The following is a 59,936-nucleotide window of genomic DNA, read 5'->3' as shown; positions in this document are numbered from 1 at the left end:
TTAATAAACGTGTGTAGTCAGACAGGTACTTTAGTCAAATGTTAGTTAATTGTGAGCATGATGCTGTCATTCACTGCACGGCCATGGATCAGTATGTAATTTTCGCACTCGATTCAGCTACCCATTGTGTATATATGAGAAACGAGGACAGAAATAATGTCTGAGTTATGGAGTATATAAAATAAACTTGATACTTGTCTCTCTTTTTAAGCATATATAGCCGTGTAAATTACAGAGCATTACTTTGCACTTGACATACAGACAAGTTAGACCGGTGCACATTGCTCTCCAAATGTCATATCGTTTTCCCGTAGACCTTCATCGATTTGTGTTCCCCAGTATTTTGAATTACTTTATTTCCTTCGATTTTAAAATCCGCTTTCAGACAAAACGTCAAAACCAAACCGGTCATAAATCTTCTTCGAAAAGTTCGAGGTAACTTCACCTTTAATGTAACCAGGTCTGATGCCGAGGTTCTTGACCATCTCCGCTTTCCATAAGCAAGGTACCGAAACCTCGCCTTCGATTTTTCCTAGTGACTCCAAGTCCGAGAAAATGGATGGCTTCATCAGTTGTGCAGTAGTCGAAGAAGTTCGCTCTCCCTGGAACCAATTATTTTAAGAGTATTAACATCAAGTTTATTCATATCCAGTATTTCTTCTTTTCTAAATCGCCGAAAAGAGAATTCATTTATTCGGAAGCCAATGATATCGTTGTCTTCGGGGTTAATTAGAAAATGACACTCTTGTCTTTAGCGCCTTTACCCAGAATGATTCCAAGAATGGGGACCACTTAATGCCTACAGCTTTTCCAAGTGGCTCATCGAGAACAAAACATTCTTGGACCTTTTCTAGAACTTCTTTGTACCTGTCTTCTGTAATCAATGTAAGCTCACCGAATGGCAAGTGCATATCCTCTTTTGTCTCGTGTGACTTAACGTTCAAGGAGCACTTAAGGTACTCTACAAATACGATTGTCATCGTTCAATTTGCAATACCTATAACTTTTAATGCCTATATCAAAACGGGATTGCGTTTTGTTCATTTGTCATTATTGATATATACGATGGTTTGATAAGACATACAGAAGTTCTGCATAATTAAAGAAATGGCATACGATTTCTTACAAAAAATATCGGCTGTACTAAACATTTGTCTTTCAACATTCCATAAACTGTTTCTAACAAGAGCTTCTTAAGTATAAAATGCTTGTCATTTAATTTCAGAAAAACATGGACATATACAAATACAATTAATTTCATCTTCAGAATCTTTAGTATTGCCAGATAAACAATATCGTTCCTCAGTTTTATGCAAACCTACTAGTCTGAATTCTGAATGGAAATACAAAAAGTCTTATATATAAAATATAAGCGTAATTTATTGGTTAAAATATCGAGGTTTTTTTTCGTATTCTAATGAAGTGTTGCTACATCACCAATAAATTGCAATAATTTACTTGTAACATTTTTATCTCTGATTTTTATTTGATTAGAAAACATTTATAATTTGCAACATTTCGTATGCGGATGATATCTCACTAGTATCAGACACTCCCCTTAATCTACAACGCCTAGTAGACATTGTCTATACATATTGCCAGAGCTTGAAAATTGAAGTCAATGTCAAGAAATCAAACACGGTTGTCTTTACAAAACGACGAACTGCACCACCAATTGGAATACTTTATGGAAACATGTACATTGAACAATCAAGCTACGTAATCCATCTTGGTATAAGGCAGGACTATAATCTAAAATATACCACTCGCATTGAAGAAAGATTACAGAAGGCGAGAAACGCATTTTATTCCATGGGTGCGCAGGGAGTTAGTCCCCATGGAATCAACCCACTGATCTCTATAGATCTATATAAGAAAATTGTCAAACCAATATCATTATATGGTTGTGAGCTTTGGTGTAACATGTCTACGACAAATGCTAACTTAGTCAATAGGTTGCAATACATTATTGTAAAATAGATACTGGGGCTTACGATATTGACTAGATCTGATATGTGTGAAGCGATTGTTGGCTTGCATAAGCTTAGTTGCGACATTGAAATTAGAAAGCTTCTGTTTTTGCCCAAACTCCTAAGCTTAAATGTTCACTGCATTAGTAGGAATCTGTTTATTCGTAGGTATTTATTATATTTATCACAAGTTGGAACTCACATGTATGGTTGTGTACCTGATATATGTTGTATCCTATGTAAATATGGTTTACAGTCATCTGTCAACGATGTGATTGTTAATCCATCAAAGCTGCCATCCAAATCAAATTGGAAGAGCCACGTTAAGACCTTAGTTTACCAGTTTGAAGAGAGCGAGTGGAACTGGCATGTGCTTTGCAATGACAGTTTTCAATATTTTAGGGTTCTTCACCCAAACGTCCGTCCATGTATAGTATACAAAGTGTGTTTTCACAGCGGATACAGATATATAATGAACACTATTGCAAGACATTGGTGCCGCAGTGTCAAACCCCAGCATAATATTTGCGATCAATGTTCTTTTCCAATGACAGATGTGCTTGTGCATAGTGTACATGTATGCGTTGCGACATCGACATTACGCACGTCATTTATAAGTGACATTCATGTTTTTGGGACGCAATTCCTTGCAGACTTATTGCATCTAGATGGAACTTTTTTACTAAGACTCCTCGGTGCTCCTATCTTACCACTGTTAAATGAAGAGGAAAACCTTATTTTCCTCAAACGATCATTTAAGATCATCTACGACTGTGTTAAAGTTCCCCTTTAGGGAAGGTTATGCGTAGGGCATAGAAATATATATACATATGTAAATGCATGTACCTGACCGACACGCAAAAGCTGTACACATATTGTGTTAACTACATGTATGCTGCATTGTGCATCACCATGTTTTTTATTTAATCATTATGTAACCCTTCCATTTATAATATTTTTATTGTAATAATTTGTACATAACTTGTATATCTTCAGTAATGGAGGAAATAAAGAAGATAGATAGATAGAAGTACATGTTTAAGATATTTATCTGTAATGTTTATTGCCCGAAGCGAATTTTATTGTTAATACGTCTTATTACTAAATGCTGCTTACCAACATTGGTATATGTTATTTAATATAAACTTATTTATAGCCTTATGATAGTCACGTGGTAGATACTGACCAATAGATATTAATGAGGGGATTCTGTTTTTGACAGGCGTCGAGGATACATCTCTGTCAGGATTTCCTACCAAATCTACCAAATATAACATTACCATTTTAAACTAGTGAAAAGGAGTTGTTATGACCATCATAATCAAATAAAACACATGTTTGCTGTTTTACTTGGAGGTCTCCAAAGTGAGCGTTCTACAAATAATAGATTAAACAACATTGCGTCATATTCGACTTAAAGTTTGTGCTGCACCCGTGTATTCCGGACGATAACACGATAGTTTTCATCGTTTCATCAGTTTTAACCTCTTTAGGCCAAAAAAATACCTGTGTTTCCGGTAACACGACCGACCCTATTTTTTCCTTTGCGAATTCATGCAGGCTAACTGCCAGGTTCCAATACACATTTCATTAATCGTTACATGAATTTATCCGCAATTATCAATGGTTATTTATTTCGCCTTATTTAAGTCCCATCAACTGAAATCCAAACATAAACCTTCGAAAGTTAACGACATATTTATTGGAATGTGTCGGCTGCAGATCAAACGGTACAATTTGTGACGTCAGAAGACGAGCAGTGATAAGATCATAGACGCGTGACTATAATTTGTATTTAATTCGATCAGTCGGACACCGTATGATCCCCGATAGAGCGTTGGACTCTGAATCGGACAACCCGGGTTCAATTCCCGGGCGGACCAGGTCATTTCTGTTTTGATTGGTTATGAAATCCTTTCTACGACCATTCGCACTGTTCCACTACCCCTGGCAAATACAGAAGATGGCAGTTCCTTGCAGAGGTGAAGGCACATAGTACTGGTTCTGCCCAGGATATGTGTGCGGTGATTGAACTGTCACCCTGGGACCCTTCAATGTGCTCACGCCGGGACCCGGATTATAAACTACTAACACCACCGTATGATCCCATTTGATTGCCAGGATTTCGCCTAGGCTGGTAAGAAAGTACCATACGATCGAAAAAATAATAATCAATAATTTTCGTCTGGGAATCTTATGACAATGACCGTACTGATTGAATTCACCATAAATATGCATGAAACTTTGATTGTACGAAAATAAGGTACGTAAAATTAATCCATATCGGCGTTTTACTTGTTCTGTTATTTACCTACCTTCACCTCCGTCTAGTTTTAGGAGCTCACACTTGACAAGAAAATCGGCGATTTTCGTCAAGCAAATTAACAAATTTAGTTTATAATTTATTGTTTGGGAAGAATATTATCACAGATTTGTAGAAATTGAATTGCTAGAATTGTTCTGAAAACCGATCGCGACTTATAAACGAGTATAGTATACAAAAACACATCAGATTTCATGGGCAAATTGGCGGGAAATACGGTAGTCTAAGGTAAGGAAATGATTTCAGATATTAAACAATGCTGTTTTTCTCTGACGTTTTTGTAAATCATGAAACTCTTAGATATAACATAATTGATCTGATGCAACAGAAAATTGCATGATATGGAAACTGTGAAATAAAAATTTCCCAACCAACCGACCCTATTTTTTCGCCATGTTACCGGAAACAGGTATTTTTTGTTTGGCCTTAAATGAAGTTAAAACAGAACTATTGTTAAGCGTTCCGAGCTAGTTTGTATTTGAATTTTATGTTTAGACATGTGTAAATCATTGTCTTCATATGCTAATTATTTTAGCTATGCTGTAGGCTAACGGCAAGGGGAAGTTATGTCCCCTTTATTATTTTCTATATTCGTAGAAAATATTGAGTTATATTTGGAGAGTGATATTAATTATGGTTTACACATTGATGATATGATATTGATTTCATTATTACTTGCTGATGGCAAAGCCATTGTGGACACAACTCATTTGGAAAACTAAGCTAATTACTGTATCACTTGGGGATTAAAAGTTGATACTGATAAAACCAGAATCATGGTGTTTCGTTAGAGAGGCGTGTATCAACCTTATGAAAGCCCAATGAAAGCTGGAAACATAATGGCCATCAAATTCACGTTATTAACGTATTTCATTATTTAGCTGTTGTGTTGAAATATACTGGCACTTTAAGCTTTAACCAAAAACATTTGATTGGTAACACCCTTAAGTCAATGAATGTGTAATGTCAAGAGTATGACTTAAAAATATAATTATTGTGTCAGTTATTTGACGCATTGGTAGGTTCTAGCAATGGTAACACCAAATCTAAGGAGTTAGAAAGAAAACATTTAAATTTTGAGAAAGATTATAAAGAGTAAAAAAACTTGCAATGTCACTGATTATGGCGAATTTAGAAAGAATTTCTTTAAGAAATGCTACTATACAAGACAGTATGTATTTAAATATTTAATAATGGAACTGAGTTAAACTATGTATGTTTGTAAAGATTCGCTTAAAGTAAGATCCACAATCATTAATTATAACTAAATATAGTAAATTGTGTTCGTCCTCTGATTCAGATAGATTTTAACAATAGTTATAGCCATTTATTGTAACGAAAAACTTGTTTGTATATATACTCGTTTGTATTGCATCGTTTGTTATCAAGAATACAAGTTGACATTCATCATTATAACCATTAGTGTATACTGTTCAAGTCGAATTAAACTGTCCGACTATCTATCTGCCATAATGAACAGAACTTTTATTAGGCATAAACATTAACATGTTCGTAGCCAAATGCATATATATACATTCATAATAGAACATCCATAGCCTTAAAGGACTTATCAATTAAATGGTATTGATTAAGAATAGTTGAAAACAGTACCAAGTTAAAATCATTTACTGCATTGGTAACTATTATATTGTTGGTCAAACGCTCAGTTACTAAACAGGCTCTTGATTGGTTATTGGTAATCTGTGTTCTTGGCAACCCATGTGAACTCTTTGTTGTTAATAAGCCGGGCTAATTAAAAAAAGGTTCCAATAAGTTTTAGACAAGTTTAGCTTCTTGCCAGTTCACAAAATCACTCTTGGTTATTTGTAAGCTGAGATTTCATGTCAGTAAATATTATACCAAACATATTTGATAGCTTGCTTCTTATCATTAAATAAGATCACAATAGGGTATTGGTTAGCTGGGATACTTGTAATTAAACAATATCACAATACTAAGTGATATCACAGTATTGCTAAGTTGGAAAAACCGTATGAGCACTAATGTACGAGTACATGTATTTATATCGTGACTAAAAATGTATATTGAAAGTGAACAGTTATACCTTAGATAACATTACTAAATGGAAATCAGTCCGCTAAAGGGGTGTCCTTTCCACATTTTGTTATTTAATGTACGTGGACCAACCACTAAAAGATCTTGAAAACAGTAATCTTGGATGCACTCAACAAAGGGCGGCAACCCATCATCCACAGACGACATAGCTCTGATAGCGTTGCACCCCTTAACATTCAGCGAATGGTGGATATCGTATATCATATCTTCTGCGTGGGTGAAAAAATACTGTTAAGGTTTTCTTAAATGGAAATAAGTCATTGTTTAACAATTAGGAAACACATTATGAGCTATTGGTGTAAATATTGTTTATGAATGGCATGATTGATGTCATTGTCTGGGATATATAGGATCTGACACGAGTTGTCATTTAATACAAGATTTTATTAAACGAGTTCATGAAATTTGTTAGTAAGCGAGCCTCTGGCGAGCTTACTAACAACTTTCATGGACGAGTTTAATAAAATTTTGAATTAAATGACAACGAGTGTCAGATCTTTTTTATCACATGCTTAAAACGGTGTTTTTATTACCAATTTAGTTCCACTTTCTGAACCGATTGTTTGACAGCCAAAGTACTCAGAGTAGAATGTCAACGATGCGCCATATAAATAGTTCCAAATTAAAATGACAAAAGTAACTAGCAGTTATCAAGTTTTAATTCTGATAAAGCGCTTAACAAGTCACAAATATAAAAATGTGTAGTAAAATATCCAACAACATGAATAACGAACGATTTTAACCAAAAATTTCCAATAAGTACACAATTTGATGACGTCATACTCATTTACGCGGTTTATGTGACCTACATCGGTCTGTCAAGTTTGCTTGTGTGTACGGATTTAAAAGTTATTCGCTGTCGCGTTCTACGATGATTTTGCAGCGTTTTCATAGTGTACATGGAGTTTCACAACATGCAGATGATTACGGCGAAGCCTTTCTCTGTACTGCATGGATGTTGATGCTGAAAAAGTTCCACCAAGAATGTTTCCAGAGAACATGATGTTCTAGCCGCCATGGGGTGTGTAAGCAGATGATAAGGAATTCGTATTTGTGTTTTCGGTAACCGACAGCTGATTAAACTGGCAAGCAAATGGCATTGATTGCATATTGCTTGTGTTGGTCGAGATGGAAATGTTTGAAATGTTCTTGTGGTGTTTGTCACTAATGTGGCTGTTTTTGTTGATGTTGACTGACTGGATATTTCTGTGACTAATAATCTGCATTATCTGGATGGCGGAACATTATTGTCAGAAAGTTTTTGAACAAGATGCTTTCTGGCACTATGATTCGCTAGCCATTTGTCTCCCGGAAATCTTACGGCTTCATTATTACGGTAAGTATTTGTTGGCATTTAAACCATTTTGTTTACAAACAATGCGGAGGGATATCTAGGTTGCGTGTGATTAGTCTAGCCAATAGAAATGTCTGATAGGTTATCTTACACATGTGTAAGATAAAAATATTCGTAATGGGTATATTACCCGGAAAACAAGGGTTAGCATGTGATAAATGAAAATTTACGCATGGAGTCCTTCGGACTCGACACACTTAGCCAGCAAAACTGCGTTCATACCCCGATAATGACATCAATCACACACTTTATTTCTTAAGTGTAAACCTAGAAGAGAAACAAGGTTTCAGAAGCTAAACGTGTATTTCAGCAATGACAGCTCAATGTGTTTATCCATATCGGTTTAAAAACATTGCTGTTGGCAGATTATTTAGGACGAAGATGTTAGACTGTTCGAACTGTTACACCCAAATGTTTCAAAAGTGTAATATTCTTTTGCCGTGAACTGTTTCAACCACATCCGAATGTCAATTGTTAAGATCTCGTCCAAATACTGTCTTCCATGAAGTTAAAACTGTGATTAAGACTTTAGTAACGTAGAAATACATAGCATATATAAATGTTGTATACTTAAATGGGATATGTTGTTTATCGCGGACGTCACAGAACTTTACGTCAACCTTCACGTCCATGATTAAAACCAAATAGTTCCTGAATTTCAGCTGACTCGCAATTTTTTGGCGGCAGTATTTTCATTTCTATCATTAATTTATAAAGGTAGTTGAAGGTTAGTCGGTGACGATTTCCATTATTTAAATGTTATCACTTTATTGATAACATAACAACAACTGCTACTGTAAATTAAAAGCGACGTCTGATAATAAATAGATAAATTTAGCAATATTTTTTAAGATTATATTGGATTAAATTAGAAATACACTATGCTAGTATAACACTCAGTTTTACTATAAAACGTAACAAACTTGTATTAAAATATTTGAAGTACAAGTCTAAGTTTACTATAGAAGATAAATTATACTGTTCTTTTTCTTCTTAGTACTTACAAAGCTTGACCCCTTTCATTTGCGTTTGTTTATGAATTGTACACCTCGTATCACATGTTATGTATGTGCAGATTGTACAATTAACCTTGACAATTTTGACATGTATACAACTCGCGTGACTTTTACATTTTCTGAAACTTGAATTTCGAAAAACAAAACAAAAACACATGTTTTCCAGTTATTTCCCAAAATAAACCTAGTTTCGATTTGACGTTCGACACGTAAACCTAAAACGTGATGCCGAAAGGTAAGTCTGATTTAATAATAGTGTTCACCTTATCGAAAGTCATAAACATAACTGTTCTGAGTTCAGCATATGTCTTTTAAATTATTCTTAATCAGTTTTATCCTAAGCATGGTTAATTATAAAAATCGAACGACGATTTTCCTTTACAGTTTTATATCACCACACCGACCTTGTGTCGGCGTTCAACATATCAATGAGTGGACAGATCAACAAGTCTACAGATCCAAGACACGCGAGGTTTGGACCGGGGGTCTATCTGACTGAAATAAACTCCAACGCTTCCGTCAAAGAGGTACGTCAATATTATTTATATTATAAGGCACCAGTCAATTGTAACCACACCGTCCCCCCTCCACAAGGTCGGAGAGAATACCGGGGATAGCGGGGGAAATGGGCCGTGTTTTAACCTTCCAGATGGGCCCGCTTCGTGCCGATTTTAACCAGGATTGGCTGGACCGCAAGTCAAAGTCCACGCTATTGCCCGGACCTGATGGGGCCACAGGTGGGGGCGGGTAAAGGTGGACGGGGCTATTGATGTGGGGTGGGTGAGCTTCGATGGGGCGAGAGGTGGGGCGAGTTAAGGTGGACATGCCGATGTGTGGGGCTGTCGAACGTGGACAGGGCGAAGGGTGAGGCGGGTGAAGGATGGACAGTGCTGTTGATGGGGGCGGGTGAGGGTGAACTGGGGGATGGGTGGGGCGGTTGAATGTGGACAGGGTGATTGGAGGGGCAGATGAAGGTGGACGGGGCGTAAGATGGCGGGTTAAGGTGGACGGGTGGATGGGTGGTGGTGGGTGAACGTGAACTGTGAAATGAGTGGCGCGGGTGAATGTAGACGGGGCGACGGATGGGGCGGTTGAAAGTTGATGGGTCGATGGATCGAGGCGGGTTCAGGAGGACGGGGTGGTAAGTTGGGGCAGTGTAGATGGACATTGCGATGGGTGGAGCAGTGTGAATTGGGCGGTTGAAAGGTGACGAGGCGTTGGGTGTGCGGGTAATCATGAACGGGGCGTTCGGTGGGGGAGGGTGAAGGTAGACCAGGTGATTGGTTGGAGTGGGGGGAGATGAATGAGTCGATTGGTGGGGCGGGTGAACGTGGAAGGCGGGGCGATTGGTGGGGTGGGTGAAAGTTGATGGGGCGATAGGTAGGGGCTGGCTTAGGTGAACGGGCCGATAGGTTGGGGTTGTTTAGGATGACAGAATGATGGGCGAGGTCGTGTGAATTTAGCGGTTTAAGGGTGACGCGGTGATGGGTGGAGGCGGGTGAAGGTGGACGGGGGCATTGGGTGGGAGCGGGTGAAGATGACAGGGCGATAGGTTTGGGCAGCGTATGTAAACGGGATGATTGGTTGGGGCGGGTGAACGTAAACGGAGCAATTCGCTGGGGCGGGTGAAGATAGACGGGGAGATGGGTGGGGGCAGTGGAAGGTGGAAGGTACTATGGGTTAGGGCGGATGACGGGGCTATTGGTGCGACAGCTAAACGTATAAAGGGCGATGTGTGGGGCGGCTGTTTTATTGTTAAGTTCCCTCAAGTTAATGCATACTTGATAAGATTTACCTTTTGCGTTTTTTCTTGATTTAGGATTGTTGGGATAAGAGTGAGGTTTGTGCACTTAAACTGGTTTTAACCCCCAGTAAATTTACATTTTACTGACCAAGGCGGTACCTAACAATCCTTGATAAACATACCCAGTTCGTTATATATAGTATGAATGCACTGTGCTGTTTGTGGAGTTTTGTGATGTTCTTCCATGTTTCTTGTTTGTGTTTTGTTTTTATGTTCTATGTCATTTGCGTTTACCAAGAGGCAATAAATCGGGTTAATGTTTAAACTTTTTGCTGCTGAGCTTGTTTCTCTAGCTTTTCGCATAAATATTGGGACGGTTTAAGGTGAAGAGGCGATGAGTTGGTGCAGTGTAGGTGGACATTGCGAAGGGCAGGGCCGAGTAAATGTGATGGTTCAAGTGTGACGCGTCGATAAGTTGAGGCGGGTAAAGGTGGTGGGGGCGATAGGTGGCGGCTGGTGAAGGTGGAAAGAGCGATGGGTGTGGTGGGTGAGGTTCGACGGGGCGATTGTGTTGGAAAGTGATTGTGGTTGGCCTGATTGACGGGACCATGTGAAGTTTGCTGCTGAAGTGGGAAGGGGTGTTGGTTTTGGGCAGATGAAGGACGGGACGATTGTGGGGCCGAGTGAAAGTGTCGGTTGAGGATGGACGAAACGATTGGTTGGGATGGTGGGGGAGGGGGGGGTAAAGATCAACGGGGCAATGGTTGGGGGCGGCTGAAAATAAACCGCGCGATGTGCTTGGGCGGGTGAATATGGGTAGAGCGAAGGGTTGGGGCTAGTTGCGGTGGATGAGACGAATGGCCGGGCCCTGTGGAAGTGGTTGGAACGATTGGTTTCGACGAGTGGAGATGAGAGGCAATGGGTGGGGGCGGGTGAATGTGAACAAGGCGATATGTTCTGGCGGTTGAATTTGGACGGGCCGATTGGTTGGGACGGGTTAAGGTGGATGGGACGATGGGCGGGGCCGTGTGACGGGTGAAGGTGGACGAGACGATGAGCTAGGTCGGGTCAGGGTGGACGGGGCGATGGGTTGGGGCGGATGGAGATGGACCGGGCAATGGGTGGGGACGGGTGAAAGTGAACAAGGCGAAGTGTGTGGGAGGATTTATATGGACGGGGCGATGGGTTGTGCGAGTTAAGGCGGATTGGACGATAGGCAAGGCCGTGAGAAGGTAGCGGGTGAAGGTGGAGGAGGCGATGGGTAAGGGCGGGTGAGGGTGGACGGGGCGATTGGTTAGGGCGGGGAAGGTGGACGGGGCGTTTGATTTTGGTCGACTGAAGTAGAGGGGGCGATGGGTTGGAGAGGATGAATTTGGACGGGGCGATTGGAAGGGGCGGGTAAAGGTGGACGGGACGATGGTTGGGGAAGGTGAAGGTAGACGGGGTGATTGTTTGGACCGAGTGAAGGTGGCGTGTAAAGTGGGACTGGGCGATGGTTTGGCGCGGGTTACGGTGGATGGAGCTATGGGTTGGAACAGGTGAAGATGGACGGGGCCGTATAAAGGATGGGTCGGTGCGGGTGATGGTGGACGGTGCGATGAGTTGGGGCAGATGAAAGTGGACGGGGCGATGGCTTGGTGCGGTTGAAGGTGGACAGGGTGATGGATGGGGTATGGTGAAGGTTGACAGGTCGAAGGTTTGGGGTAGGTGAAGGTGGACGGACGATTTCATGGGACGGGTGAAGCTGGACGCTGTGACAGACCGGGGCGGATGAAGGTGGACAGAGCGATGGGTGGGGGCGGATGAATGTAGATGGGCGTGGGGGTGGGTTTGGATTGCCGGTAAAGGTGGACGGGTCGATAGGTTGGGATGGGTGAAGCTGGACGGGTGATGGGTTGGGCGGTCGTAGAAGGTTGGGGCGATTGGTTATGGAGGGTGAATGTGAACGGTTGATGGGATTATGGCCGTCGAAGGTGGACGGGGCGATGAGTTGGGACGGGTGAGAATGGACGGGTAATGGGTTTGTGCTGGTGAATGTGGACGGGCGATGTGTTATGGCGGTTAAAAGTGAACGGGGCGATGGGTTCGGCGGGTATATATGGGCGCGACGCTGGGTTTCGGCGGTTATTGGTTGACGGGACGATTGGTTTGGGCGGGTGAAGGAGGACGGGCCGATGGGCTATGGTCGGTAAAGGTGGATGGGGCGATGGGAGGAGGCGGGAGATTTGTACAAACCCAAGAACAATTGCTCAGGTTCTAGTTTAATAATTTACAGATTTTGATGAACAATTACGACGACGATGTTTCAAAAAAAAAGGATGAGGAAACTTATTGAAAGAAGAGGGGAGAAAACTGACGTTTGCATCGAGCTGAAACTAATCAGCAGCCTCTTTAAAGAAAAGGTGGAGAAGTGCGACACTACGCGAAATATCTTCTTGTAAAAGGGAGACTTGATCTTAGCTGACATGGATAAAGTCGTATTACACGTTCGAGATGATGAATAACTGCCTCAGTAGAAAAACAAATGTATAATAATCTTGAAACGATGATTTTAACTTGAAATTGTTTTCCCGTTAAGATTTTCTTAAAACGTGTATTATATATAGTCAATTTTCAGAGAATTTATTTTGCTTTCCCATGATTTTGGCTAGATTTTTAATCTTCTTAACTTGTGACTCAGCACACGCAAATATGTACTGAAAAATATATCAGAAAAATAAATGTATATAATTGTGGTTTTAGTTAGATGCATATCAACTTTCACATAGTTGTATAAATCGGTGTGAAGCATCAGTGGCAGTGACATTATATAAATGTTTGTATTATTGATGAATCGATTATCGAACTCAGTCGATAACTCGTGACTGACAATGTTATGTCGGCGTCATTCGATATTGGTTGTCTAATTTAAATTCGGTAATATTACTTGCGGTAAATACGTTTTATTGTGTAATGTGATTCAAGTCTAGTAAATGTTAAAAATCCGGGGAATCATTGTTGAGATTATTAAACAAGGGAGGTCACTCTCATACACTATGTCGATGAATGTAAACACGTTTACTCTAATCATTACAAATACTCTCTGTATACAAAATGTGTTGAATTGTTCATAATTCATAGAACCTTCTGTATTTAACATTTAATTGGTCATGATGATACTTTGTTTAACGAATGTTTTCCGAAATGATATTACGTACTTTCGATCATTGTCCGTTAGTAAATCGAAATGCTTGGTCCGATTTGATTCTATTATCGATAGCATATTATATGGATAATAGAGTCCGATTTTCAAACACTAGTTTATATACAATTATATTTTATATACAAAACAAGTGTTCACCACAAATGTCCGATAATGTCACCTATGGTTTGTAAGCTGCAATTAGAATGATAATCGAATGCATTTGTAGTCGCAATTAACATTGCAAGCACTCTTATTCCCAAATAAGAAGTACCACAAATAATGCAATTGTTAGAAATTATCGAAAAGAGTGAATAAATATCAAAAACAATGGTTCTTATGCAGGTTACCGTGTTTAATTTAAAAAAACAACTATGAAATTACGGTTTTTCTTCCTTACAAATAATGTACTTTCAAATCGCCCGCCATCTTCCGTTCGTATTCGGAAAATGCTAATTTGCATAATTTATGCCAACCGGAAGTCATAAAGCGAAACGACAACTCTCACGAAAGTAAAACGCAAAAAGACAGAAAATGGACAGATCGTCAGGATCGTCGGTAAATATTTGTTTTTGAATGTTTGTATTGTATTTTTGTAGTTAATATAAAGAATAATTAGTTTGAGCTTTCATTTTTAACTATAAACGTTGATTTTCGTGAATATTCGTGAGCGTCTAAGTGAATAGTATTCGGAAGCGTCCGAAAGCGTCACCAGTTTAATCTTTGTTATCTTGCGGTTTGTCAATAAAGCAGCATGTTTATATGCAAAACTTGAAATTAACTTCTCACACATTATTACTGATTTTTTTGATTTGTTCTGATTTTATTTTGTAAAGGCCTCAAAACAGAATGTGTTAGATTTGGGACCAATAACAAAGGCATTTTTTATTCTACTCCCAATTCCATGTAATGTTTAACTTGCAATTCAACATTGTAAGCAGAATGAAAATTAAGTTTAGTTTGTTGTTGAATATTTTAGAGAAAAATTATCCGATACCCTTATTTAACTGGATCAGCACCCATTTGAAAAAAATGATTTGTTAATGTACCAGGCAATGTCTTTTGCTATGGATGACTTCTTTACTCAAACACATTACAAAAATGATTATTTTAAATATCTTGCAGTCCCCAGTTCCTTCAAGTGAATCATCTACACAAAGCCGTTCACGAAAGAGGCATCTTGAAGAGCCCTGCGCGGGACCATCTAAGAAAAGGAAAAGTATGACCCATAAATATCAGTAAAATTCCTCAAATGTTATTCATACAAAAACTGTGCATGGTTTCAGTATAATTTATTAGAAAATTTAAACAATGACTGCAAGAGATGGTTGCGATAACTATGAAAGTGAACCTGAGACTGGGCGGAGCTAGGTGTGTTCACTAGGTTTCAAACCAATAATGACTGGAACACAAAAACACTCAATGTCAACATGTCAACAGCATCCTGCCAGTGCCATTTAGTATCATTGTATCAAAAGTTAGCCAGGTTTAATAAAAACAAGGTTAAATGGTTTAAGCTACAAAACTGGTTTCAAAGATCTTAATATCCTCATATATTCTGTAAACTTATTAAAATATGCATGCTACTTTCAAAGATAAATTGAAACCCTTATTAAAAGGAAACTGCTGACCAAATTGAATTAGTGATGATAATAAACTGATATGCAACCTTCTCGTTATTTCCATTTCAGAGCCCCAAGCCCCAGTGCCAAAAGGAAAAGGTACCAGCCGAGGGAAGGGGAAAGGAAAGGGGAAAGCCCCTGCTGCCTCGGCCAGGCGAAGAAAGAATGATGATGAAGAGTTTGAGGAAGAGCAGGTTCTTTTGAAAAAACAGCAGGAAACCATGAGGGTATGTCATAAATATTCTTGACTAGTGATGTTAAAACTGTTTGAGATAACAACAGTAAGTTGAATCTGGTCAATGTTATTCTATAATGAGAAAATTCAAAATCAATGTAGAGTAATAGTGAAAAAGGGTGTCCCCTTTAATTGTATACATGACCTAATTACAGGCTGAGGTTGGTCGACTGACCAAGCGGCAAATGGCAGATATTCTCTGCCAAGCCATCAATTTTGACCCCCGCCTCATGATGCAGCCAGCCGCCCGCCAGCCAGGAGGATACCACCCTCAACCAGGTGATGCTGTTCCAAATTGGTGCATTTGCGGGAGGTGTCGAGAAATGCCCACACAATCTGAAAGGCGGTGCTGCGGAAAGGCCAAGTGCCTTTCTCTTTACCCAGTAAGTGTTTCCTGTCATTGGTTGCAATAGTATTTTTCTCACGATCAAGTCTACTTCATATTTAAATAGCAAATCCAGTAAAAGAATATGGTCTTTTAATGCCTTATTAGTCATTTTATTGTTTTTGTATTTCATGTTTAGTATGTGTACCAATAAAAAAGAAATATATTTTCCATAGGACTTTGACCTTCTTATCCTACATGAGAGAGTCCTTGCCCTGGCTCGCATCTTCCGGAGGGACCTGCTTGTGTTTGAAGATGACGTTGACCTTATGAGGGCAAACAGACACCAGGCTTACCGCCAATTCACACTTTGGAGTTATGGAAGGCTTGGGGCTGGGGACAGGAGGGTGATTCCTTCATGCTGTGTCTGGCGAATCAGGGACAAGTTTCCTGATCCGTTTGGCCAGTACAAGGGATATATTCGCAGTCGCCTCGGCTAGAGTTATGGAAACAGCTTGCTGCTTTTTTTTTGCTTATTTGTGTGAAAAGCCATTTATAATTCCATAAATCTAAAATTGAACCTGTAGTCTTTCTATAACATCCTATGGTAACAATATTAATTTCTTTACTTTTGAATATCTTTCTGTTGAAAATGAATCTTATATTTGTCTGAGACCATGCTGGAAATAATAAAGTTGTTTTGTATTAAAAGGCTCATCAATTATCAGCAAAGTCACAACATCACAAGTCAGGTTAAAGGTTTATTGTTCAAACAAACAAACTACTATTTCAAAAAATAATCATGCATACCATCTTATATCAGCTCTTCATAATTATTGCTAATTTTTTTCAGATCTGCTCTGTGACACTTTGCATAATGCCATTATGTTATGTTGACTTTGCCTTCAATCATTAAAGCTGCACTCTCACAGACTGAACTTTTTCACAACTTTTTTTTACTTTTTGTCTTGGAACGAGGCAATTTTTGCTATATAAGGCTGTAAAGAATTTTTTTTTCGCAAATTCTATATTCGGTTAAAAAAAGATGTTTAATGCATTTTTTCTTTCTTAGTAACGGGTTAGCCATTAAACATTAATTTTCGAGGGGAAATACGAATCTGTGGTCTGATCTTTTGGCAGCAATCTTTTATCATTGGTTTGCAGATATTTGTGCCAAAAATCGCTCTTTCAAAGACAAAAAAAATAGTTGTAAAATTGGTATATCTTTGAAAGTGCAGCTTTAATTTCACTTTCAATATCTTTGAATAACTGTTATTGATATTATTTTGTCTGACTTTGAGATTCCCATGTGCCATGTACATACACTTTCTTTTCACTTTTTTTATTACACATTACAACCGACTTGTTGTATTGCACCAGCATGACCCTAAAGGTACTTGCTCATGTTTTATACCAAACATTAGTTTTCTCTGTTATGGGTTTAGAAAATTGTTTTATCATATTTTTTCTCTATAGTATTGAAATTGCAAAAAAATATCTTCAAAGTATAAAAAAGTCTTTTGTTTGAAATAAGGTGCAAACCCACGCCAATCAAGTCTGAAAAACCGATGCCTTAACCACAAGGCCACAAGGAAATAACCAAAGAAGTTGATATTTTGACATCCTAACACTGAATTGATAATGTCAATAAACCAATCACACAACAACAAAGCTGTAATAAAGGAACAAAATGAACTGATTTTGATGACACTTTATTTCTTCATACTAAAAAAGTGCATTTTTGCAAAAACATGAGCGAGTACCTTTAATCATTGTACATAAGATTTTCCATTAACCGCATGTAACTGATTGAAGTATTTTATGTACAGTGTATAAAGTAAATCAAACTTGTTTTAAATTGCCTCTACAAATGTTCAGTTAAGTGTTGTGTTTTTTTTATTCTTGAACAAGATTATTTGTTTCAGTTAACTTTGGAAATCTCTCTTTTGTAAAGATATTTACATTTTTTTGAAGTATAGTATAATCTTGTATAGAAAATAAAATATTTCAACTACATTTTGCCTTTCAAATTGTTTTTCAGTGGATCAATGGAGTATTAAAATGCTTTTATCTAGGAGCATTTAGATTTTTCCTGACAATAATTTATTGACCAAATATATAGTGTCTCAACTTTCAGCTTATCAGTGGATTTCGGGTCATATTTATCACAGTGAGCAATAAGGAGCCATTACTTTAGGTGTTTGGCAATATGCCAAACAGAAAATGTCTTTTTAAAATCTCAGTTCAAATGAAAGAACTTCACACCCTGGATCATGACACCAAATGACATGTCATTTTAACTAGAAGAATGACTTATTGTTGATTTATGACAATGACTTATTTGATTTGGATGACAAAAGTCACTGCACCTTGCATAAATGAGAACAAATTTTGGACATGACTAAACTAAATAAATAAAAGCTAACAAACATGTCTTGGAAGCAATGAATGAAGGAATCAGGTTTCCCTGAAATAACTATAACTGTCTGCAGAAGGTCGGGTTATCAATAAATAATATAATTTCTTTGGCCAAGTGCAGCTTAGAAATTCTATGGTATCAGTTTTACAGTTGGTAGTATTAATTAAAACTAGTAAAACAAGAGATGTTTGTCAAACATTGTGCCCCCCCTCCCCCCCCCAAGCGCCATTATGTCATGATTATATTTGGGCAATTTAATAAAATATGCATGGACCTCAAAATCAAGTTTTAGGGCCATGGGTGCAGGCAGTGTCAAGTTATTACACAGACAAGCTTTTTGCATTAAAGCTCACTGTGACCTTGACCTTATGACCCCTTAAATTAAAAGGGGTCATCTACAGGTCAGACCCAATCCCCTAGTCATTTCGATGATCATAGGTCTACGCTTTGTTGAGATATCACTGGGAGAAGCTTTCTTACCTTTTTCAAGTGAAAGGTCACTGTGACCTTGACCTTTGACCCAATGAAACCCAACATGAACAGGGGTCATCAACTGGTCAGGCCCTACCTTCCGGTCAAGTTGTCCAGGAATTGTCAAGTTTGCTTTCAAGGTCACTGTGACCTTGACCTTTGACTTGATGACCCCAAAGTCAATAGGGGCCATCTACTGATCACACCCAACCTACAAGTTTTAGGGCCATGTGTGCAGAAATTATCACTGTGACCTTGACCTTTGACCTGATGATCCCTAAAAGCATTAGGGGTCATCTACTGGTCAGGCCCAGCTTCAATGTCAAGTTTGATGACCATAGGTCTAGCCATTGGTGATTATTCACTCGGACAAGCTTTAATATCCTTTTACCATTATCTTCAGGTCAAGTTTGGTGACCATCCTTCAAGGAATTGTCAAGTCATCACTCGGACAAGCTTTGGTCTGACATGGACGGACTGACATGTGCAAAGCAATATACCCCTGTTCGTCGAAGGGGGGGGGGGGCATAATAACACAATTTCTTACAAGTAGTCATAGCTAAATGATATCTATAGGAGAACAGCTTTATCTGACTTTATTTCACACAATATAAAAATGAGATCAAAAAGCAATAACTATAATTGTCTCTTAGTAAAAACTAAATTCAGGTTCAGATTCTGTCCGCACGATTATCTATGTCTACACTTCCTGCCCTTTTCGTCATTGCCTCAAAACATCATATGTTCATTGTCTTCACTTAAAGCGTGACTTCTGCTCTAGAACGATCTCCTTTGTGGCCTTAGGAGATAATGGGGCCAGATTCTTTGAAATCCGCCTGGGGTCCCCCTCCTCCAGCACCCTTTTCTGGCTCATCCCAACCCGGTCATCCAGTCTCAGCCTCAAAGCCCTTTTCAGCATTGTCCTTATATATTGGTATTTTTTTTGTTCTTTAACTGGATACACTGACCATCGACCGCTTTTTTTGTTAAATACCCGTCTCAATCTGCAAAGTTAGTCATAACAAAACCAGAATGATACAGGGGCCAAATGGATAGCATGCAAGGCAGTGGGAGTAAAATGCTTGTAAGAATAATGATTGAAGTGTCAGTTCACAAACGCATTCAAAAAAATGATTAGCATGTTAAATTGTGTAAGTGAACTTTTGCTATGAAAGCAAATTTACTCTGGTTCACTCCATCAAATATTAAAGCTGTGATATTTGATTTTGATAAAAAGGCATGTTTATTCCATATTGGTTTTGATCAATGAGAAAAAACATTACATTTGTTAAAATCTTACATTCTGCATGACTCTGAATTTTATGCAAAATCTAATGGCATACCTCATTGATCCATTTTTGTTGAATTGTACTGAGCGATCCTGATGCAGGTTATGATCCAGTGCAGCTAACAAATTTCTCATTCGGTACACAGGTGGTGTGTAGGCGAAGCGCTTTGCACAATACATCAAAAGATGTTGGTGAAAGCCTTCCAGTTCTGCAGTGCTTCTGGAAAATCAGATACCATATTTATATACAATTGTTCAACCATATATATACAACAATGTGGCTTTTATGTCTGAACTATGTGAACAGTTCTGGGTCATGCCACAGATGCTACATGGAAAGTGTATAATTATAGAGGTTGCCCAGTTGTTTCAGAGGCTATGTCGGTTAAAATGAAAAGATTTAAATTGTATGGTCATTGGCCATTGGATCTAATCATAAGGTAATGAAAATGAAGTGAACTTTTGTTACCTGAACTTCAGATAGTAGGCAACTTTCTTTAGTAGACGTTTGTCCATCACCACAGAAGAAAGGTCCTTCAGAACTGCAGCATTTTTGATCCTGTGCAGCCAGTGGACCGTGGTGGCATTCATTACAGCCATCATCCCCATAAGATATGAGCCATTCGTGCTCATCTGTGACATGGTGTAGCACACTCACCCATATTCCCTGAATACATAGAAAACAAAAGCTTAACATTCTGAAAAATACTATGAATTTCAATTCCACCAAGATACATGAGTTTTTCTGCAACACAACTTTTTCTTTGACCTTTTTATCTATGATTAATTTCATTCATTTGCCATCATTATTTTTTTCTCAGTATCCAAACACAAATAAAGTACATGTAACACATCAAGAAAGAACTGCACAAATTACCATGCGGTAACGGCCAGCACATTCAGGAGCCTGATGTGCAAAATTCACCATGATATTTTGATCAAATAATCTGAGGACCCACCTTATCTCCCAGTGCTAATAAAAGTGGGTAAGCTGTCAGTTGCTTGCAGCAAAACTAAGGAATGCACTGGTAATGGAGCCCAGGTAGATCCGTTTTAGACTGACAATGCATTAAAATGAACAAAGCTGTCAATAAGGCTTGTGACCCGACAACACCAAATTATCTTGTGCATGTATCTCTCTTTACAGTGATCACAGAGGAAAAACATTTTAAGCAGACTCTACCTTAAACTGGGCCTCAGTTTCCGCAACCTTGCATGCATACCAGAAATGGTTCACTATGTCTTTGATCCAATCTCTCAGGATGCGGTTGTCCTTCTTCAGAGAGAGCTGAAAGGAAAATATTATAAGATAATAATGTTATCAATACATAACAATTGAAATTCACACTTAGTTATATGAGTCAATAAATGCATGTATATATTGAGCAAACTTATATTGTATTTACCTTCGTCAGCTTTTTGCCTAAATTTTTGGCCACATGCCAAATATCATGCGAGTGGAAAATACCCTTCTGCTCTTTGTAATCTGTACGGTACCTGAAAATGTCATATAATCAATAAAGTTATAGAAATAGCATCAAGTTAGAACATACATTACTTTAAAGGTTAAACTTGACATTAAATGAACTTCAAGTACACTGCCAGTTCACTCAAGATGCATAAACACTTGGACTCTAACATATAAGCAGCGAACCGCTAGATAATGCTATATAAATCATTTAGAGCTTTGTTAAGACGCCTTAAATACAATTTTTAATTTCTTACTCATCATGGCAGTGATTCCCAAATGTCCATCAGTCACCAACTCCTTTACACAAACATCTTTGTCCAGCAGCTCTTCAAGGCAGGCTTTCAGTGCTTTTTTCTCCATGGCAGCAGATTTCCTATCAGTTTCACGTTTGTCTATGGTCTTCAAGGTTAGAATTTTCTTGGAATCATTCTCATCAAGGTGTAGGAGCAGTACTGGGCACAATGGCCTGGGCTGTCATTACGTCCATCTCCTGAAAAGGCAGAATACAGATGGACATTATGTGTGTGTCCTTATTACTTTTTTGCCACATGTCTAAATTAATAAGCAACATACCCTTTAACTGTAAAATTGAAAGTTAAGTGATATGCATTTTTTACTCAAATCCTTGTGTTTTAATCATGTTTAACAAATTTCCCAAAAAGTAGGGTAATACAATCTAAATGGTTTGTTTCACTGGCCCAAATAAAGGATTGACTGTTGTAAGTGTCTCAGATATAGACTGTTTCTGTCTGATTTATATGCATAAATCAAGATAAAACATTTGTGCACAGATTTATTAGATATTCATGGCAATTTTAATAGTGTTTATAAAAACATTGAAGCTAAAAATCAAATTGAAACAGACAGCCAAAAAAAACATAGAGTGACATAAAAAGACATAAATTGTATTGTATAGTTACCAAGAACTATGACATCTTGGCCATGAAATGACTGTATTAGATCCTGTTGATGTTCTTGCCAGTAACTGTCAACTGTTGGTACCAAGTAAGCTCCCTGAACACGGAAGAACTGTTGTTCTGAAGGAAACTTTAACTTTAGCATATCAGCCCAAAGCTTCAGTTTGCTGAAGTTGTTCCCTGACAAAACTGTAGTGGCAGATATCAGGAAGTCGCCACTGTGCACTCTGCGATTCAGAAGGGGCTGGGAACACCATCGGCCATTGCTGTGACCCTCTTTACAAACCTGGTTGTTGAAAAAATGAACAAAACTAAGCTTACATTCAGTTTTGTTGATCAGTGACAACATTTGAGGCTAAAGTGTATCAGGGCATACACAGAACTAAGCAAAATCGAACAATTTAAAATCATGAACATGTAAAAAATCTTGATTATGTTCATGTTATTCTCGAGTGAAATCTTATAAACATGAAGGGTGTGACATGAGCCTTTTACTATGTATCTTTTAAAGCTGCGCTCTCACAGATTGAACCCTTTGTTAAAAAAAATATTTTGTTGTGGAACAAGCAAATTTATGCAGAAAAGGCATGGGAACCAGTGATATAAGACTGCTGACAAAAAAAATCAAAGCACAACTTTTCATTCTTAAGTTTAAAAAATCTGTGATCTGATGTTATGTCAGCAATCTTATATCAGTGGTTTACAGATATTTACACAAAGATTGGCTCATTCAAAGGCAAAAAATGTTGTCAAAATGGTAAATCTGTGAGAGTGCAGCTTTAAAATACAAATTGGAAATTATAAACAAGAGCTGTCACAGAGACAGCGCGTTCGACTATTCTACCCGTTCGACTATTCTACCGCTTTTCAGTGTAAGGATTGAAAAGTTTTGGCGAAACATGCATGGGTCACTGTTAGATTAGATTTCAATGCAATACATGATGTGCGGAGATATTTAACTTAAATGTGGTTACATGAAAAATTTTAACTAGAATTTTTAAGTGTAATAATAAAGGGCCATTATTTGCAAAACACAGTTATCTAACTTGATTATTCAATTAGGTTGGGTGGTTGAATACCATTGTATAAATTCTCAATACAATACATCAAGTAGTTGCTGAGATATTATCATATGTGTGCTAACATGCAAGACCTTAACCAGAATTTCTAAGTCGCATAATAAAGGGGCAAAAATTATATAATAAAAAAGATAGTTATCTTACTTGATTAAAAAAGAAGGTTAATGGTTGGGAGCCTGTGTGTAAAGTTACAATGCAACACATGATGTATTTGCTGAAGCATTGACTTAAAAGTGGTTTCATGCAAAACCTAAACCAGAATTTCTAAGTCAAATAATAAAGGCATATTATTGGCATTAAATGCAAAGTAGAGTTATAAAACTTGGTTAATTAATTAGGTTGGATGGTTGAGTACCATTGTATAAAGTCTCAATGCAATACCTTAAGTAGTTGCTGAGATATTAACCTATGTGTGCTTGCACGCAAAACCTTAACCAAGGGGTGACGCCGACGCTTGGGTGAGTAGTATAGCTCTCCTTATTTTTCGAATAGTCGAGCTAAAAATGACATGTTTTGCCATGTGTTGACATGCTGTGTAAACTTACCCATTCAAGATAGACAGCTGATCCCTTGTAGGTGTCTTTAATCTCCACCTCATGAGATTTACAGGTTCTGCATGCTGGCACTGCTCTGCTGGCTAGAATCTTCAGCTGGTCCATGAAAACGAGCAAAGTATCATCTTCACATAAAACACCAATGTCACCATCTGATTTTATGTGATTAACTCCATCAACCAAATCAGTCAGATCTTCTTCATCGCTGTCTTCAACCATCTCCACAATATCCCTATCAAGCTCAATTTCTTCATACGAGACATCTGGACAATCCTTCAAATAAGGAGGGCTGAAACAAAAATATAAAAACATAAAATGCATAAAAAGATTGCTTATTTGAGAAGGAAAGGACTAATAAAAGTATAATCTCAAACTGTACAGGCTGAGGGGTTAAGAGGGGTATGGTCAGTACTTTACACCTTACTTTGATCAGTTGTACCAAGATTTACTTACTTGGATAACATTTGCAACAGACCAACCAGTCACCCATATGATGACTACCAATCCCCCTTAGTTACAATACTATTTGTTGACATTACTTGCTTTTACATATTCTAGCATGTTGTTCTTATTCTATTTGCAGATGAATCATTTCTGTATTTCATAATAAAAAATGAACTGTCTATATGAAAACTTACAGAACTGCAGTCATAGCAAAGCTGGGTTCATAGTCAGGATCATCTGTCAAGCTCTCATCGGTATCCGAGAATGTGCAGTCGAGGGTTATGCTTTAGAAAGAAAAATAACAAATTGATTTTACATTAAAGAAAAAGCATTCATAGGAACAAATAGATACACTGTTCATTTGTAAACAGTTCTATTAATCTAATCAGTTGTTTACCAGTATATCACAAATAATATCCTTATTTCAATTTGTTTATCAATACTTGTGAATGATACAAAGATGGCATTAGGGCATGAAACAAAACACAACCAAAACTCCCTTTTTGAAGTTGGCATCAGTACCTACTATTAATCAAAATTTCTTTTGGGTAGAAAAAGTGTTTTAACCACTTCTATTACCCAAGTAACTAAATCTGGTGGAGTCTGAAACAGTGAAGACCCTTATTTGAGAAGCAGACAAATCAATCACATTAATCTACTCTATTTCAATTACAAAGGTAAACTCACTCTAAAGGGTTGACAAATGATGAAGATTGCAACTTCTGTTTTGATGGTCTCTTCTCTGGTGAATGCCTGTAAAACATTAACATTGCATGGTTTATCAAATGTAATAGATATGTTGTCTATTATATGTAATGAAAGAATACAACATTGCAGTACATAGGCTCATGATTTTTTATAATGCACAATGTAACACTGCACAAATTGCAATGTGCATATACACCGGTGTTCAAACACACTTCTCCTTGCTCTGTCAGTAGACTTTTATTCTAGTATTCAGTAAGAAAAACTTAGTAAGACAGTCTATTCACCTCTATACATTATTTACAAATACCTGGTTACTAATTATGTTACCATTTAAAGGTACCATAAGGAATTATAGAGTATTATAAGGCAGGGCCTATTGACTGATAGAACTGATTATTTAGGAAAATATCCTTACTGTGTTGAACTTTCATCAGAAGATTTCAGGACTTCAATTCCAGACATGATCTCGCTGAAACAAAATCATAAAATTAATTTTTGAAAATAAAAATGATTTGTTTGCTTACAATACAGCCTTACTGTATACATACAAATTCTTTGATCCACGTAAGAAAATAATAAATAACTTCTTCAGGTTTCTTAAAACTTTAATAATAAAAGTCAAGTTGTTTCTTGACTATGGAATATGTGTAACCAATTGTAAAGGACTAAACTTTAGGTTACAGTTACCTGTCAGTCTCTGGTGCAGAAACCTCTGATACAGATGGTGTTTTCTGACTGTGTTGTGGTATGTATCCTTGACATGGGGTTGAGGTCATATGTGTCATGTGCATGACTCTAGTCTCTGGTTTGTCCTTGTGATGCAAATAACTGTGCAAAAGAAAAACCCTTTTTTACTCAAAACATCATAAATATGACACAATGCAATAGCATTTTCAAGAATAAAGCTTCCAGATATTATGTGTTAGGGTGAATGGGGGGGGGGGGCTATAATTTATTAAGCCCAATCAAACTGCAATATGGATTTAGTGAATGCTGAAGACTGGGTTATAACATATACATGTACATTCTGTTTTAAATCATGAACAATAATTTGTGTGATCTACATCAAATAGACATTCTACTAAACAATACTGAAGAACAAGTACATGAACATAATTGACACTAATGTTTTAAGATATGGAAACTGATGAAATGTGCAAGTGGCCAAAGCAATATTGCATCTTGATTAAAATTTGTTGACCTTCACCAGGTGTTCATAATCATGTGTACTGTGCTGTCAGTCCCTCAGTGTCAGTCTGTTAACCCATCCATATCCAATACATATTGATTATTATCATGACTATGTGACTTGATTTATTCTCAAATAATCATCATGCTTACAATCTGAATATCAGCACAAAATACTGCACACACGTTGGAGCCTGTTTAAGGCAGAAGAGCAATGCAAAATATCCGGTAGTACATTATCCGAATTGGGAACAAGTATTTATCAACGAATTATTACGATAAATTTTGCAGCTAGTTTTTCCTATCAAAGTGTCACATATGGCAATAAATCCAGGTATTCAAATACAAATAAAAAATGCTTACATTGAACAAATGAATAATTAAATTCATCGTAGTTAAATCAAAACAAAAAGGAAAGTAGAAAAGTACCTGTCAATCAAAAATGTTGCCAACTCTCGGTCGCTTTTCAATCCGTTCTCGACTTTAATCCTCTCCCATCTTTCAGTCTCACTTCCAATATATATTCTTGACTTAGATGCCTCTAAATTTCTGGTGGCCATCCTCCTTTTTCTCTCAGATTCGGCCACAGGCGCAAGTCACAAAATAAAAAAATCGGCCTATATATATGTTTATTATCTTATTATAGTATATAGCCCATATAGAACATTAAAAAAAGTTTGTGTCAAGTACCTGTGGATTCGGCCAGTTTAGGTCTTCCGCGTTTCTTTGTTGTTGCCTCCATTTTGAATTTTCCGCTACCTCATTAGTATGCAAGATATTCCCGATATCAACCGAACGAATTTTACGGAGTCGATCGTTGATCTCCGTAAATCTTTTTTCATTTACCAATCATTTAATATTTTAGCGATTTCAGCTATCAAATACACGGTTATAGATTTGTTATCAGAAAGTGATATTTTCCACAAGTGCATTATTTAGTGAAAACTTACAGGATTATCACTCAAATTTTATTTTTGTAATATTGACTTTTAATAAGAGTGCATCTTTTATAAACACACATTCAAACGTTTACATTATTGATTTATTCGGGATTGTTGGGATAAGATTGAGGTTGTGCACGCAAACTGGTTTAAAACCCGAGTAAATTTACATTTTACTGACCGTTCCAAGGCGGTACCTAATAATCCTTGTTTAACATACCTAGTTTTAAGCTCACCTTAGCCGTAGACTGAGGGTGAGCTATTAAGATCGATGATTGTCCGTCGTCCGTCGTCTGTCGTCCGTCCACACTTAGTTTGTTATCACTCTAGGGATTACATTTTTGCCAAAATTGTCACGCAACTTGGTCAGGATGTTTGTCCCAGTAATTACTCTGACGAGTTCTAATGTGGGTCATCTGGTTGTCAGAAAGATTAATTTAACAATTTGTAGCCCAAAATCGAATATGGGTCATCTGGGGTCAAAAACTAGGTCACATGGCCCAAATATGGAAATACCTTGTTAACAATCTCGAGGTAACATTTTCAGCCCAAATATCCTGGAAATTTGTCAGAAAGGTTGTTTTGATGATTTCTAGCGCAAGTTCGAATATGGGTTCTCTTGGGTCAAAAACTAGGTCACAGAGCCCAATTATGGTAAATCATTGTAAACACTCTAGAAGTTACATTGTCAGCCCAAATATCCTGGAAATTTGTTAAAATGGTTAATTTAACGATTTCTAGCCCAAAATCGAATATGGGTCATCTAGGGTCAAAAACTAGGTCACATAACCCAAATATGAAATACCTTGTTAACACTCTCGAGGTAACATTTTTAGCCCAAATATCCACCAAATTTGTCAGAAAGGTTGTTTTGATGATTTCTAGCGCAAGTTCGAATATGGGTTCTCTTGGGTCAAAAACTAGGTCACAGAGCCCAATTATGGTTAATCTTTGTTAACACTCTAGAGGTGTCATTTTCATTTTTGTTTGTGAATTTATGTTCTATGTCTTTGGCGTTTACCCAGTGCCATTAAACCGGGTTTATGTTTAAACTTTTTGCTACTGAGCTTGTTTCTGTTTTTGTTCGCATAGATATTGTTAATTAAAATAATGAATAAGTCAAATTTGTATTATTTTTAAAACATGGATCCAAACTTGTGTAAACGAGTATGCTTAATATGTTTTGGAAAGACTTCCGCTTAAATAGTGGCGTCGGAATTTATTCAATTCATTTACCTTCAAGGATTTCAAAGCAATGACCCGTTTGCATAACAGATCCGATTTTAACCCGCCGTGCATGTGATATGTACAATGAAAAAGGAAACGACGGAAGGACTGAACTATGCAAGTGAACTGTGAAATAATGTTTCATGATAGATACTATTATTGCCGTATCAAATGTCAACAAAAGTAGTTAATCGTACAGATACTATTACATACAGCACATGCGCAAAGTTTGTATGCGACACGAAGGGTGTGTGTCGGTTATTTCCAGAAATACCAAGTTTCGATAAGAAGTTTAATACGAAAGCTTGTAACAAGATGGGAGCGGGTCTCAGCATAGGTAAGACTTATTTAATCACAGTTTTCACCTGATAAAAAAGTATAAACTTGTCTCTGTTCAAAATATATCTATAAAGTAATTCTGAATCCTTTTATCATAAGCATCAAACGAATAATTTCCTTCACAGTTCTGTATCATCACACCGACCTGAAGTCGGCGTTGGGCATAGCACTTACTAAAAAGATCAACATGTCTACAGATCCAAAACACGCGAGGTTTGGACCGGGTGTCTACCTGACTACAATGAGCCCCAGAGAGTCCGTCACAAAGGTACGACACTATTTCTTATTTATACCACAATATTTCTTGATACCTCTTTTCTTTAATAGAATGACTACAATATACCTTTGCTTTTTCTGTGTTTTTCGCAATACAGCTGTTCGTGTTAAGCTTTGCTTTTGTTATAAGAGAGTGGTCTTTGAAGTTATCAAATTCAAGAATCCTCAAATACCATGAACAACCATTAAAAGTGACATAGTCAACCACGCCAATGGTACGCATAAACTAAAAAGGACGGGAGTAATGGTACGCTTAATTCGTCACCAATGCTTTCCTACGAAGTTTTCCATAATGGATAATAGTAGACCCGAGTATGAAAGGAAGACGGAGCTTGGGTGGGACAGGGGGCTTTTACAACCTCAAGAACAATTGTTCAACAACTAGTGAATATTTTCAGATTCTTATCAACAACTTTGACGACGATACGTCAAAGACAGAGATACAGAAACTTATCCGGAAAAAAGGAAATAAAACGGAAGTTTGCATCCAGATAGTGATTTCTGGCGACCTGCCTATGGATAAGGTGGAGAGGTGTGATACTAAGCGTGATATCTACTTGTATAAGGGAGACTTGAGCTTCGATGACGTGGACAGTGTCGGTTTCTACATTCGTGACTAATAACTTCTGCGGAAGAAGGAAAACAAACGTTTTAAGAACATTACAGACAAAAAACAAAGTGATAATTTCAAAAGTATATAGTATAGTAAACATTACTCAAATTTCAGAGGATTTCTTTACTTTTCCGAGTTTTTATTAGACGTTCGATCTACGAGACTACGAGAAAGTGTATTAGTATATGTTCAAGTAACTTCAATAAAAGTGACGAATCTTAAATCTATAAGAGCAAAACAGCACACACAATATTGTACATGGAAATATATCAATACAAATAAATATATAAAATAGTAACTCGTGTTATGTACACATCTACATTCTAACACATTTGAATATGTTATTTTGTACCATAGGTGGCAATATCGCAGAGAGATAGCGATTAACTGCGATTTATTATGTTACCGCAGTGTAAATTGTAAAACAGACCCGTAGTTTACGTTGCGCTAGTGTAAATGCACAAATTAAATACCGTTCAAATTTGTTTTGATTATTGTACAGCATACGAATACTCTGTTACTGGGCCGTCAAACTAGTTATATTACACTCCATGTTAGCTTCAGATGATGCAAATATCAGAAACCAACAGACAAGTTATGTCTGATTTATGGAGTTTATGAAATACTGTCTGTCTATATGAGTAAATAATATACAGCCAAATATATTTCGAAACATTGAAATACATTTGATACTTCATAAACAAGCATGTATAACTGCGGCACATTGTACGCCCAATGCTAATTCTCTCTTCCCGTAGCAGTGTGTGTATACCACGTGATAAATTACGTCATATATGCTACGTCGGAAGGCAACATTTTGCATAAAATGAAGACTTAAATCAAAGATAACTTTTCTTTTACTACACCGTTTTAAATAAAACCAAGGGCAGCCTATGCCACCTAAACAGCCCCGCCACCGTTTTATAACCGAAGTTGATTAGGTGATTAGTTTCCTCAAACACTTCAACAAACCCGTTTCCATCATAATGTTTTGACAGTGCTCCGTCAGACGGCCGTATTGTGAAAAGGTTTTTGAAGTGTTTAAAGAAACTAAACTCTCAATCAAACTCTGGTAAAGGACCGAAGGCGGGGCTCCGTAAGAGTCGTAGACTGCGCTATGTTTCATCTAAAATGGTGAAGAAATAGTGAAGTTATCTTTGTTTTAAGTCTTCATTCGAAGCAAAATATTGCCTTCCGACGTAGCATTTATGACGCAATTTATCACGTGGTATACACACACTGCGTAGACACTCATCGATTTGTGCTTCCAGTATTCTAAATTACGTTCTTGCCTTTGATTTTAAAACCCTCATCAACAAATTCAGCTAAACGTTTAAACCAAACAGTTCATAATTCTTTTTTGAAAGTTCGAGGTACCCTCGCCTATTATATAACAAGGGTTGATGCCGAGGTTCTTGGCCAACTTAATTCCACTTTCCTAATTCAAGGTCCCGAATCCTCGCTTTCAAAATTTAATTGTTACTTCAAGCCCGAAGAAATGAACAACTTCATCAGTGATGAAATTATTGAAGAAATTCGCTATCCCCATTGCATAAAGCAAGAACGAACCTTTTTTTCAGACTCTCGTCTTATTGAAATCTGGCATCTCTTCTTCTCTAAATGAGTATATAATGATGTCATCGTCTTCGGGATAAACTACCATCAACGATATTCCTATCCTTTTCGGCTGAATCCAGAATGATTCGAGGAATGGAGACCATACAAGGTCTTTATTAATGGAGAACGCAATTTGTAGTTTGTTAACCGGCTACTTGACGTAACACAAGATCACATACGGTTTCATGGTAACTGGGCTTCAAGTAATCAAATGGGGTCAGAAACGTTTACTTGTAAGCTGTGCTACTTGACATTAAACCATATGTTAATGGACTTTCGGTTAGCTTAGCTACTTGACATTCAACAATATCACACTAGCATATTGCTTTACTTGGCTTCTTGTCAAAACGCAAGAGAACATTATTTTATTGGTTAGCCGGTCAAACTTGTCAAAAATCAAGATCCCAATATATTACTATATATTTGATAGTTTACTTCTTGTCAGAAAATAAGATCCGATTACGTATTGTTTAGTTGAACTTGCCATTAAATATTATCAAAATATATTATTCTTGCTTTTAAGAAGCACAGTATATGCTTGTCATTTAACAAGGTCACTACAATAGAAATGTTACCTGTGCTTCTTTTTAGTAAACATGATATTAACTCGTTGTTGGATAGCCTGCTTCCTGTCAGTAAAGGAAGACCTCAATGAGCATCAGGCAACTAAATTTTTACAAATGGTTTGTGAGCTTGGAATATTTACAGATTAGAAAACAACACAGTTTATTCGGTATTCGTCAGTTCACACAATATTGACAATGATATAAGTCAAAGATGACACTTTATCATTGATTAATTGAATATTCTGTATATATACATGGCGACCGGTTATGAAATGAATGAAAGCCTGAAAAAAGGAAAAGATAATGCATTTGAACAGTTGATATGAAGATTAAATAAATATTGTTTTTAACTTTATTCCTTTATTCCTTAGGTATGTGTACATACGTAACGGTGTTAATACACATGTGTGGATCAATATTTTATTAAAAAGTCATATACAAACAATAACAGATTATTATAATAATTAAGAACATTTAAATATGCAATTTGTTGCAACTATACAATCTGAAATATGTTCGATTTGTAAACTTGATAGGTAAGAAAACATAATAGTATTTCTACTTCTTCATTCGAAAGCCTTGTACACAAAGACGGATACGCCATGTAGTATATATTTTGTTCTGATTGTATAAGTTTTAAAGCCTTTAACAAGAGGGTAGATGACGAAACCATCTAAGTATGTAATTATTTCTTATCTCAACATACAGCTGGCATTCAATAATAAAACGACAAAGTATGGGTACGTGTGCTAGTACCTAGGGGTACGAGTGAAAGAACTTAGGGGTACGAGTCAAAGAACTTAGGGGTACGTGTGAAAGAACTTAGGGGTACGAGTGACAGAACTTGGGGTACGAGTGAAAGAACCTAGGGGAAGGAGTGAAAGAACTAAGGGGTACGAGTGAAAGAACTTAGGGATACGAGTAATTGAACCTAGGGGTAGGAGTGAAAGAACATAGGGATACGAGTGAATAAACCTAGGTCTAGGAGTGAAAGAACTTAGGGGTACGAGTCAAAGAACTTAGGGGTACAAGTGAAAGAACTAAGGGGTACGAGTGAATGAACCTTAGGGTACGAGTGAAAGAACTTAGGGATATGAGTGAAAGAACTTGGAGTACGAGTGAAAGAACGTGGGGTACGAGTGAAAGAACTTAGGGATACGAGTGAAAGAACTTGGAGTACGAGTGAAAGAACTTAGGGGTACGAGTGAAAGAACTTAGGGGTACGAGTGAATGAACCTTAGGGTACGAGTAAAAGAACTTAGGGATATGAGTGAAAGAACTTAGGGATACGAGTGAAAGAACTTAGGGGTACAAGTGAAAGAACTTAGGGGTACGAGTGAATGAACCTTAGGGTACGAGTAAAAGAACTTAGGGATATGAGTGAAAGAACTTGGAGTACGAGTGAAAGAACGTGGGGTACGAGTGAAAGAACTTAGGGATACGAGTGAAAGAACTTGGAGTACGAGTGAAAGAACTAGGGGTAGAGTGAAAGAACTTGAGGTACGAGTGAATGTACCTAAGGTAGGAGTGAACAAACTTAGGGGTACGAGTGAAAGAACTTGGGGTAAAAGTGAAAGAACTTAGAAATACGAGTGAAAGAACTTGGGATACAAGTGAAAACTTGGGATTCGAGTGAACGAACTTAGGGGTACTAGTGAAAAAACTTGGGATATGAGTCAAAGAACCTAGGGGTACGAGTGAAAGTACCTAGGGGTACGTGTGAAGTACCTTGGGGTACGATTGAAAGTACCTAGGGATACATATGATGTACCTAGGGATACGGGTAAAAGTACCTAGGGATACGGTTTATAGTACGTAGGGGTACGGGTGAAAGTACCTAGGGTTACGGGTGAAAGTACCTAGGGGTACGTGTTCAGTACCTAGGGATACGTGTTCAGTACCTAGGGTTACGGGTAAAAGTACCTAGGGGTACGTGTTCAGTACCTAGGGATACGTGTTCAGTACCTAGGGATACGGGTAAAGGAACTAGGGATACGGGTTAAAGTACCTACGGATTAGGGTGAAAGTACCTCAGGGTAAGAGTGCAAGTACCTAGGGGTACGTTTAAGTACTTAGGGATATTGGTCAAAGTACCTAAGTATACGGGTGGAAGTACCTAGGAATACTTGTCAAAGTACCTAGGGATACGAGTGAAGTATCTAGGGCTACGGGTGAAAGTACCTAGGGGTAAGAGAGAAAGTACCTAGGGGTACGTGTGAAGTATCAAGGGATAGGGGTAAAAGTACCTAAGGATACGAGTGAAAGTACCCAGGGATACATATGAAAGTACCTCGGGGTGCGAGTGAAAGTACTTAGGCATACGTGTGAAAGATCTAGGGATACGTGTGAAAGTATCTAGTGGCACGAGTGAAAGTAGCTAGGGGTACATGTGAAAATACCTAAGGCTACGAGTGAAAGTACCTCAGGATATGTGTGAAAAGTCCTAGAGTTACGTGTGAAAGTACCTAGGGATACGAGGGAAAGAACATAAGGACACGGGTGAAAGTACCTAGATATCCGTGTGAAATATTTAGGGATACGGGAGAAAGTACAATAGGGAACGGTTGAAAGTACCTAGGGATACGTGTGAATGTACCGAGGGGTACGTGTGAAGTACCTAGGGATACGGGTGAATGTACCTAGGAGTACGCGTGAAGTACATTGGGACACGTGTACAAGTACCTAGGGTACGGGTGAAAGTACCTAGGGGTACTAGTGAAGTACCTAAGGATACGTGTGAAGTACCTAGGGATAAGTCTGAAGTACCTAAAAGTACGCATGAAGTACCTAGGCGTACGTGTGAAGTACGATGGTGTACGTTTGAAGTTCCTAGGTGTTCGGTAGTACGTGTGAAGTACCTAGGAATACGTGTGAAGAACGTTGGGGTACGTGTGAAGGGATCTTAGGGGTAAGAGTGACGGTCCGTGTGAAGTACCTAGTAGTACGTGTGAAGTACGTTTGGGTACGTGTGAAGTACCTAGGAGTACGTGTGAAGTTCATAGGAGTACGTGTGAAGTACCTAGGGGTACGAGTGAAGTACCTAGGAGTACGTAGTTTAACGTCTGCAAGTACCTAGGTACACGTGAGCAAGTACGTTGTGGCACGTGAGAAGTACCTAGGGGAACATGTGCAGCTACCTCGGATTACGTGTGCAAAAGGCTAGGGACACGTGTGCAAGTAACTAGGGTTACGTGTACAAGTAGCTAGGGATACATGTGCAATTACCTCGGGCTACTGGTGCAAGTGCCTATTGGAACGTTGCAAGTACCTATGGTTAGGTATGCAAGTACCTTGTGGTATGTGTGCAAGTGTATATTGGTAAGTGTGAAAGTACCTAGGGGTACGTGTAAATGAAGCTAGTTGTAAGTGTAAAAGAACCTAGGGGAAAGTGTGAACGAACCTAGGGGTACGAGTGAAAATACTTCGACATGGGTACATGTGAACGTTAAAATGGAACCTGAATGAAAAAGTGAGAACATTGTTTTAGGTAGTGACCATTTCTTAATTACTGTTCAGAATATCACGTTTAGTCAAAGTGACTCGAAACGGAAAACACACTTGGAAGATTTCCGCGTACCGCGCGAATCTCATGTGTATCTTAGCAATCATAGAACAAATTATTACAGCTGTGCATTCATTGGGAGGTTTATAATATAATACTAGAGAGATAAAAACCATCTGATAGAAAACCTTTTTAAAGCAACAAATTCTTCTGAAGAAAGAAACCAACAGCCTCAATTTAATTCAAACTGTTTATTGACTGTGTTGCTAAGTGCCACAATGTCAACAAACACTATTACTGTTTGCAAGTACTAGAAATAGTTTCTAGCAAAGATGATTTTTATACCCAAAAATATTGTTGATAAAAAATATTTATACAATTGCAATGGCTGTTTATTATGCAGTTTCGATCATTGCATTAGTAAACGCAATAATACATTGGAAAAAATACCGTTCGTAATAGTTTTCTGCTATTTGATTTGCTTTAATTCACTTTTCTTCCTGCGTTGATTGACAAAATGCATTTAAATGGACGTAAACTTACCCATTGCTTTTTGTTTGGGCCTAAATCTTCAGCAAAGCCTATCGAAATGAGAACAATAGTTAGCAACCCAATACATACGTTGATTCATACAGCCGCAAGGTTCAAGCTTTGTGGCTACTGTGTAAGGATATGAATATATTGTGTCGACCTATTTCTATATTTAGTTTATGGGATGATATGCGTAATTTAGATAAAATACTTCTATACTTTGTATTTTCAACAAGAATGAGATACGAAGATTGTTCGAAATTTGTCTTTATTTCTTTAAACACATCTAGAGACGGAGACAAGTCTAACCCAGACCTCCAATTGCTGATATAATCTCGTGTGACACACTTAACTTCCTCAAAAATATAGAATTTCACAAGTAATCAAAGGATGTTTCAGGTTATTTTCAAATACCAAATTTCGATTTGAAGTTATACACGCAATCTTAAAATGAGATGGCCAAAGGTTATCACAGTTTTCATCTTAAGTAAAAAACTAACTTTTTATGTTGTCAATGAGCATGTGTATTTTTATTTTATTATTGTTCTATTATTTGATCATAAGTATGAATGTTTTAAAGTTTAATGAGTATTATTCGTTATACTAATGTTTATTTCATAGAATGATTGGAGTAAAGTTTTGAAAATTCTCAGTATATAAAAAATACCGATAGCTTAGAGCTTACCGGGCGTTTGGTACAACATAAGACTGAAATCAAGAAACTCAAGAAAAAGTGATCAGCAACAAGTGTAAACATTTTCAGATTTTTTAACGTCTATGAAGATGATATAACAAGGGCAGGGTTGATTCACCTGATTTGACAAAAGCATGATTTGAGAAACTGATCGTGTAAAGAGGGATGGAATGTGACGTTTGCATAAAGCTGACAATTAGTAAGGGTCGGGTTTAAAGGAAAGGTAGTGCAGTGCGATACATAGCAAAACATTTTCTTGTATCGGAGAGACTTTATCTTAGCTCAAATGAAATATTTCGTATTCCTGGTTCGTTAAAACACCTTTGATACATCGCGTCAATTTTGTTATACATATTAAAAATTTCAGGTTCAAATTTAAGAAGATTTTCTTTACTTTTCAATATTTTTCATTAGATGTTGGATCATCTGCATTGCTACGAGAGTACTAGAGCGTGTGCTTAAAAATAGCAACACAGCACACACAATCATGTACACGGAATTATATATATATCAATATAAATAATTATATAAAATCGTAATTTCAGTTTTATATAAATATATAAGGAGACCGTATATATCTTACGACATGAAGGGAACAATTTGTTCATTTTATTGTTTTATACTTGATATTGCTTCTTTGTTAATGTACATTTATTATACGTACAATCTGTAGGCTTCTTAAATAAGTTAACAAAAATAAACGTTATTTGCGGTCGCCTTAATAATTTGTAAGTATGTTGCAGGCTTTAAGGGGACAGGTATATATGTCAAAGGGTTGATGGCGACCTGTATATATATATATATATATATATATATATATATATATATATATATATATATTAAGGGTACAATCCATATTCTATGGCAGGGGGACAAATTATATTGTGTATATTTCTTTTGACACTGAAAGCTCCCATAACCTTCAGAGACAAATTAGTAATGGTAGCGTTTCATAAGAGTTTGTAATGAATCCCGAAACGATGACAAGTCGAAACGGGAGGGCTGCAAATTTCATAGGATATTCATCAGAAATCTTCAACCGACCAGCTCGTTCAATAAATGCAAGTTAGCTTCAGTCAGTTGGTGTGTGTATTTTTGGTAAATCAAATGTATCATGGTCAGGGGCGGATCCAGGATTTTGACGTAAGAGGAGGGCGTAACTTTAGGGCATTTGCATGGAGATTTGGGGTTACTCATTCAAGAAAACTTTAACAATTTGTTGTCAGGAATGATGCATAATGGGCGATTTTTTTCTTCTCTTTTATTGACTTAAAGTAAACTTTGACGATCTTTGAGGGGGCGCGCGCCGGCTTTGTCCTCCTCTAAATCCGCTTGTGAATGACGACTTGCTATTTGATACATTATGGTTAAAAATAATTTTCAATTGCATAAAATAGAAACATGTTTTAATGCTAAATACAAAGATTCCTCTGCACACGAATTTGTCTGTAAACGCTTGAAACAGTAAGCTCATGATAAAAGAACATTGCTCATAGTGTAACATGTTTTAATTGTGACCCATGGATATAAATGATTTCAAAGTGGAGGACAAATTTCGGCATAGTGATAATCATAAAATAGAGCAAATATATTTCCTATTGGCATCCAAAACAATAAGGGTCATCTACTTGTCAATATCAACAAACTACCAAGTTTGAGGACACTATGCCTGACCATTCATCAGTTATTGATATGACATGTTTTTGTCTACAGGCAGAAATGGTTATTTGAAAGTAACAAAGGGTCATAACTCTACTATACATAATTATATAGATTTTGGCGATTTTGACATGCATCATTCCCATTCCTGAATATTACCTTATGGAAAGTGATATATATATACCAGAATTAAGATATGGCTTCTGGTGGAAATTTGCCTTAAAGAAATAGCTATTATTATGTTGGCCATAATTCAGCTATACATAAGTGGAAGGTAAAAGCTCTTAGCACATCATTTCCCTTATCATATATACATTCATACAAAGTTCCAACTAATATTTACTATCAAGTACCAAGATATTGCTCGGGACAGAAAAAAAGGGTTATAGAGGGACGGACAGGGGGAAGGAGGAGCGGACAGAAAACACTGAAAGAATATCCATCTGCCTTTGGTGAGGCTCTAAGAACTGATATTAACTTACATTGTTAAAATAAATTCAAACTTTCCACACAGTAATTTTCTTATTCTTATTTGTATAGCTCAATCTTGTATCAAGTTCCAATGCTGTTTCTTGCTGCATTTTATAATATTATGTTTATAAACATTAAGTAAAACTGAGGGTTATGGAAGATACTGGTGTTTCTGTTCATACTATGCTGTCCTTTGCCTGTCCATGGCAGTCTAAAAACCTACTTTGGTTTAAGAAAAGAATAAACACCGGAATTTATTTAGAAATATTTAATGAACATCCAAAGAATAAACATTCACAAACTTTGACACAATGTTATTATTAAGCACTCATGTTACCAAATCTCTTAAAATAATAATTCTTTTAAAATAATTATATTGAATGATGTTTCTGTACATATGACAAGGTGTTTGTATTATTATGGCCTAAGACCCCAATATTCTAGATCTGGGTGCAACAATATCTCATCAATTCAATAAACCTCCATAATACCATTTAATGAATTGTTGACTGATTTATGTATTGTCTTTTTGAAACTCAATCTCAATTTTTATAGAAAGTTCACTATACCTGTAGCAACAATGCAGCATACAGTTGACAGAATGCTGGGAAATCGTTCACAAATTTTAAAGCTACATAAGCTTTTGATGAATACAACAAGAATGAAATAATGTTGTAGTTAGTGAGCAAATATCCAAAACGTTTCTGTCAGTTTTATACCTGCATATGTATTTACCTTCAAAGTGACACACTTATAATGGAAATACCTAAGTTGTGTTATCAGAGAGAGTTTAGCTTTAATGGTCACTTTACCCATGGCTATATATCACAGTGTGTGCGCATTGGTCAGTTAAACAAATAGGTAGCTGTTGTGCAAAACTGTTTATCAAGTCATCAGACTAAATGCATATAAATAATAAAGTTACTTTATTTGCATATTATTGTTTGCTAGGTACAGTTCAAACTGAGTCCAGATTTTTCTTAACTAATGTGAATAAGTATGTATAAAAAATATTCTACATTATGTATCTTTTAAAACATTTACAATTCATTATGGTCTTGAATATGATTTCTTTGTTTGCATCACGAAATTTTTAAGAACGCTTTTCCCCTTTAACAAATATTGAACTGATCCATATAATAAATACGTCAAATACATCTTCACTTCATGCCAAACATATGTTTAAAGTTCCAAAACAGTATCTTGAAAACTTTAGTCTCAGTAGTTTGGTTTACTTCTCAAACATTTTGCACTTTTGCACAGACCACCTGCAAGACCGACCCACTTGATGACTTTGTTTATGGTATAATATATCATGATGAAACTCCAATCACTTCAGTTTATCGTCATTACTGCTTTTTTTGTCTGTGCTTTCGAACGCAAGTGTTTTGTGTTCATTAAAAAGTTTTGTTCGTGCTCAATCCCTGAAGGGAGTGGGTCTTCTCTATATCCAGGAAAACATGGATCCGTTCTTTACCTTAAAGTACAAAAATGATTTTAAACAAGAAAGGTATCACTAATGTGATAATTTCTTGCAATGAAATACAGTAACTGTTCTATCCTATTAAAATTATATCTGAAGGCTTATGATCAAGAATCCTGTTAAATACTTTTAGGATTTAAAAACAATAGTGAGATAGGCATATCAGAAATAGTGGTTGTTACTAATAGTATAGGTGTCATTGCAGAATTTAGAATTGCAGGTCATGAACTGGACAGTTATTTGAACATATTTCAATAATTGTGACATATATGGGAAAATAAGTGATATATTGTCCCAAAGGGAAAGAAAGAAAACTGAAAAAACTTTTTGGGAAAATTGCCAGATTTTATGGGGAAAACTGCCTGATTATAAAGATATTTTGAAAGGGGTAGGCACCTATTAACAACCCATGCTAAAGAAGGACAACAGCCCTGTTTTCACATCTTTGGATTGCTTATTGCTGTAAAATCTAACTTTAAAAGTGAACATCCAGAAACGTAAGACAATTGATGGAATCCATTATCGAATATAGGTCAGTAAATAATTTAGGTTAGCATTCAGAGTGGAAGAATAAAAAAAATAAAGAACCATATTATTGCTATTTTTTTACCTGTCACAGAACAGTCAGTTAAACTTGAGTCCTCCACCATGTCGACACTTGCAACAAATGGTTGGCATTCTGTAAAATAGTGATTGTTCCATTAAAAAAAAACATTAAACAAACAAGGCAGTCAAAAGGACGGCTTTATCCCCCGCCGTAGTTTTTTTAGTATATTTTGTTTTTCTCGCAACCTGGCTGGTACGTTGAATCTGACCAAAATTGTACACAACCACTGGTCAAGAGTGGGAATATAGGAAATACAAGTTGTTTGATCAGTAACCTAAATATTCTTGGATAAATGAAAATATTATAAAAGGATATTTGTTAAAGTTATTCATATGGTGTGTAGAGTAAGACCTTTAAATGTCAGATATGACCTTGACCATTGAGGTATGAACCCGGGTCAAGGTCACTGCACATCGTCTCAATAAGAACAACATTTGTACCAAGTATTATGGTAATCCACCAATGCATAAGTAAGTTATAGCGCGGACATGAGCATGTGTACTCTGACATTTAAATGTCTCGTGTGACCTTGACCTTTGAGGTATAAACATGGGTCAAGGTCACTGCACATCGACTAAATGAGGAAAACATTTGTACAAAGTAATATGGTAATCCATCAATTCATTATTAAGTGATAGCGCGGACACGAGCATGTGTACTCTGACCTTTAAATGTCTCGTGTGACCTTGACCTTTGAGGTATGGACCCGGATCAAGGTCACTGCACATCTTCTTAATGAGGACAACATTTGTACAAAGTAATATGGTAATCCATCAATGCATAAGTAAGTGATAACGCGGACACGAAATGTTACGGACAGACAGACAGACGGACGGACCGACGGCGGACGGACAGACTGACAGACGGACGAAGTGCATTCCTGTTATCCCCTCTCCATGGCGGTGGATTAAAAAACATGTCAATGGTCCAATTAAGAATGGCTATATATATATTAATGTAAATATAGAAATTTACTTAAATGTATAACAAGTATTCTCAAGACAAATGTTCTGTACAGGTTTTATTTTTTAAACATTATATTAATGCAATAAATAATAGCAATTGTTATTTCTTACATGTGTATGTCAACTGTACAATAATATAACAGTTAGGCAAATTTGGTTCCTACTAAACGTACATTATGATTGTGTGGACTTTTATGAAACAGGAAATATATCCTGTAAAAGTCATCTAGTCATCTTTGAGGTGAGAAATCTAATTATAAACATCCTTTGCTTTTCAAAACAAAGTGTTAAATTACAGCTTTTAGCCAAGGAATGTAAACACTCGAAGTAACTGTCATAATAATGGCGTCCATGTTTATTTGAATTGATTTCACAGGATTTCAAAGTGACTTACAAAAAGTAACCAGCACTCTTTAAAGATGTCTTAAGGAATTTCTATTTTATAAAATATTAAATTATCTTATACTGTTCACACCAAATACTGTTCACAATCAGAAATGCAAAAAGAGACAAGTTTTTTTTACATGTTATTGAATAATCTGGTAAACTGGCAGTACCATCCTCCTTATCCATGTCAGGAAATGCAACATCTGGAGGGTCCACTGCAAAATGGATAATCAAAACTCATATTTGTTACAATACTGAAACATATAGATCACAGTTGTGAACTGCCAATGAAACAATCATAGTTGTCTCCTTAATGCCATTTTAGAGTTGTTTATAACCCACTTGATATTAGTGACTTTAGGTAAACAATCAAGTTACTATCAAAGTGCAAACCATCTTAAGAATAATAAAACTGCAGCAATATAGAGGATAATTGCTTGTTTCAGTGTATTTACATTTGGTATTCACAAGGTGAAATATAGTGCAGCATATGGAATTTATTGTCTCTACATGGACCGTCACTTCAACGAATACAATATATATATACTTATGAGTACTAGTAAACTTTAAGATTTGTCGGCAATGCAATACGAAACCTGTAAACAGTCCAGAGTTTTTGCCCTCCAAACTTATCATTTTGATAAAAGTTACCAAGGGTCAGTGTTTATTAACACTTCTGTGATAATGATCTCAAGCAAAGCACAGAGTTATAAATTAACCGATTTAGTATACTTTAAACATTTAAGTGAAACAAATAATTTCATTGCATTTCTTTATAATAAGACAATTAAAATTTACATACAACATTTAACACTTCAAGGTACATGGAATGATCATTTCAAGGCCAGAATTTAAAAAATACCCCATTTTTTCAATTTTCTTTTCTACTTTTTAAGTTCATATTTATTTATTTAAACTTTCTTTGAGACTCATATGCTATAAACATGGATTGCTAAAATTTCAAATTCATTAAATTATCATGAAAAGCTATAACACTCTTATTTCAGCTGATACTGGAAGTTAACACATTCTTGATTCTTATTATTCTTAAGAATGAAACAAAATCGTGAATGCGTGCAGTTAAAATATTTTCTGACAGGATAACATATTTTACTTCTCATGAATTTCTGCAACATGATATCGCTTAGTGAATAAGAGTTGTAATAGATATTGATACTGATATCTTACGTGAATAAAATTAGTTTCAACATTATGTCTAATTTTCTTTTCAGCACAAACTAATGGCATTTTATTCAAAAAAACAATGTTATCAATTACCATATAAACGCTTTCAAAAATACCACAGGTGCAAATTAGCATACTCGGAATGTAAACGCCACATATCTTAATGATTAGATGATATAACTGTTTCATAATGTACTTCAAACGGACATACAATACTGCGCATTTTAAAACGTACGTTAAAATCATTTGAAGGTGAAAATGCAAATAAAAAAATGTATGATCAATAACGACAGCGATGTTTTGATAAAATCTTCGTTTTGTTTGAAGTCATAACATAAAAACAATCACAAAACGCTTATAAAAATATTTCATCTCCTTTCCCATATTAAAATTCAAGTCAACCATACGATGTCCCTACTGAAGCGCATCCAGTGCAAAAAAAGCTACATTAGAAATGTACATCTCTTGTAAGCCCATTCAGCCAAAATTATCAACTTTTAAATCCATTTTGAGTTTGTCCAACTAATGTGTTTATATTCGAGTAACAAACAACCCAATAAACATCTTTCCCCAGGTCGAAACAGTATTTATAATGCAAGAAAACGTATAATTTTCAAAATAGGTCTCCAGCGGCCCTCAGCATCCTGATTGTGGTTACAGACAAGCTGACTCATGATCAAACAAGCCCAAGTCGGGCTCTAAAAAAGTAAAGCCAGAGCTCATTTAACCTCATTATGGCTACCATCAATCCATATTTGCCATACAGTCACGACATGCAGATCATTTTGTGCCAAACAAAACAATAAAGGGGCTCTATAAATATCTATATATGAAGTGCCAAATTGACAATAGCTTTGTTATACTAATACTTGAGACCATTTAGTGTAAATAAATCAAGTCAATAAGTGCCCTGTAAATCTAAATTCTGCTGCAATGAAGTTAATCTAGTGTCAAACATACCACAGTAAGGCTCTTTTACATCAAACTCGGTTCAAAATAATTACAAATGCAGCTACATTTAAGTCCATCATGAGTCAAGCAAACACAAAAGCAGCATAGCAATCGGTATTCTTAACCACAGAAGGCTTCTACACGAACCCTTCCAGGGTCTGACGATTCCTTTTGTGGATACATTCAAGCATATTCATAGATAAACACACTTCAGAGGGTCTAAACGTAAGTTAGTCCAGTTCTCTATTATTTTCATTATACCTACAATAAAGCACATTCAGAGCCAAACAAACGCATGTGTAGCTCTAGTTAAGCCTACTTAGTACTACATTGACCACCTTTTGGTAATCACAATGTCCATTTAAACCCTAAAAAGCTCATGTGCAGCCGCCAATAAGCATTCTCAGTGCCTAATAAACCATATCAGTAAGGAGTTTATAGCAAAGCAAACTAAGTTCAGACGGTTGCTGTGACCTTGGTATCGAAGGTAGGGTTTTAATGGCGACACTTCCTCATACTATGCTGGTCACTCCTGCCAAACATTTTGTTTTTCAAATCCGACCATCAAAATATGGACTTGACAAAAACGAAACAGACTGACGGACACATACTAAGTTTAGAAGGTTGCTGTAACCTTGATCTTGAAGGTAGGGGCACGGATCTTGAGCGCGACACATCCTCATGCAATGGCGTCCACTTTTGCCGAATAATCAGGACATGAATGAGAAAGATATAGAATCGACAAAAACGGGACGGAGGGACCGACTGTCGTACGGACAGACGTGAAAACGCGAGCGATTCCTAAATAATCCACACCTGACTGTGAAGCGGGAATATAATGAATACACTGTTTTCTGTGACCATAACGTAACCAAATCAGGTGTTTTGATTTGTAAAAAGTGCTAACAAAAATAAGCATAACAAAACTGCAACAAAGTCATACATATTCCACTCATTATCAAACACAAGAACCGAAAAGAAAACATTGTTACACATGTAGTTCATGTTTAAACTTTTAATTTTCCAAATTCTGTAGATGAATGAGGTGGTAAAATACTTGTTTGTTTGTGCATATATTTTTTCTATGTAAGCATGTACCTCCTTTTCAAGGACGTTTTCAGGCTTGAGCTTAAGCTCAAGGCATTTGTAATATACCACTGAAAATCAACTGAGGACATGTGCAGTTGAGAATCATACTCAAAAATACCAAATTTCAATGAAAATCAGTCTCTCAAACAATGTTTGATTTACAAAATAAGTTCATGTACGATTATGTAATATTTTGCGTATATTAACAGTAAAACACATATATTACCACGGATATGAATGGGAAAAAATCCCATAAACTGAAAAACTACTTGAAGGTCTGGTGTTGAGCTAATTGTAACTGTATTGCATAATAATTCTACAATATACTACAGGAAAGGACATTCAGATATACAATCCATAATTCAGTGCGGGTTTCTCCATTCTGCCTCCACTATTCTAGAAGTGAATCAAGATGAATATACCATGTAGCATTGTATGTAAGATGGAAGAACATTTATCCTTTATATTATTCATTAATATATGACTCAAATTTTGCAGACTTATATTGGTGTTCATACTCCTTGGTAAGCTGGGTCATTTTCCTCAGTACATGTATGTTTTTTTGTGTGTAAGTTCAAACATTATCTAGCATTGCGCGTGTAAGTAATATACTTCTGAACTTTCTAACGATTCTTATTTCCATAAAGTGCTGTTATAGATAATTGGTTTAAATATGTACATTTGTAAATAGTTTGTTATACTCTCTTTTTTAAGCTGTGATCTGAATTGAAGTAGTACTTTCTATACTACAATTGTGTTCACATTCTCTTAAAATTGTAGTTGATAGGCATAATAGAATAACACACTAGCATAAAAGTTTAGTTGAATCTAAATATGTTTTTCCTTTTAAGCCTACACGCAAACAGAAGGGCTAGTCGTCGCTCCTTTCTTCTTGCAAAAGCATCTTTCACCAAATCAATGTTTATGTCTCGGTCACCGTGGATGTTCATTTAACGAAGCTCAGATAATCTACCGGTGGTCATGGTTGACCGTAGATATGTCTTCACCCTTCTCATGGTGCTAAACGAACGTTCCGTAGTGGCGGTCGAAACTGGCATTGACCGAAGAATGTGGAGGCATGTTGATACGCTTGGGTAAAAACATGTGTTTATTTAAGGGATGCAAACGAATGGCAAAATTGGTATTCGAATATTCGGCAATTCTTTCGAACGAATATTCGAATATTCGATTACCAAACTACATCTTTTAAAAGTTGTAGTAAACTATTATAATGTTCGCTAAAGTAATAGCCGGGGCATTTTAGTTCTACTATGTCGTAACCACTACGCGCGCCAGACCCTGAATTTCGCCATATAAGCCTTTAAAATTCCTCTTTTCAAAACAAAGAAAAAAAAACTTTTAATCATATTCCGCGGCCTTCATATTTGTAAATAACGTAAACTTAGATGGAGTTCTGGTCAAATGGCTTTATACGCCAATGGAGAGTCTTTCCTAAGGACGAGCAGCCTCGTTTGGAATTGACTTCTACTCAAAACCTGGAAAAACCAAACCAACTCGGGAACATCTTTATTCCTTAATTGAAAAAGGCATTTAAATTTACCGAAAATAACTGGATTTTTGTGTCACTTGTCTTACAGCCAGTTATTGTAAAATTACGGGGACTTTTTATAGTACCCTACGATATGTCCCTAAATGACATATGACGCGTGTAAAGTGTATTGTCATCACATTCACACCATTGGTATTATGGGACAATCGTTGTTAAAACAAGACAAACGAATTTTTAACACAACAACAGAGTTGAAGGCAAAAAATGTATTCAAAAACAAAACATCGGATATTCGAATACCGATTTTGACATTGGAATACCAAACGTTTGATCGAATATTCGAACTTTACTTGTGCTAATGTTTCACTTATAGTGTCATACACTAGGCCGTCGCTATTACACCTATTTCTTCATCACCGCGCTTTACGCTGGAACTCTTCCAGACAGTCCCCCCCCCGGTAGATCATGCTCAAACATGACATATATTAACTGCACTATAACATCTTTCAGGTGACCAAATTTCGCATGGAATCAGATGCTGTGCATTGGACCAGTCGCCATCTTCAATTAGCCGGTCTTATAATTCCATCGAAAGGTGTTAGACAACAGGTTTCGTCTCCAGTACTCTGATATAGTGTCTGATATAGCTGAATTCTGTGGATGCAGCTGACAACGATTATTGTATGCTCTTGGGCGTGATGGTTTAACAGTAATTATATGGGCCATGACGACAGATTTGTTATACAGGTAATCCAATAATCCTGGGTTGTTCCGTTCGGCTGCAACCTGTCGGATCACCGATCGCGCTTCTCTCACGGCTTCAACCAGATCACAGGTTTTGTTCTGTAACATCTGTGATAACGACACCAACCCTGACAGCACATCCTCGATAGCCACGATACCAATCATGAAGCCGAACTGAGTGATCGCAGCTCAATATGCCCCGGCTTTGGCATCACAATAGTGAAGGTTGAGGTCATTTAAGATATCAACGATCGTCGTTTATGAGAACTTGAAAGTGTTAAGTGTGTCAGCCCAGGCTGCCCTTTGTGTTTCACAAAGCGACTGTAATTTAGTCTGAGTTTCCATTTGTTTCCTGCTTACTTGATCATTTCCTGAAAACGCAGCAGCCGTTTGCACTAGAAGTTAAACAGAACTGCTATTTCTTGAACGGTGTTCATAATGTTTCTTGCATGTTTCTTGCAAGTGGCTCCTCGGACGCATGAATAATAGCCAGATTGAGGCAGTATACACTGCGTCGGGAATTATCTTGTGAATTCGCGCTTCAACACCATGTACATTTCCTGACATGTTGGATGTGCCATCGTAGCCTTGACCCCTCATTTGTACAATGTCTACACCGGCTTTTCTCAGATTTGCCAGGGACGCGTCGGACAAAGATTCCCCGGTAGTAGCTTCACATTCTGCAAATAATATGAAATCCTACCTAACCGACTTTGTTGTATAGGCGGAGTACCCCAGCACAATTTACTCCATAGTAGACGCGTCCGTGGCTTCGTCTGCTAAAATCAAAAGAACGGGACACTATTGCATTTGCGAACAATTTCTTGACTGATTTGATCCCCGCATATCGTGATTATTATGTACCCCTTCGAAGAAGAGGGGTATATTGCTTTGCACATGTCGGTCGGTCGGTCGGTCGGTCCGTCGGTAGACCACAGCTTGTCTGAGTGTTATCTCAACAGTGCCTGGACGTATGGTCATCAAACTTGAAATGAAGGTTGGGCCTGACCAGTAAATGACCCCTATTGATTTTAGGGGTCATCGGTTCAAAGGTCAAGGTCACAGTGACCTTCGACGCAAAAAGCTTGTCTGTGTGATAACTTGACAATGCCTGCACCTATGGCACTCAAACTTGACATTAGGTTTGGGTGACCAGTTGATGACCCCTATGTGTTTTGAGGTTATAGAGTCAAAGTTCATGGTCATAACTTATATTCGTCATATTTTCTTATTCCCTGCTGTTTAGAGGATACATTTGTATTTACAAATATCACTCACCATCTGAACATGATTAAAAACTGTACCTTCTATCCTCAGACTTTGAATGGTCATAATCTTTCTGCCTTAAGGCCATCCAATGTTAATGAAAAATCAGCTGTTATTTCGGTCCATGCATATTTCATTCAACTGTCCAAATAATCCTGACAACATGGCTCAGGGGGTGGGGGAGCATAATGTTTGACAAACATCTATTGTTTCATTTTGTATTTCAGGTGAAATGTACTTTGTTCTCGGGTCACCGTTCTCTAAATGATCACACAACACAGGATTATTCTTGACTTTGTTTTTCAAAAGTGCTTTAAAGTTACTGTATCCTCATGACCACGTAGAGCTAGATTGTGTTGAACACATAGGGCAATTGTTTCAATATTGCCATTTAGTATCTGTCTATTCTAAATAGGACATCATGCGCAGAGGAAACAGATTGGGCGATGTTCTTTTTTGTTCCAGACATACCTGCAGTGTAATTTTCAGCTGCCTCAAGCGAATCTGCATGTGTCATGCACTTCATGTGAGCGGTTATGACCTTGCTTAAATTACTTGTGTCGGTCACTGATTGCGAGACAACCAATCTCTTCTCAGATGCGAATAAATGGCACGGACCACAATACGATCCACCAGTAGACTTTGAATATCGTAGCCATGTTTTCTTCACAAACTAATGGGACAGTATTTTCCGAACTTTTCATTGATGCACCTGTATAATACAAAGTAGCATATGATTGTAGATGATGTTACACTAGGTTATGACCTATGTCAGTCATTAACGTTGCTTTAAAACGAATGCGCGTGAACTTTTTTTTTATATAGTTTGCTTTGTAATGGGTTCCGATGCTTTTGAGAAATGCGAAATACTAAATAAATTAATTATATCTACATAAATCAATATGCAAGTATGTTTTTACAATATTTACCGAAAGAAATAATGGCAGACCGAGCACTCGAGCCCGCACGAAAGTAAACCAAATCGATAAAATTACAGAATCAGCTCATAAACACTCGGCTATCACTTCCAATGAGAGTTTTACGATGTTTATAATATATATACAAAATCACCCATTCTATCGAAATTGTACACATGTTTGTTTTGTTTTTATTTAGTCGATGTAGTTTCTGGCAGCATTAAATATTAATGTAAAGATGCATTGAAAATAATCATTTATTACAACATGCCACTAGCCTACTGATCTCGGAACAAATGCCTAAAATGAAATTTCAGATTAGATTTATTTACCTGCTAGAAAAAATAAATTGCTGCACAGTATCTCATTAAGAGACACATTCTATCATTGTCATCGGTGATCTTCTCATGAAAAACATCTTGATATGGTGGATCTTGATTGTTTAAAGGAGACGCCACTTTTTTTTTTAAATCTCGCAATGTAAACAGAAGGGAGGACACTCTTCGACAGTTTAAGGGCTTAATGTATATCTTCAATTACATAATTTCCTGTATGTATTACATCCCATGTACAAAAAGGAGATAATATAGGCCTAGGGCATCTACAACTAATATATTTATATGTTTCACATGACAATTTGTTCATGTCTGATTTGTCCTGAACAATGCTCATTTTCACCCTTACCCCCTTGGGGTCCGGTTTTTATTGCATATTTCGCTTTTGTTTCATTTTGATTTTTTGGAACTCTCAAAATATATTTTACGCACGTACATACGTGCGTAGCCCTAGCTACGCGCCTGAATGTACAATAGTAGTAATATGCAAGTAGTTATTGTCTCACAAAAACAACATCAAGACCAGTTCATTTACCAGTAACATCACTAAAAATAGTTCTGAGTTTAAACAGCATAATTTCAATTGTATTGTTTGTTTAAACATTATATTTTTAAGAAAGAAGTTTTCATTATATAAGATTCTATAATCTGGCAGTGGGTGATACTGTTAAGTAAATAAAGTGATAGTTGAAAATATTGTCCTGGAGTTTTTACTATATGTTGAATAGATGTCAGGTATCATAATTTTAATAACCTCAAACTGTGCACAGCACTGCACACAAATTCTGTTAGAAATCAAAAATGCAAACGAGACATATATTTTTACCTGCTATTGAACACACTGTTATGTTGGCAGAACTCTCCTCAGCAATGTAAAGAATGGCAACGGCTGGCTGGCACTCTGTAAAATGGCGATGAAAACATTCTGTCCAATTAGAACTGACCCATTCTAAACAATATATCAACAAAATAAATAAATTAGCTGCGCCACGTGGAAATGTGTCTTGGGAAGTTAACATTATTCCATGTGATGATGACATAAAGATGAGCAGAAGACATATAACTGTGCAGTAAACGTTCTAACTTTAACGGTAAAAATATAGTTTTTTGTGAAAATAAATCATAGGGATCTTTTTTATGGCATGTTTCTAATCTTAGTCTTGTACACATCTATGTTACATGTATAAATAATAAACAGGACTTTTCTGTTATAAAGTCTGCAAACAGCTTTTGAAAAAAAATGAGGAGTTGTGTACACACAGATTCCTTCTTATATACTTTTTAAGTATGTTACTCAGTCAGGAAAAACAATCCATAATTCTAGTAAATCTCTAGAATTCCCTTACTTTTCTCACTGTACAAAAATGAATGATGAGTTGCAAACAAGGAGGGCCAAAAACCTTTTGCTGTTTAAAACTGTACCGAAACAGCAATTTAAAGACAGTGATACTCATTGATGGAATAGGCCCTTAGACAGCTACATTTTCTGAGAAATGGAGATCAGACTAAATGTTCCAGACATAATTTATAGATTTACATGAAATAAAGAACATGTTACAGTGTTGGTGTCATACGTGTTCCTTATCACTGATTTGGTCCCTTTACACCATTTGAGAACTTTATTATAGAAAAAACTTGGAATTTTTACTAATAAAATTCATGCATTTACAAATTTGAATCGTGAAAAATTGCAAAAGTCATGAAAATTGAACTATTTTAGCTTAAATAGTAGATATACAACCATTACATTCGAATGATTAAATAAAAACAAATATACCCAATAAAACACTGTTAACTCTTATCATATGTACCCCCCCCCCCCCCCCCACACACACACACACTTTCTTACATACTTAATCTGCTTGTACCCAAGTAATAATGAAAGGTCCACAAGGCCTCTTATAAACCATGAGAATCCTGTTTTACTTATTTGATTTTAAATCACCCAAAAGTCTTTCTACACAGTTCCTTAATTTGTATCTAGTCTTCACAGGTGTCACGGTTGTGATTTCATTGAAAGACTCGAGGTACTTTTTAAAACAAAAGACGGAAGGACACCTTAAATGCAGGAAGTCTGTCGGAGTATACCAACCAAGCTCACCGTGCTGCTGATGAGTCTGATATTATTCTCGGCCCCAGTTCAGCTGGCGATGTCGAGTCCAAACGGCTGGAAAACCGGACCGGTGCACCCGAGCTACGCCCTCGGCAGTATCTGCAAGAGGAGTGTGTAAATATGGAAAAACGCATTTATAATCAATTTGAGAAAAGTTCTTATCTGTCATAAGTAGTGATCATGAAGGTGGCTTATAAAACATCTGAACTTAAGTTTTATGATGCAGACAAGGTTCAGTCTGGGAACTAAACCTGGATTTTGATGCTGAAATTGTGAGTTTCGCTGAAATCAAGAATGAACTTAAAGCGAGTAGATAGATATCTTGAAGCTTAGATTTATCGCTTCCTTGAAGTTCGGAGGGCTACATTTGAGGGCTTTACTGTAAACAGCAGGGACGGTCCCCATGATCCGTTTGTTTTTTAGGGGAATGGTGGCTTAAGTGAATGGTGGTACCCCTCTGCATTTCTAATCCACACACAACATGGCGTATCTGAAAATGATAAAGAATGACCATGCACATATGTAACCGCTCCTGGAAAAACGCCTCTCTTCACAGGCAGTTTTGTGTGTATCAGATGATATATCCCTACAAGACCTACACAACTATCAAACTGTAAATAATCCTCATACAAGAGACACATAACACTACAAGACTACCAACATAACACAAATATCAAACATCGTCATACAGAGACACATACCACTAAAAGACTACCAACATAACACAACTATCAAACATCGCCATACAATAGACACATAACACTACAAGACTACACAAATATCAAACATCGTCATACAAGAGACATATACTACTACAAGGCTATCAACATTACACAAATATCAAACATCGTCATACAAGAGACACATACCACTACAAGACTACCAACATTTCACAACTATCAAACATCTTCATACAAGAGACACATACCACTACAAGACTACCAACATTTCACAACTATAAAACATCTTCATACAAGAGACATATACTACTATAAGACTACCAACATTACAAAACTATCAAAAATTGTCAAACAAGAGACAAATTCCACAACAAGTCTCTACATCATCGAACAAGAGACACATAATACTATAAGACTAACAACATTACACAACTATGAAACATCGTCATACGAGAGACACATACCACTTTAAGACTACCAACATAACACAAAAAGCAAACATTGTCAAACAAGTGACACATACCACTACAAGTCTCTACATCGTCGTACAAGAGACACATAGCACTTTAAGACTTCCAACATTACACAACTATTAAACATTGTCATATAAGAGAAACTTACCACTACAAGACTACCAACATTACAGTACAAGAGCCACAAACCACTACAAGTATCTACATCGTCGTTCAAAGGACACATAACACTATAAAACTACCAACATTACACAACTATCAAACATCGTCATACAAGTGACATATACTACTACAAGGCTACCAACATGACATAACTATTAAATATCGTCATACAAGTGACATTTACTACTACAAGGCTACCAACATGACATTACTATTAAATATCGTCATACATGATACAAATACCACTACAAGACTACCAACATTACACAACTATCAAACAATGCCATACAGGAGACACATAAAACTACAAGACTATCAACATAACATAACTATAAAACATCGCAATACAAGAGACACATAACATAACAAGACTACCAACATTACACAATTATCAAGCATAGTCATACAAAAGACACACACCACTACAAGACTACCAACATTACACAACTATCATACATCGTCATACAAGAGACACATACAACTACACTACCAACATTACACAACTATCAAACATTATCATACAAGAGACACATACCACTACAAGTCACTACATCGTCGTGCAAGAGACACATAACACTATACAACTACCAGCATTACGCAATTATCAAACATCGTAATACGAGAGACACATAACACTTTAAGATTTCCCACATTACACAACTATCAATCATTGTCATACAAGAGACACTTACCATTAAAAGGTTCTATATTGTCATACAACAGAAACATACCACTACAAGTCTCTACATCGTCGAACAAGAGACAAATAACAATATAAGACCACAAACATTACACAACTATCAAACATCGTCATAAAAGAGACACATAAAACTACAAGACTACCAACATTACACACCTCTCAAACATCTTCATACAAGAGACACACAACAATTCATGACTACCAACAGTACACAACTATCAAACATTGCCATACAAGAAAAACATACCACTGCAAAACTACCAACAATATACAACCATCAAACATTGTCATACAAGAGACACATACCACTACAAGTCTACCAACATCGCACAACTATCAAACATAATCATACAAGAGACATATATCACTACAAGACTACCAAAATTACACAACTATCAAACATCGCCATACAAGAGACACATACCATTTCAAGACGACCCACATTACGTAAACTATAAAACATCGTCATACAACAGACACATAACACTACAAGATTATCCACCATTACACAACTATCAAACATCGTCATACAACAGACACATACCACTACAAGACTGCCAACACTACACAACTATCAAACATCACCATACAAAAGACACATACCACTACAAGACTACCAACATTACACAACTATCAAACATTGCCATTAAAGAGACACATACCACTACGAGACTACCACCATTACACAACTGTAAAATGTTGTCATACAAGGGACTCATATCATTACAAGAATACCAACTTTACAAAACTTTAAGACATCGCCATACAAGAGATACAAATCACTACGAGACTAGCAACATTACACAACTTTATGACATCGTCATACAAGAGACACATACCACTACAATACTACCAACATTACACAACTATCAAACATCGTCATACAAGCTACACATACAACTACAAGACTACCAACATTACACAACTATAAAACATGGTCATGCAAGAGGCAAACAATGATAAAAGACTACCAACATTACACAATAAGACTACCAAAATTACCTAACTATCAAACATGGTCAAACAAGACACACATACCACTAAAAGACTACCAACATTACAAAACTATCAAACATGGTCATACAAGAGACACATTCCACTACAAGACTACCTCAATTACACAACTATCAAACATAATAATACAAGAGACAAATAACACTACAAGACTTCCAACATTACACAACTATTAAAAATGGTCATACAAGAGACACATACCACAACAACACTACCAACATTACACAACTATCAAACATCGTCATACAACAGACAAATACCACTACAAGTCTACCAACATTACACAACTATCAAACATTGTTATATATAAAAGAGAAACATACCAACATTGCACAACTGTCAAACATGATCATGCAAGAGACACATACCACTACAAGACTACCTCCATTACAAAATTATGAAACAAAATCATACAAGGGACAAATAACACTACAAGACTACCAACATCACACAACTATCAAACATCGCCAAACAAGAGACACATTACACTACAAGACTACCAACATTACACAACTATCAAACATCGTCATACAAGAGACACATATCATTACAAGACTACCAAAATTACACAACTCTCAAACATATTCATACAAGAGACACAACACTACACGACTAAAAACATTACACAACTTTCAAACATTGCCATACAAGAGAAACATACCATTGCAAGACTACATCGTCATACAAGTGACATATACTACTACAAGGCGACCAACATTAAATAACTATTAAACATCGTCATACAAGCAACATATACCACTACAAGACTACCAACATTACACAACTATCAAACATGGTCATGCAGGAGGCAAACAACGCTACAAGACTACTAACATTACACAACTATCAAACAACGTCATACTAGAGACACATACCACTACAAGACTAACAACATTACACAACTATCAAGCCTCGCCATACAAGAGACACATACCATTACAAGACTTACAGCATAACTCAATTCTAAAACATCGCCTTAAAACAGACACATGCCACTACAAGACTACCAACATTACATAAATATCAAATATCCTCACAGAAGAGACAAATATCGCTATAAGACTACCAACATTACACAACTATCAAACATTGTCATCCAAGAGACACATTCCACTACAATACTACTAACATTACACAACTATCAAATATTGCCATACAAGAGACAAATAACACTGCAAGTGTCTACATCGTCATACAAGAGACACATACCACTGCAGGACTACCAACATTACACAACTATCAAATATTGCCATACAAGAGACAAATAACACTGCAAGTGTCTACATCGTCATACAAGAGACACATACCACTGCAGGACTACCAACATTACACAACTATCAAACATCGTCATACAAGAGACACACAACACTGCAAGACTACCAACATTACACAACTATCAGAAATCGTCAAACAAACGGTACAAAATTTCCACCATAACATAACTATCAAATATCGTCATACAAGAGACACATACCAATACAAGAATACCAACATTTCACAACTATCAAACATCATCACAGAAGGGACATATACCACTACAAGATTGCCAACATTACACAACTATCAATAATCTTTATACAGGGGACACAGACCACTGCAAGGCTACCAACATTAAACAAATATCAAACATCCTCATACAAACGGCACATAATGAGACAGAACTACCAACATCACGCAAACTCAAGTACCCTTTAAATACGCTGTAATCGAATACTGACCTATAATTTAGTTAGAAGGCTTCATTAAGGTGTGATTTTGGTGTTTTTTGTTTGCGAAATGTTTTTGGAAGTTTGTCTAATTGACCCACCAACTTTGGGCCCCAGCGGGGTTTTTGCATAAAAACACGGGGGTTTTCACACTCCCGCGGGATTTTTCTCCCGTTTTTCAAGAGCTGGGGAAAAATCCCGCGGGGTTTCAATAATACACGATTCAAATTATTTTAGCTCAAAACAACATCTTATATCAAAAGAAACATTATGCTTCGACACCGGAAGTGAAATAACGCGAAACAAAAAAAAACCGCTTTTTAGTACGGGGTTTTTCTCCTGCGGGATAAAATTCCTACATTTTAGCAAAAAAAGAAATCAATTCAAGCTTTATGTTTTTGAGATTTTATACATTACTTTAATGTAAATACTAATTTGAATGACTATTCTAGAGTCATTTCTTTCATTTGAGAAATCTATTAATTTAATGCATATTTTACGGGAGAAAAACCCAGCAAAAATCAGGAATGCTATTTAACGAAAAAAAAAAAACACCGACAAAAGCCATTTCAATTTCCAGCGGTTGGATGTTGTTAAGGAAGTGAAGTTGTTTTACATATTTATATTGAGTCAATAATATTAAGTTAACATGTGTTTTTAATAAAAAAAACAATCAGATTTTAATAATTAGTTGTTTGTAACCGTCGGCATCGTCGATAAACAGCCGTTATAGCCATCAGTGATCTTCCAGTTTATTTATTGTCTACATGATCACTTTCATTTAAGACTTTAAAATTTCATTTAAGAACTACCAAGTGATATATAATTTCGTTTAAATAATGGATAACTAACCCCAAACCCCACTCCCCTTCACTGCCACTTAACATTTTAAAGCTGCACTCTCACAGTTTTGCCGTTTTAACAGATTTTTTATTTTTTGTCTTCGAATTACCCATTATTGGTATCTTGAAACCAGTGGTTAAAGACTGCTGTCAAAATATATGATAGCAGATTTTTAAATTTCAGTCAGAAAACTTATCTTTTATCTCTATAAACCGTTTCTTACGGTTCAAGAAAAATGCATGAAACATAAAATTTTAACTTATAAAGAAAAAATATGTGACTATTTTTTTGTCAGCAGTCTTGAATGCACTTTCAGGTTCCATGACAAAAATTAAAGAAGTTGTCAAAACGTTCAATGTGTGAGAGTGCAGCTTTAATAATTATCTATAATTATTTTATTGTCTAGGAAAAAAACCATTAATGACTACAATTTTTTTTTTGCTTAACAAAAATCTTTCCCCCATAGACACACACACAAGTGACACAACCCATTTAATACTAATGTAATACTTTTGTAATCTATACCCTGTGTCCACAATGTTTTATACTGAATGTTAAAGGGTTGGTAAAACAGTATGGATATGGGACTGTTCAATATGGGGATTAAACCCATGATAGACAATGCACTAGCATTGTCGCCTACTCAGCCCCGGTGGCTGACCCCGGTGGCTGATTCCCACCCAGACATACATTAAAGGGACTTGGACACCAGATGATCCAAAAACAAGATATTCAATATTACCTCATTCAAAACAAGCCTAGCCGAATCAATACCAATTATTATGAGACTGATATTACATCATTTAATGTGTTTAAAAGATTTCATCACTGTCTCTCTCTCTCTGAGACAAGTAATCTTTAAAAAATAGCACATAATGATTTTCCCGTTTATTAGTATTATCATATCCACTTTAAGCATGTAAAGGTCACAAAAACATATATACAGATAAATACATGATTGCTATTTCTAAATTTACTTCGATTTACATGGTAGACAAAGTGAGTTAATTTCGACTTATATGATTACATAAGTAAGATTCAGTGCACTGTACACTGTTGAAACAGTTTGATGATAAATTTTGACAATTTTCACTTTTTCTTGCAATGTAGAATCTTGAGTCCGGTCCCTCTATTATCAGATTCTGTGAAATAATTGCATTCAAACAATTGGAAGAGCTGCATGGTGTACTGAATACAGTAGTTTAATGAATTCCATCCACTAGCTGAATAAAGGATGAACACACATTTTAAAACCACATATCAGAAGTTTTTGGAGAGCATTATGTCAGCAAATTTAAATGCAAAACAGCGTTGGAAAATAAACAAGATTTTTTTTTTTTACATGTTTTATCAATGATACATGGCGATCATCAACTTATTATAAAAATCAGAATTAAAAAACAACAACATTTAACCATTTATTAAAGCTGCACTCTCACAAATTGAACGTTCGACAATTTTTTTATTTTTTGTCTTGGAGCCATAGTTTTCGAAATTCCATAGAAAACAGTTAAATAAGACTGCTGAAAAATTAGATTGTAGATCTTTATATTTCAGTTCAAAAATTGATGTCTTATGCAATAAAACATTAATTTTCAAACATAAATATGAAAGTCCGCAATTTGATATTTTGGCAGCAATCTTTTATCACTGGTTTACAGATATTTACGCAAAAATGTGCTTTTTCCAAGACAAAAATATAAGAGTTGTAACAATTGTATATCTGTGAGTGTACAGCTTTAACTGTCCATTTAAAATTGGCCAGTACAAATTTACTTTGATATTAGTATAATACTGTTATATATTTATAAATCAATATAAAAACAATATTCTAAGATCTAAATTGATAATAACTTTAAAAATGAAAAAAAACGAATGAAGAAACATAAGTTCAAAATATGCAAATAAGCTGCACACTCACAGATTTACGGTTTTGACAGCTGTTCTATTTTTTTGTCTTAAATGAGCAAATTTCTACATTCTTT

General features: G+C 36.5%; 2 protein-coding genes, 1 long non-coding RNA gene and 1 pseudogene across 5 annotated transcripts; 2 read left to right on the top strand and 2 right to left on the bottom strand.

Annotated features, from left to right (window-relative positions):
* Positions 1 to 8,904: 8,904 nt before the first annotated feature.
* On the top strand, positions 8,905 to 18,484 carry LOC128243626 (P2X purinoceptor 7-like). Of its 2 annotated transcripts, none has more exons than XM_052961504.1 (6): positions 8,905 to 8,974; positions 9,124 to 9,266; positions 14,790 to 14,883; positions 15,356 to 15,513; positions 15,677 to 15,904; positions 16,083 to 18,484. In XM_052961504.1, the coding sequence occupies exons 1-6, from the start codon at positions 8,965 to 8,967 to the stop codon at positions 16,344 to 16,346; spliced, it is 897 nt and encodes a 298-aa protein (XP_052817464.1). In that variant the 5' UTR covers positions 8,905 to 8,964; the 3' UTR covers positions 16,347 to 18,484. The 2 variants fall into 2 exon arrangements, with proteins under 2 accessions (XP_052817464.1, XP_052817465.1); XM_052961505.1 differs by lacking the exon at positions 8,905 to 8,974 and adding an exon at positions 12,759 to 14,222 and having other exon boundaries at positions 9,129 to 9,266.
* Positions 18,485 to 19,315: 831 nt separating this feature from the next.
* Positions 19,316 to 27,433, bottom strand: LOC128243640 (uncharacterized; annotated as a pseudogene).
* Positions 27,434 to 28,736: 1,303 nt separating this feature from the next.
* LOC128243635 (uncharacterized) lies at positions 28,737 to 30,079 on the top strand. 2 transcript variants are annotated; one of them, XM_052961517.1, is made up of 3 exons: positions 28,737 to 28,890; positions 29,018 to 29,160; positions 29,567 to 30,079. In XM_052961517.1, the coding sequence occupies exons 1-3, from the start codon at positions 28,869 to 28,871 to the stop codon at positions 29,786 to 29,788; spliced, it is 387 nt and encodes a 128-aa protein (XP_052817477.1). In that variant the 5' UTR covers positions 28,737 to 28,868; the 3' UTR covers positions 29,789 to 30,079. The 2 variants fall into 2 exon arrangements, with proteins under 2 accessions (XP_052817477.1, XP_052817478.1); XM_052961518.1 differs by having other exon boundaries at positions 28,754 to 28,890; positions 29,090 to 29,160.
* Positions 30,080 to 40,244: 10,165 nt separating this feature from the next.
* On the bottom strand, positions 40,245 to 42,478 carry LOC128243643 (uncharacterized). The gene is made up of 3 exons (XR_008262867.1): positions 42,401 to 42,478; positions 40,915 to 40,983; positions 40,245 to 40,298 (listed from the first exon to the last, which is right to left on the bottom strand). It is a non-coding gene; the product is annotated as an uncharacterized LOC128243643 (long non-coding RNA).
* Between the last annotated feature and the right edge of the window lie 17,458 nt (positions 42,479 to 59,936).

This window comes from Mya arenaria, chromosome 8, assembly GCF_026914265.1.
Source record: "Mya arenaria isolate MELC-2E11 chromosome 8, ASM2691426v1".
Classification (NCBI taxonomy): Eukaryota; Metazoa; Mollusca; class Bivalvia; order Myida; family Myidae; genus Mya; species Mya arenaria.
Note: the sequence above shows the minus strand (reverse complement) of the source record. Positions and strands in the feature narration are given on the sequence as shown.

Coding starts and splice junctions, on each gene's coding strand:
- LOC128243635 (XM_052961517.1), top strand. CDS start 28,869: ATGGGAGCGGGTCTCAGCATAG. Junction 28,891..29,017: donor GGGAGCGGGTCTCAGCATAG/GTAAGACTTATT, acceptor TTTCCTTCACAG/TTCTGTATCATCACACCGAC. Junction 29,161..29,566: donor CCAGAGAGTCCGTCACAAAG/GTACGACACTAT, acceptor GAATATTTTCAG/ATTCTTATCAACAACTTTGA.
- LOC128243626 (XM_052961504.1), top strand. Junction 14,884..15,355: donor ACCATCTAAGAAAAGGAAAA/GTATGACCCATA, acceptor TTTCCATTTCAG/AGCCCCAAGCCCCAGTGCCA. Junction 15,905..16,082: donor AGTGCCTTTCTCTTTACCCA/GTAAGTGTTTCC, acceptor TATTTTCCATAG/GACTTTGACCTTCTTATCCT.